Source organism: Dermacentor albipictus, unplaced genomic scaffold (assembly GCF_038994185.2).
Source record: "Dermacentor albipictus isolate Rhodes 1998 colony unplaced genomic scaffold, USDA_Dalb.pri_finalv2 scaffold_152, whole genome shotgun sequence".
NCBI lineage: Eukaryota > Metazoa > Arthropoda > Arachnida > Ixodida > Ixodidae > Dermacentor > Dermacentor albipictus.
This window is the reverse complement of record NW_027225706.1, coordinates 16422-88510: the sequence shown is the minus strand read 5'-3', so window position 1 is coordinate 88510 and position 72089 is coordinate 16422. Positions and strand designations below refer to the sequence as shown.

The window sequence follows — 72089 nt, the reverse complement described above, 5'->3', positions numbered from 1 at the left end:
CAATCCTGGTCCTCGCTCCCAAAAAAATCCGAGCCTTTCGCAAGGTTTTGACGATCAACCATCGGTGTCTGAAATGCTCGCTGAGCTTTTGAACGGGCAGAAAAAATTAGCTGAGGATATCGCCGAAATTAAGAACTTTCAACAATCTGTTAATACACGTTTTGAGACTATCGAATCGCGTCTGGCCACTCTGGAGTCCTCGTCACATAAGCCTGCCGTCCCAAGCGACAGCCTTAACAGTGAACTCGCACGTCTAACAAACGAAATTCACAACCTTTCAACTAAAAATGATGAATTAGAAAACCGTGCTCGAAGGAACAATTTAATCTTACATGGTCTGCCAGAATCCTCCGATGAAGGTAATGAACGCCTGTCCTCAGACATTGCGAAATGGTTTGAGGATAAACTTAAAATGAGCTGTCCTCAAATAGAAAGATGCCATCGTCTTGGAAGGCGTTCACGTGACCGTCCGCGACCCGTGATTATGAAACTTCTGGACTATCGGGAGAAAGTTTCTGTATTAAAAAGTGGTCACAGGCTAAAGGAAACCGATTACCGTATTTCGGAAGATTTTTCACTACGTGTCCGGAATACCCGCAAGAAACTTTGGGAAGCGTCTGAGAGTTTTAGGAACAACGGGTGCACGGTCCGCATACGGTTTGACCATATATTTATTGATAAAGTTCGCTATAACTGGAACAGCGCTACTAATACATTAGAGAAAGTACATCGTAATACAGCACTAAATAGCGTTGCACCTGCCTCTCCGCCTTGACTCCTTCGTCGCAAAACCAATGACCTCCGTGTATTAAATATTAACGCAAGAAGCCTTGTCAATAAATTTTCCGACTTCATCTGTCTAGTAACTGCTCATTCCCCCCATATTATAGGCATTACGGAAACATGGCTACATGACGGCATATTCGACTCCGAAGTTGCGTTAAGTGAATACACATTGGTAAGAGCTGACAGACCAAATGGTAGAGGTGGCGGTGTCGCCCTCTATATACAGTCCCACCTGAAGTTTTCAGTCCTTGAAACCCCATGTGAAATTGAATTGCTTTTGTGCAAGATTCATTTGGAAAGATCATCCGCGCTGATTGGAGTGTTTTACCGGCCTCCTGGCTCTTGTGGTGATCAGTTCACTTTTCTTAGCAACATTCTGCATAATTTGAAATCATCAAATATAATACTTATGGGAGATTTTAATGCACCAGGCATTCACTGGCCCTCTCTCACCATTACCAGCGGCGACGTGTCACTCTCAAGAAAATTACTGCGCCTTTCCCTATCACTCGGTCTTAGACAGATTGTCCACGAGAACACCAGGGAAACGGCTGTCCTAGATTTAGTTTTTCTTGGCTCAAGTCTTTTCGAGGGTGCCTTCCAGTGCTGCGTTACTGACGGGATTTCTGACCACAAAGCCGTACTGTTCTCGGTTTGCTGTATTGTTCCCAAACCGCGGATTGAGTACTGCACTTTTCGTGATTTTAGCCGCGCCGATGATGCTGCAATTACCGACACACTTAGCGAGTCGTTTGAAAACTTTCATGAATTATCTTTGAACAATGATATCAATGTTGCCGTACGGTTTTTTGAGAATATTGTTGAAACCTGTATTAACCAATTTGTTCCCCTGAAAACAAAAAAGAAAAATATAAATTCACCGTGGATGACAAGAGGACTACTGCATTTATCTCGTCGTGTTTCGCGATTGCGCAAATCTAAAAGAAATGGTAATCCTGACAAAATTACTGAGTTCAATGATGCCAAGAAGGAACTGCGCCAGAAACTAACATCTGCCAAGGATTTCTACTATGCTGTTACTTTGCCAAAATTTATGAAAACAAACCCTCGTATGTTCTGGAAATCGATAAAGCCAAGTAACAGCACAACTAACAGTTTAGTTGTTCAGGACGTGGCAGTTTCAGATTCACTCGCGATTGCTTCCGCTTTTAATACGTATTTTCATTCCGTGTTCACACAGGATAACTCTTCACTTCCACCTTTTAGCTGTGACTCATACCCTCCTATTGAAGACATCGTCGTATCTAGCTCAGGTGTTCTGAACATGATCCTCCATTTAGATACTAAAAAGAGCTGCGGCCCAGATGACATACCCAATTCTTTCCTCGTTCGCTACTCCCTTTGGACAAGCAGATACCTCTCCGTTATCTTCCGTAAATCATTATCAACCTCCACTGTTCCCCAATCCTGGAAACTTGCTACGGTCATTCCGATATACAAATCCGGTAACGCTCAACTTCTGCAGAACTACAGACCCATTTCATTAACTGCCCACTCATGCAAACTACTCGAACATATAATTTTTAAACACATCACGGAATTTCTTGAAAGCCATAATATCCTATCCAATTACCAACATGGTTTCCGTCGCGGATATAGCACCACTACCCAACTGATCGAATTCACGCACGATATTTGTCAGTCATTAGATTTAGGCGGACAGATTGACGGCATTTTTGTTGACTTATCCAAAGCTTTCGACACCGTCCCACACCCAAAACTCCTCTACAAGCTTAACTCCATTCTAAATAACCCTTCTCTGGTTGGTTGGATACATAGCTTCCTAACCCACCGTTCTCAGTCTGTGCAATTTAACGGCTCTATTTCCTCTCCTGTTAGTGTTTCATCCGGCGTCCCACAAGGTTCCGTTTTAGGCCCGCTTCTTTTCTTATTATATATTAATGACTTGCCGCATTGCGTGTCCGTTAGTATTCGTCTTTACGCTGATGATTGCGTCCTCTATCATAGTATTAACACACCAATGGATCATGATTTACTTAATGACTCCTTTGCAAAATTTTGTAGGTGGTGCAAGGAATGGCAAATGAACATTAATTTCTCTAAAACTGTTTCCATGTCCTTCTCCAGACGCCCATCTCCATCACTTTTCACGTACACTTTTCATGGTCAAGATTTAAAAAGAGTAACCGAATTTAAATACCTTGGTCTTCATTTCTCCCATGACATGTCATGGTCGAAACACATTGACATCACATGTAACAAAGCTTTTAGACGTCTCGGTTACCTCCATCGTTCACTGCGTAAGGCTCCAAAGGATACCAAACTGATGACGTATAAAACACTTATCCGACCTATTCTTGATTATGGCTGCATCATATGGAATCCTCATAAGAAATCCGATATTAAAAAGATAGAATCAGTCCAAAAGAAATCTGTGCGCTTCATTTTTCGCAACTATAGCCGAGATTTTTCCCCTTCTTCGCATTATACAGCTACAGGTCTTACAGTTCTTTCATCTCGCCGCCGCTTAGAATGCATGAAATTTTTACACACGCTTATTCATTCTGAGCGCCTTGATACACTAAATAATTATTTGAACTTTAGTCCACCTTCTATCACTAGGAGTTCTCATAATCTCAACCTTATCCCTTTCTTTTGCCGAACGGAGATGTTCAAGCACAGCTTCTTTCCACTGGCCATTGAACTCTGGAATGCACTGCCTGGAAGCATCCGCTCTTTACCTATGCAAGAATTTTTGAAAGCAATTACATATACTTGATATTCATATTTATTTTTGGGCCTGTATCTCGTTTTCTTGCTTTCCTTTTTTTTTCTACCCACTCCTGCAATAGCCTCACCGAGGCTGCAGTATGTATAAATAAATAAAAATAAAATAAATTACATATGGGCAGTGAGGATCTCAGTTGCTGTTTCCTAAATAAACCTTTACTTGCGAGGCTGTCGTTTGGTTTACACACACAACCAGGAAAGAAAGAGCGATATCGGAACGCGCGTCTCACTTTTCATGTTATTGTAGCCGTGGTTGTAGGTGACTGAGTAGCCTTATCAATATACATATTAAACTTTTTTTTCGAGTCGGCCGGCAACGTCTTTCGTCCACAAAACCGAATAATCCTTTGGTAAAATGAAGTGAAAGTACACAATTTAATGTATTAAACAGTTGCAAGCATGATAATTCACCCATATTTCGTACTTGTTGGTTCCAAATGTTCTTGCTGTTCAGATTGGTTTACCGTAGGGCATTTATTTTTGCAGTAGTGAAGCGGTGCATCACGTTCGTGCAGAAAAATAATGCATCAGTTCTAATAGCTTCATGACTTTCATGCATTTGCTTGTAGAACTAGCAGTGTGATCACTTCTAGTGTATAAATGAACCCACAAATGTTCTCATTTGTGATCTTAATAGTACTTGCGCTGTTGACATGCATTGTAGTTAGGCAGACCTCAATTTTATGGACAATAGCAATATTTATTTAACATGCTGCTTAAGCACCCTAGAACAGACAGTGTACATTTGCATGTGTTCTGTAGTCGCAAATCATTACAACATATATGTCACACCTTTTTGCATTTCATATTGCTAAACTTTGCTTTTTCAATTTCTGATTCAGTCAAAATTTCTGTTCCAGACATGCAGTAATGAGGACGGCACCAGTATAAAGCAACACACTCCACGCACTAAACAAAAGCTGCTGCCTGCTGCAACAAGGTCATTGTGTGGACATTGGCTACTACTACAAGGTAAACAACACATGGTTCAGAAATAAATATGTTTGATCTATGCTGTATTGGCTTGCTGTTTGCAGCAGATATGAATGTTTGTTCATATTTACGGTTCAGTATAATTGGTTCGAACATATAAAACACCCATAAATTTGGCTAATCTGTGCTGTATCTCATGTGTCACCGTTTTGCCCCAACAGAGTCTATGCCAAGCACATCTTGGTCGTCACAGGAGCTCCTATCTGCACTAACAGGAAGGGGCTGGAGCCGAATTTGCAAGGCTTTTACACCAAGAACAAAGAAGCACATGCACAAGAATATGGATGAGATATCAAGTCTGCAAAGCACTGTGTTAAGACTGCAAAGAGCTTCAGCCACCATTCCACCAGCACGGACATTTGGCTGAGTCATCCAGGTAACTCAAAAAGGACTTTCTAGAAATTCTTCGTCTTCAGATGCACCTGCAACATCTGACCAAGCACGGACGACGCTGGCCAAAAGATTGAGTTCCATCAGTTTGCCCTTAATCAGCTTCCTAGCCATGTTAATTCCGTTTGTGCCAAGTGTAATTTTTCTTCTATAAATGCAAGCTTTCTCATTGCCCATTTTTGTTAGAGGTCATTCATCCTCATCCAAATATAAAGGTCAACCGATTCTTTGCTGATACTTAATACCAGTCACTGTCTAGCAGCCTAACATATCTGTAGCAGTATCTTCTAGTGTATGTTGTCATGCGCAATTACTCTCCTGAAATAGCTGATGCAGCATCGGCATGCATCTTGCATTAACCTATGCACATGTGCTATGCACCATTTTACTTTTCTTGATGTTTTTAGCCTTCAATGCTTGCAGAGCAGAGTTGCTTCTCTCTTGAATGCAAGCTTTCTCATTTTCCATATTCCTAGTCTCGTTGATGATTGCTCCTCTTCCTTGATAGCCTGGGTTTTTGTGCAAGCTACAGTGAAGTGATTGATTGCAGAATCTGGTTTTGCTGCCACACTCGGTTGTGGTAACTGTGTTACGTTTCTCAGATGTGGGGGCCTGGTCAGTTGCATTGGTAAGCAGTCCCTCGAGGTAAGCATTTGTTCCTGCAGTCCGCAAAGCGACATAGACTCCCAGTATACACACACCGTAACTGGTGCGCCCCGTTCGTTCTGGCCTGCTGCAGCCATGGGCAAATTGTGCTTGTGGCCTACCTCGGCCATGATTTGCTCAAAACGGAGACCAGCATATGAGCTTACATGGTTCGAAGTGTATGAAGTTGATAGCCGTATGGGTGGAAAGGCCCGCAAGAATGGCTGCCGAAGGTGATGCCCACAAAAGCGACTTGTCCACATTGCGACAAAGTGGGACACAAAGTGTGAGCCACACATAGCGGCCCCAGAAAGAAAATAAATGTGCAGGTTGGAAAGGAGTTAACGCTAAAATGCCGGGTAGTCCATGTCGCTGTGTTGGTTGCGGCAGCAGATGCCTGCGTCACCTGATTGCTTCGCAATGGAAGTTGCTCATCTTCAACGGCAACTGTTGGTTCAAACAGGTGCAAGGCTCTGTCCAATCTGTTTGTACCGCAGGTTTTCGCTCGTTACCAGACCACCACATGTGACAAAGGCAAGCATTATGCCTGTAAGATGGTTCGTAGCCAATGTATAATGTATTGTCTGAACCTCATGCGGTGACTGATTGCCGTTTAATTTTGCTGTTATGTCACTTGGTTACGGTCGCAGCTTTATGTTTTTCGAATATTGCGGCCTGGTCGGTTTCACTGGGAAGCAGCCTCTCGTAGTAAGCATTTGATCCTGCAGTCTGCACAGCGACATAGACTCCCAATTTACGCACACCGTGATTCGTGCTCCCCGTTCACCCTTTCCTGCTGCAGCCATGGGCAAATTGTGCCTCTGGCCTTTCTCGGCCGCGATTAGGCATGAACGGAGACCAGCATAAGTGCTTACATGGTCGGACGTGTATGAAGTTGGGTGAAAAGGCCCGCAAAAGTGGCTGATGAAGGTGATGCCCACGAAAGCGACTTGTCCATATTGAGACAATGTGGGACACCAAGTGTGAGCCACACATTAGCGGCCTCCAAAAGAAAAGAAACATGCAGGCTGGAAAGGAGTCAATGCTAAAATGATGGGTAGTCCATGTCGCTGTGTAGGCTGCGGCAGCAGATGCCTGCGTCACCCGACTGCTTCGCACTGCAAGTTGCTCATCTTTAACAGCGTCTGTCGCCGCAAACAGGTGGGACACTCTGTCCAATCTGTTTCTGCTGCTGGTTGTTGCTCGTTAGTAGACGACCACGTGCGACGAAGTCGGGCACTACGCCTGTAGGTAGGCAGCTCAATGTACCCTGAGAGACCCGTGTATGTGAATGCTCACTGTTGCCATATGGTTCGTCGCCAATGTATAATGTATTGTCTGAACCTCATGCGGTGACTGATTGCTGTTTAATTTTGCTGTTATGTCACTTGGTTATGGTCGCAGTGTTATGTTTTTCGAATATTGCGGCCTGGTCGGTTGCACTGGGAAGCAGCCTCTCGAAGTAAGAATTTGATCCTGCAGTCTGCACAGCGACATAGACTCCCAATTTACGCACACCGTGATTCGTGCTCCCCGTTCACCCTTTCCTGCTGCAGCCATGGGCATATTGTGCCTCTGGCCTTTCTCGGCCGCGATTAGGCATGAACGGAGACCAGCATACGTGCTTACATAGTCCGATGCGTATGAAGTTGATAGCTAGATGGGTGGAAAGGCCCGCAAAAGTAGCTGATGGAGGCGATGCCCACAAAAGCGACTTGTCCATAGCGAGACAATGTGAGACACCAAGTGTGAGCCACACATTAGCGGCCCCCGAAAGAAAAGAAACGTGCAGGTTGGAAAGGAGTGAACGGCTAAAATCTGGGGTAGCCCATGTCGCTGTGTAGGCTGCGGCAGCAGATGCCTGCATCTCCCGATTGCTTCGCAATGCAATTTGGGCATTTTTAACGGCGACTGTTGCTGCAAATAAGTGGCACACTCTGTCCAATATGTTTCCGCTGCTGGTTCTTGCTCGTTCACCTGACCACCACGTGCGACGACGACGGTGAGCCGTTTACGAGCTCGCGTCAATGATTCCAGCGTATCTCGACATGCAAATTTTATTTCTGCTATTGCACGAGAATGTACACTGCTTGTCTTCTGCCAATAAAGTCGCGCGTTCTGTTCACTCACTTGTGGCTTGTTTGTATGGGCGTCAGTAGAGGCTCTTGGCAATTAGAACGCACCAGCTACGCGGCAGCGAAGGCATTGACGCATGCCGCATAGCCTGCGGGGCAAGCACGGCGCGTACCAGCGTACGCGACCGGCAAAAAACGGCCATATTGAATTTTGCGCTAAAAAAAAAAAATTTGCACTTCCGCTTCCGGATTGAGCAACGTCATCTGGCGTCCGCCAAAGTAAGTTCCATGCGCTGCCGCTGCTTATTTTCGAACCACGGCGGAAGGTACAGTTTCCCTTCTCTAAATATGTTCTTTATTCTATGGCGAAGCTTCGAAGTTGCAGCTTGCACGCCTTGCCGTGTCTTGATGCGATGCGTGAACCCCTTAGCAAGACCCAACTCGGGACTGAAAAGTGAACTGAACTCATGTGCTAAGGCTGGCGGAAGAGCTTTGTTACGGGGCTGCGTGCTTGACGGTGTGGAAATAGGACAGGATAGCGGGTCAACTACAGTCGGCTGCGGAGCAATGGACGTGTATAAGCACTTGAGAGCAGAACCCTCAATGCGAAGATCCAAGGCTTTAATGCCGTCAAGACCGATCAGAGAAGTTCCTCGGTGAACAACATAAAAACGTAGCGACGCTGTGCGGCCTTTAAACAGAACGTCTGCCTGGAAACAACCTAGCACTGGAATCGGCCGTTGAGAGTAGTCAAACAGACTAACATGCGGAGCAGGCAGGAGCGGAACGCTCTGAAAATATGGACTGAATTCTTGCTCCAACAGGATAGAAACAGATGACCCTGAATCAACAAGGAATGTCAAAGTGACATTCGCGACTTGCACTTGAATATGAATTCCGCTATGCGCGGAACGTTGCACAGTCAAAACTTCCTCAGCACTGCTGGATGACGAAACATTTTCATGAAATTCAACTTCACGGACTCGGCCTTGCATTTGGGTTAGGTTGCGGTTGCATACTCTTTGAAAGCGGCCCTTGCGACCGCAAACGAACAAGTCTTGCCATGTGCTGGGCACTGCGGCGCTGACGCGATGTGGTCCTGCAAGCCGCATCGGAAACAATGTGGCGAACCGGAGCGGCTACTCTGTTCTCGGTTCCGCTGCGGCGCACGTGAGCCGCCCACGCTCCTTGTTAAATTCTGCTCTAAGGTGGCTGCCGGTTGTGAATTCCTTTTTTTCGAAGAATGCGACGATCGTTTTCGACGCTGCCGCAATGAAATTGCTTTGACCGGAACAGAAAGCTCCTTTAGCTCTTCAGCCGCCTGCTCAAACTGAAGTGCAATTCGAACAGAATTCTCGGATGAAAGTGTGGAACCCTCGAGCAGTAACCGCTCACGTACGCGAGTGGAAGCTACGCCAGCAATGAATTGGTCCCGCAGAGCATCATCTTGCGAGGCAAATGAACAATGTGACGCTAGCTCCCGTAGAGCGGCAACAAAGTCTTGAACGGACTCGCCTGTGTGTTGGCTGCGGCGGTGAAAGCGATGACGCTCGATGATAACGTTGCACGACGTCGAAAACTGGTGCCGTAATGCAGAGAGTGCAGAGTCGTACTTGTCAGGTGGGGCCACGACAAACTTGTCATCGGCCAGTGTTGCGGCACTTGGCGCGGCCGGTGCTGCGGCGCTGGTCCCTGCATGTAGCGTCTGATAAATACGCTGGCCCTCCGCCCCCAAACAATGCAAAAGAATAGCCTTGCGTTGCTCCGGCTTGAATGCGGTGGCTCCGGATGCCAGCAAGTACACGTTGAACATCTGCTCCCACTGCTCCCATGGCAATGAGGGACGGCCGGGCGTCGGAAGGAAGGACGGTGGCAGAGCAAGCCTGGTGAAGCTCATGGTGGCGGATACGGACGGCGCAGCGGGGCTGGGGGTACGTTCACGACATCCTCGTCGCCAATGTGGTATTGACCGAAGGTGGAAGTCAGACTCCAGCCGTCCCGAAGTAACAAAGCCGTTTATTTAACATATACAACCAATATATATATATATATATATATATATATATATATATATATATATATATATATATATATATATATATATATATATATATATATATAATGAAGAACAGAAGCGCCCCCTGGGGAATAAAGAACTGAAATGAATAACGAAACTGAGCAGGAGATCCAATTTCGTAGTCTTTGGCATTACGGAGGATGCCGGCGAAACTGAACCTATTCTTAAAAATAAAGTTCTTCATGAGGTGTTTTCTGCAAAGCTTGCTGTTCCTTGCAAATCTGTTGGCTGAATTCATCGTCTCGGTAACAAAGGTAGCAAGAGACCAGTCATCATTTACTTCCAGGATTTTACCGAAAAACAGCTTGTCTTAAAAAGTGCGTGCAAATTAAAGGGTAGTCGAATGTCGATTCAAAACGATTACTCGCGCAGCACACTAAGTAAACGTAAACTCTTGTGGGATAGTGCTAGAATTGAAAGAGAACAAGGCAAGAAACTTCACATAATTAATGGTAAGATGCACGTTAACAATGAGCTTTTCACATGGGATGACAGTAAGAACTTGAGGATCAAAATTGACGGCCATGTAAATACTTCGAAAAATGATTGACTTGCCTCCACTGACACTTCCCCTGGGGCTAAAGAACTGAGAATTTTAAACATCAGCGCCCGCAGTGTCATTAATAAATCGGAAAGCCTTGAGGCAACTATCATGGGTTACAATCCCCATGTAGTTGTGATAACAGAAACATGGTTGCATAACAATATTGAAGACGCTGTTGTGTTTCCTCCATCTTATCGAGTGTATCACCGTGACAGGTGTACTAGAGAGGGCTGGGTGGCTGTTTTGGTAAACAAAACTATATCCGCTACTCTGTTATGTCAGGCCGATAACTTGGAATCTGTTACAATAAAGCTTACTTGCTGGGATAAATCATTCTTGCTATTTGCAGTTTATCGAGCACCTCACTCACCCCCAGAATTCATTCGTGATCTTTTTGAACACATGGTTTCATTCACAAGCGTTAAAACACTACTTATAGGCGACTTTAACCTACCAGATATTTATTTGGAGAACGGGTTTCTCTGCACCGGGATAAATTCACACTCAGGTTACCTGCATGACATCATTCTGTCTCACAATCTACAACAGGTTGTGAGACAGCCAACGCGCACCTATGGTACGTCAGCAACCATACTTGACCTCGTTTTTGTAAGTTGTTCATTAGAAAACTTTTTTGTTTCGGTTGAGCCTGGAATTTTTGATCATAGTCTGGTATATTTTTCCTGTTCTTTGGAAGTGCTTAACACCAAAAAGTGTAAAACAACCAGTGTTAAAGATTTTTCGCATGCCAGAGACGAAAGTGTTTTGGATTATTATCTTGAACAATGCCTTCATAACTTTCACAGTAACAATGCTACTGTGCTTTGGGATAAAGTTAAAGAAATTATCACTCACTGCTTTAGCAACTTTATTCCTAATAAAACTAAATAAACTTTCAAGACTACTCCCTGGATAACGAGAAGGATCTTGCACCTTAAGAGAAAAAAGAGAAAAGTTAAGCGCTTAAGACGACGATGTGCCTCGCGTGTTTCAATTCACGAAACCCAAAATAAACTCATCCAAGAAGTACAGCAAGCTAAGCGCTGGTATTTTCACCATACATTGCCAAATTTTATTCAAACGGCACCGCAAAAATTTTGGGCTTTTCTAAGCACAAAAACCAAGTCAACTGACCAAATTGTTCACGAGGGCCATGTCGTTGTCGAAAAACAACGTATCACAAAGGTTTCCAATAATTATTTTCAGTACTTTTTTTTTTTCAAATTTCGATGGTGTTATAAACCTTAACCGCATGTCACGTAACTCGACCTCCGATATTGTTTCGCAACCGGGTGTAGTGTCGATGCTGCTGAACCTCAAAGCTAAATCATCTCCAGGACCAGACAACATACCGAACGCTTTTCTGCGCAGATATGCTGAAGCGTTAGCCCCTTTTCTTGTTGTTATCTTCCGTTCCTTGTTATCCTCGGCTAACCTTCCTACAGACTGGCTAACTGCACGTGTCGTTCCCATACCGAAAAAAGGTGACAAAACCCTAGTAACTAGTTATCGTCCAATATCATTAACTTCATCATGCTGCAAGTTAATCGAACATATTATAGCTAATGAAATAACCAAATTCCTAAGTGACAACAAAGTACTGTCCCCTCATCAGCATGGTTTCTGGAAGGGTTTCTCTACAGTGACACAATTAACCACAATTATTCACAAATTTGCAAGTGCTCTTGACAAGTCAAGCCCAATTGATGTAATATTTTTAGATCTTAAGAAAGCGTTTGACCTTGTTCCTCACAATAAACTTACAGAAAAACTACAGTCGATAGACCTTCCAGCCTATATTATTAACTGGGTGGCGGCTTGTCTGTCTAAACGCAAGCAGTTTGTTTCAATTGATAATTACTCTTCTAACGAACTTTCAGTAACCTCAGAAGTACCTCAAGGTAGCGTGAAAGGGACCTTTACTATTTCTAACATACATAAGCGACATCACTAACGGAATTTCTCATCCTCTTCAAGTTAGACTATTTGCTGACGATTGTGTATTGTTTAACGAGGTTACTTGCCACGAAGATCAATTAATGCTTAACTCTGACCTTCAAAACATTCTTTCCTGGTGCAGTAGGTGAGGCATGGAATTGAACAGAGAAAAGACTGTTTACATCTCCATAACAAAAAAATGTCGTTTGTCTATAACTTCGACTCTGAACCACTGACCAAAGTCAGCCAGTAAAAATATCTTGGAATCACAATAACCAGTGACCTCAGCTGGATTAGCCACATTTCTAATGTATGTAACTCGTCTTTCAGGAAGCTTTGTCTCCTCAGGCACAAACTAAAGCACGCTCCCTCTGGTACTACCTAGATTACTGGCTTACACTTCACACATCCGACCGAAACTAGAATATACATGCATTGTGTGGGATCCCTGTAAAAAAATTAACATTAACACTTTAGAGATGGTCCAACGTAAAGCTGTCAGGTTTATTTTTTCTAAATATAGACTGAATGACTCTCCTACTAGCCTAATGAATCAACATAATATTCAAACGCTACAACTACGCAGGAAAATACGACTGAAGTTTCTTTTCTTGCTTGAAAACAAATGTTTGTCCCTCGACCCACAGGCTTATGTTAAACCACTTACAGCGCGCCGAATACGGCATCGTCACGCTGATTCTGTAACACCTTATAACACCTGAACTAACCTCTTTAAGTTTTCCTTCTTCCCGCGCACTGTAACAGATTTGAACAGCCTGCCATTATCACAAATGATAAACACCAATTCTAATGAACTCATGTGTCTTTAATACTAGGGGTATTGCCATGTCGGCAAGCCTTGTTACTGTTTTCTTTTTATTTTACACGTGAATTTTATTTGATAGTTTCCACATCTTCCTTATTCTATTATTTTCAGTATTTTGCAATGGTCGCTCGTTCAACTTTTGGTATTCGTTTTTTTTTCTCTCTCTCTCGATAGAGGTTGCAAGTGCTCATATATGCGTGTGACACTGTTCTAATGTTTGTCAAGTTGTCTTCCTTCAGTGTATCTTCTCGTAATCTTATTAGTCGTTCCTTTCAATGTTGTTTTCTTCAGATATTTACATATGTTGCATTGCTTTTGTATTCCCTTTTCATGTGTGTGTATGTGTATATATACGTACATATGTAAATATTTATGTATTCTTCCCCTCCTGCTTGGGCCACCATTTGGGCCTGCAGTATTGTATAAATAAATAAAATAAAATAAAAATAAATAAAAAAACGAGCACAAGAGCCTCTGTGGTGGTTAACTTTAAACCTGTTTCCGTCTGCCCACTTAAGAGACCTTGTTCAAGCCTTGCTGTACTTGTCTCTTGCACACGGCAAAGTTACAGGATATGAAACCTATTTGTGTGTCATCAACAGAGACAGAATAAAATATAGCTGGTGGTAATGAAGACCCAAGCGTGTTCATCTTAACGATAAAAAGTGTGCAACTCAGCGCGCCTCTCTGAGGTACTCCACTTTCTAGTATAGATGGACATGATAATACAATGCCGATTTTGATGCAAAAGGTATGATTAGACAAATAGTTTTCTATTAGGTATAGCATATTGCAACGCATGCCTATTCCCGAAAAGTCCCTCAAGATTCCGTAACTCCATGTTGTGTCATACGCCTTCACCATACCAAGTAATGTCGATAAGAAAAACTATTTATGTACAAATGCGTCATGGATATTTCCTTCAATGCGCACAAGATGATCAGTTGTGGACCGCCCTTCTTTGAAGCCACACTGATAGGGATGAAGCATTTTGTTCAGTTCAAGGATATGTACAAGTCACCAATTACTTTTTTTTTTCAGACAAAGGCAACTTGTGAGAGCTGTCGGGCTGTAACTTGCCGCCCAGCAAAGGTCTTTACACTGGTTCAAAACAGAGACCACAATCGCTTCTTTCCATGCGGGTGGAAGGTATCCGGCAGCCCAAATAGTTTTGAAAAGTGCGACTAGTGTCACTTGTGTGTCAGTGTATAATCATGAGCAAAATGAGAACACAGTGAAAGCGGGCGCCAATGTTTCGACAAGTGGACTTGTCTTCAAGGCAACATATGCTTTCCTCGGCACAGTATATAACGAGAACAAGGTGAAAGCGGGAGCCAACGTTTCGACAAGTGGACTTGTCTTTTTCAAGGCGACATATGCTTTCCTCAACACTGCTCAGTCTTGAATTTTCATCTCCTAGCTTCCCCCCATTTTTCCAGTGTGTAATCATGTCATACATGACGCTGTCAGGTCCCAGTGCGGAGCTCCTGCATGCAATAAAGGCAGCCCTCTACTCGACAATACTACTAAAAGGACAGTTATGTGGCTCATTTTGTTGGGATTTACGGGCAAACCCCTTACATTCTTATAGTTGTTTGTACTTCAGGAAGGACTGTGAGTAGCAGAGTGAGCTTGACACATGCTCAAAGTGCTCCCCAAGAGAGTCTGCCTGCTGTTCTAAGGTATTCCCTTGGTCAATCACCAGGGGCAACAGATGGATTTTCTGCCCCTTTAGCTTTCTCAGGCCATTCCACACTTAGGACTCCTGTGTGTATGAATTTTTACCGGAGAAAAATCTAACCCAGCTTTCTCTATTTGCCTAACCACGTGTCTGCCTTCCCTGTGATTTAATGTGCTTAAATCAGTGAGAAGGAAACTTGGCATAGGACCAACTAAGATGTACGCACTGAAAGATGAGCAGGGTATACAGCAGATATACCTTTGCGATAAGTAGATATACCTTCAAGATAAGCAATCTCAATGGTATAGTAAAAGCAGCGGAAGGATTCTATACTGACCTGCACAGTACCCAGAGGAGTAACGAGTAATGAACAGGATACAGAAACTTCCCTATATCTAGAGACGAATTCAGAAGGGCCTTGCAAGACATGGAACAGGGAAAAGCGGCAGGAGAAGATGGAATAACAGTCTATTTAATTAAAGATGGAGGAGACATAATGCTTGGAAAACTGGCGGCTCTCTATACGAAGTGTCTATCGACTGCAAGAGTCCCAGAAAACTGGAAGAATGCAAACATTACACTAATCTGCAAAAAGGGAGACGTTAAAGAATTGAAAAATTATAGGCCCATTAGCTTACTCCCAGTATTATATAAAATATTCACCAAGATAATCTACAATAGAATAACGTCAACACTGGACTTTAGTCAAACAAGGGAACAGGCAGGTTTCAGGAAGGGGTACTCCACAATGGATCACATTCATGTCATCAATCAGGTAATCGAGAAATCCGCAGAGCACAATCAGTCTCTATATTTATTTATTTATTTCACGTACTTTATATATGGCTTTCATAGATTACAAAAAGGCATTTGATTCAGGAGAGATACCAGCAGTCATAGGGGCACTGCGTAGTCAAGGAGTACAGACTGCTCACGTATATGCCTTGGGAAATATCTACAGAGATTCCGCAGCTAGCTTAATTCTACACAAGTAGGAAGGTACCTATAAAAGGGTCAGACAGGGAGACACAATCTCTCCAATGCTACACACTGCGTGCTTAGAAGAGGTATTCAAGCTATTAAACTGGGAAAGCTTAGGAGTAAAGATCGATGGCGAATATCTCGGCAACCTTCGGTTTGCCAATGACATTCTTCTATTCAGCAACAATGCAGACGAGTTACAACAAATCATTGAGGACCTTAACAGAGACAGTGTAACAGTGGGGTTGAAGATTAATATGCAGAAGACAAAGATAATGATAATACAACGTCGGAAATCAGAAGCGCACGCTTGGCTACAGCAACACGAACCACACATCACATGTAAAAGCGTACTTTTATTTTCAATGCGCTTGGTTTTGTTTTGACTAGCCAAATACCAAAGCAGTTGGACAGCAAACCCCAAGAACACATAGCTATTATCGCAGAAATGCTTTAACACTTTCGAAAACATTTTTCGCATGAACATTGACTTGATAAACAAAATAATACTTTTTCACACCTATGGTCGCACTTCTCGTCTGCATCCCACTAGTGACAGCCTATAATCGCTATCGCGCCCACCTATCACAGTTTTCAGCATGCTTTCAGTGAACGACTTCATCCTCACTGCAGATCAAAAAATCCTGATAAGAAAATGTTCCATGGCATTTTTCACGTTACTTCTTCATGATTAGACACTCTGGCCAGTAAGCTTTCCATTGCAGTAAAAAAAGTGGGTACCATGAAAATTGCTTGTGAATCCCTGTAAAGGATCCCAGGCGGTAAATTATTCTGGAGTTCCCCACCAAGGTGTGCCTCATAATTAGATCAAGGTTTTGGCACGTAAAATCCCCACAACTTAATTTTGTGTAACTTTCAAAGTGCAGAAGAGTACCTGAACTTTTTTAGATAGAGGATGTGTTTCTTAGTATTGTGACCTTACCTAAATGCACTGAATACACCTGCCACAGTAAACATGGGAAACACATTAGCATACCTACCAACCTGTGATGGGGTAGCATGCATTCTTTTATAAGCTTCCCCCAAGCACATGCTCTGTCACGCATACATAAGCATTTTATTAAAGATGATTTATCTGCAGATGCAGCACACAAGAAGCGACAGACTTGGCACCGCATATAGTACTGACAAGCAACAAATCGTTTTTAGAGCACAAATGCTTCTCCAGCGACTTTGCTGCTGCTGATTTCGCTTGCTTAAGGAAATTGTCTGTATGAACTCGCACAAAAACGCGTACCTTTCTTGGATCCTTTCCCCATTAGAAGACTTTCAAAGAAAGGGTCGAGGTCCAACAAGCAAAGTTTTTTTGCAAACAAAACTGTTTCGTGAAACTTGACTTTATGTTCATAAACTAGTGAAACGAGCCAAAATTCGTAAACTTCAGGGTAGGTTTGGGAGAGTTGGCAGGTATGTATCCAGCAGAGGCACAGTAGAATGGAGCATAGGAAATAAGTACAGGCAGCTATACTGACGTTCTGGAGGTTTAACCAAGAACAGTATGTCCCGTCTTTCCCACATAGGTGACAAAATTATGAGTACCTCTGCTAAGCAAAACCATCATGTGATGAACAATGACTTGAATTACCTTTAGGAAGTGGACTGCTAGAAACAGTTGCAGAGAACCTCTGAAATACAGAAAAACCACACCGGAGAGGTCAGAGCAAAAGGGTGGTGAAATATAAGCACAAACCAAACCTTGTCATAAAACACCCATGAAATTGTGCATATTTAACTATAGCCACCATAACCAGGTACTATCACACTCAGTATAAGCTATAACGTCCAACCACTTCGCCAGGTGCTTTCGCACTGCAGCTCATACCAAGTGCAATAGTACTGTCATGGCTCGTTAATATGGAGTTTAGTTGCAGACCAATATAATCCATAAAGCGAGCCGTCCATATAACGAATCTTGGTTAAAGACTCAGATTATAAAGAAAACTAAATGGTGTTAAGTTTGTTTCTGCACATTGCACTGTCACATGGCATTGAAATCTGAGAAAATCTGACTTGGGAAGTTGCATTATTCTGGTCACCACTATGTGCAAGAAAATTGCTTTGTAGTTTGAAGCACCTGATGTGCCGTGAGGGCTGTAACAGCAAGGAGCTTTCACTCAAGTAGAGTGAATCACAGAGGGGGGTAGTGCAGTATAGCTTGTAGATGAAGTTAGCACATAAAAAAGAAAAAGCTCCTCTGTCTCCACGGACTTTTGTGTACAGAATGCCAGTAGAACAGCTGGGAGACGTAGAATACAGTCTGACTTGGAAAGCACATATGCTTCATAGAACACATTAATACCGAAGCTGCCACATGACTGGTACTGTGGAATAGACACTGGCCAGTGAGGTTGTGCCTCTCAACAGCACAACCTGCGAGGCTTACAGACGCCGGCACGCATTTACTGCGACTGTGTGTGGGCTTTTCAGCTCTCTAATTGGAGGAGGTCCTGTCCATCCATGTCAATGCTGTCTATATTACCGAGACAAAAATACAATGGCTTTTACGGACTTGTCCGTTTCCACCCTGTCCTTTGTTCAAGCAGCAAGTTTCGACATTATAAGGCGAAAATACACTGAAAAAGTTTGGTGCCCGAAAAGTTGCCCATAAGTCAAGTCATCCCTATTAATGAGGGTCATGATAACGAAGCATGACAGTATTAAACTTGTGATGTGGACCACAGCGTAACGGCTTAGACGATTAGCCATTATGACAATCATTTTCGTTTACTCGCTTTATTCACTGCCTCATCTCTTTCCCCTTTCTTCATTTCATCAAACTTTGTGCCAAGTCAACAATCATGGTAACCATGAACACGTTTACCTTGCAGCATAGGAAATTGAGCAGTTTCCACAAGCCCTATGCTATCAAATCTGCAAAGGGCCATGGCCATCGCCGTGGTACAAATAAAGCAATGCAAAGTAGAATACACCTCTAGCATCCAAGATGTTGCCTAGAAATAATGTCCATAAGCTATTCCTCGGGTGCTTACATAGTTATGCAAAAATGACAGAATTATTGCACACAGTGGCACTGGAAGTTTATTGGAGGCAGTCGTCCCTGCAATAAGAAAAAAAGAAAATGAAGAGATGGCCCAGTTTCAAGACAAACCCATTCCACACCGATTTAATAAAGTTGTTCGATGCTATCCTGAAGTTGAAGACGAGTTAAGAACTCTATCAATATAGCAATTTGCTGTTACCTCAAAATTTGTCCAAGATGCTTCATAGGTACCGTACAAAGTATTTCCTGGATTTCACAAACACTTTGGTGACATGATCCCTTGCTCAGCGTGCATGTTTATAAACCGCTCACCTCAGGGCCAGGACATTGCAATAGGCACGCCTATCTGTGCTGATGACACTACTCTATGGATAAACCTCCCTACACACCTAGGCACAAGCCTGCAAAGAGCTGTGAATATGATGGAGCACTTAGGTGAAGTTGGTCTGCAGATGTCACCTGCTCAGGCAGCTGGTAGTTGCATATAATCCTAGCCAATGCGCTCATCAAACCATGACCTCACTGTACCTCGGTGAAAGACTAACACAGTGGGTGCGACAACACTGTTGTTTAAGCATAACTACCAATTATCCCATCTCTTACCAAGTCGGCATTAAATCTTTTTAGTGCAAGTTGCAATCCTTTCCCATGTATGCAGCGGCCTTGTCTGCTAGGAGTGCCACCCGCTGCCAAACGACAGCGTTGAAGATGTATCAATCACCTGTGCACTCTTGTGTTATTCATGCAATGCCAGTCCTGAATGTTCCACCTGGTATGACAGCCCAATGGGAATGTGGCCTTCTCGATGCCTTCCGGCTCATGCTTGGATTACTTCATGAAGTGCCCATTATTGCCCTCTGAGGCTGCAAGTGGACCAGAGAGTTCTAAATAATATTGAGCAGCTGCACCACACATCGGATTACCAAATGTCCCTTTATGGGTTGATTCACTAGCCTTTCTCTTGCAACGAAATAAATGGTGGCATTTTTTATAACCACTGTCAGCAGTTCTGAAGGTGCTACTCTTATTACGTCTCCAAAAGAGCCTAGCAAGTGTATTCCCCGTTGGGCTCTCAATTTCTGAAATGCACAAAAATTCTGCAACTTCCTGCTTCAGCACTGTACCGATTGCTCTAGGCACACATTTTCAAAAAAATATTTGCGATTACCCTCAAGTGCTCACAGACGCACCAACACACAGTGACGGCAAAGGTGCCTCTACAGCTTTCTTCTGCCCTTCCCCAAATTGATATCAAATGACCGTTTCACATAACATATGCAGCCTTACCAACTGTGGAGCTGGCAATGATACTTACATACAAGAGGAGCTTACCACATCTTAAGATTGCCATCTTTACAGACTTTTGTACTGCCCTCAGTAGACAGCACAAAATTGGCACTTATAATAATAACAATATAAAAGAAGGCATTGCTCAGTGACAAGATGGGAACATAGTGGGGGCATAAACAATGTCCACAAGGTACAGAGCTCAGTGACTGAAACGCAATATTAGGACCTCACAGCAGCCAGCGCTTTTTGCATTACCGGTGAGCACTGGGCGATCACCGAGAGGCCAAATGCATGTCACAATGCATCACCAACACTTTCGCTTTCATGCGACACAAAAATACATCAGCTGAGCGTCCGCAGCGCTCATCGGTGGCGCAAAAAATGCCCAGGCAGCTCCGTGCTCCGAGTATCGCATTTCAATCACTGAGCACTGTACAAGCGACTACATCAGTGCCTTCAGGAAAGCTGTTTGATGAATGTGTGACCAACAACATGCAAAAATAAAGTGCACCTCTGACGAAAGCTTGCTAAATTCAACACGGCCATGCACCTTGAGCACAGAACATCTCCACACCTGACAAATAACAGCAGAACATCTGGACTTCAGTCCGCTGGCAGAACCCACAAAGGGATGACAGGGTGTGGGATTTGTTTCTTGTTGCACCATGGTTGCAAGGTAGAGTTAAGCTCATAACAGGAGAGCCCAATAAGGAATAAAGCATTGAATTTCTCGACTGAGAGCAACTGACCGTTGCGACAGGGGACGGACGAAGCAGCGGGTGAAGACCTCCAGGGAGGACACAAGAAGGAAGCCTCCCCAGCCGCAGAGCACAATTACTGGAGCTCAATAAAGTTTTCACTCACTCACTACACAACCGCGTTTTCCTGTCTGCGCCGAGAATCCCCTTTTGCAGTTTTTCCCGCCGTCTTTGCACTACTACCTATATAAATCATTACCAACTAGCTCGTCAGTCTGCCTTCCTAGAGTGCTCATCGTCTATCCTTAAAAAATACGAGTTGAGAATACTGCCCACTTTAGTCTTTGACGCATCGGCAAAGGTAGTTTGGCGGTAAGTAGCAGCCCTGTGTTGCAAAACCTCACTCAAGCAGTTCAGATGCAATGAAGTCAGTGCACTGAACTGCAGGCGATTTAGGTTTATCCGTCGCATTGACAAGCCTATGACTATCGTTACATATGTTATAGCGGTGTCACACGAGCACTCTTGAACGCGATCAAGCACGCTCCGGATTAAAATTCACGACTGCGATTGGCTCCCTCTCACGCCGCTTGCGCAAAGGAGCCAATCACGACCGAGAAATTCGATCCGGATCGTTCTTGATCGTGATTAAAAGTGCGCCGTGTGACACCCGTATAAATCAGCATTTGATAGCGATAATGTTCTGCTGCCTCCTCAGCTAGCTTCTACGTCGGACTCCGCAGTGACAGTCGCTGCTACAACTTGTTAGCCACAAGGAAATGAATAATGCAATCGGAATCAATGAAATTCGTTAATCCGAACTAGCGACTCGAGGTTCACTCCGTGCCACGAGTTCGAAACTTTTCCCTCAGGCATGGTTGCACATTAAATCCCTGTCGATACGCGTGCATGGTAATGAACATTTCTCGGAGCGCGTACGCTTCACCCCAGCGCCGGATGCAGCGAAGGCCGCGCGCTCGCTTTATCGCCTTTCATTCGTACGCGAATGGACAAACAAGGCAAGTTACGAGCACGCTGCAACGGGCGCCAAATTTTGTTAAACTTAACGTTAGAAAATTGGGAGCTTATTCTTTTAACGTTAAGTTCAAATAAACAACTTGCGGTTATGTCGAGGCCGCACATACTGGTGCAACGTCAACGTTACTAGATAAGTTGTGCAAAGGTAAGTGGCTCATACATGCTATTTGGGGAGCACAAAATTAAGAGCCAAATTCATCAAAAAGCTACTAATATGGGTCCTAATTAATGTTTGTTACATACCACAGCGCAGCAATCACAAATGCGGTGGCTGAAACACGTGTTTCCCCTTGCTATCACAACGACAAATGAAAAGTACGAAATTCTTACTGCTCCTGTGAAAGAACAAGTGTTTGAAGCATCACCTGAACAAGTTTCACGGGGAACCGCTTCTGGGAAGCACAGAGAAGACAGAAAGTTACTCGGGGACGACTCCACATGGTTATAACATAGGTAGTGACTACAGTGACGGGGCCCGGTACTTTAACATCTGCACTACAGTGACGGGGCCCGGTACTTTAACAACCACACTACGGTGACGGGGCCCGTAGCTTTAACAACAACACTACACCGACGGGGCCGTCACTATAACCAGAGTCCTTCCATGTTTTTTGGAAGGACTCTGCTATAACGATGTCGGTATTGGGGGCGAGGACGACTTACGGAGTCGCCATCTGTCAGAAGCGCCTCACATGCATCGGCGTTAAATAAAGGTTAAATAAACATACTACGCGGCAGCCCTCCTGAACAATTTTGCAAGTACTCTCGACATGGCAGTATTTTACCTTTAAAATAATCATGTTGGACAAACAGAAAGCACAGAATGGTTTACAAACGCTATCTCTTTGCCTACTACGTACAGTAAGCTGGGACACTGCGAGCGGTCGCCGCAATCGATTCCACCGAACCGGTTTGCGCGAAACGTAAGCAATCGCTGAGAAAACTATTTGAAATATGTTCTTATGGTGGGATGGCTGTCTGTGTAACTAAATGTAGCATAACAGAATGAAGCTGCAATGCAGCGATCGCACGGGTTCGCGGTGACCGACTTCGCGTCTGCATGCATGTCATCGCGCAATGTTTCGCTTTTGCTCCGAGCACGTTTTCGCACCGTGCCATGAGCTTTATGCCGCACCATATGAGCATTTGACAGTACGCAAGCAACCATTGTTGCATGGACACTATGGGAGCTGTTCAAAAATAATTTCGTTATAGCTAGGGTCTTCGATGTCTACAGCGACTTATGATGTTCCGTCGCGATGATTCAGTCTTAATTTTCTTTTCCTTTTCTTCTAAAGCCTTGGAAGCTTCAATATCATTATTTCTCAAATTTCATCGAACTGCATGTTTATCGGTCTTCTAAGCGAGCAATTACCCGCTGCTTCTTTTTCTTAATTCAGTAGAATATTCATTGTCTGGTGCTACACAAGCAGGAACATGTGCCGTGCCTTTTTTAATGTGTTTTTACCGTTCCCCTTCCATTAGAGTGAACTTTCTTTCTTTATTATAATCATCATAGGCAGTGGCGTAGCTAGGTCGTCTGGCATCCGGGGCCCATAGGTATTCTGTCACCCCCCCCCCCCCACCTGGCTGTAGTCGAGGAAGGCGAGGATATCAACAAGTTCCGGGTGTCTTCAGACGTATATGACACCCGCCCACTGGCCCCTTGCACCCGGGGCCCACGGCCCCCCGGCCCCCCCTGTTGCTACGCCACTGATCATAGGTGTTACAGTGCATACGCAAAAGATTGTACATTCGTGGACAAATACCCATTGCGGTCGTTCGATCCGTATGTGTGCAATCAATGTATTCCATTACTGCACGGAAGTTGCTGACATCGTGAAATTCACGTGGTGTTGTGGACATTACTGGAATAAAATACCGCGGTCCGTGAAGTACCTTGGCATCCCCATAGGCGCCAGCACCGAGTAGCTCATGCAGCTGGGGGTCCACAACACCTTCGATGAGGTTGGGTCACAGCTAGAAGTTAGCCCAGGTTGTCAGGCTCGCTTCCTCGCCTGCGGGGAGGCGGATCCTGGAGGCGCTGGACTTTAACCCGTCAGGGAAAGGCGGTGCGTGCTCGACGCGTGGTCGCGGGAGGCCGTCACGATGTCGCCGTTCCCGCGCAACGTGCACCCGCAACGCTATGTAGGCACACGCCGGGCCCGAGCGGCCGCACTTCTCGGATCTGTCGCCGACGATCCACGTTCGTCGACGTCGCCCAATACGGTTCGTCCGACCGGTTCGCGGCGGCCGTGTGGATCACAGGGGCAACCTAACGCCGCGTCCGTGCGGGGCAGGTGTCCGGATTGCGGAGATCCATTCTGCACTTTAGAACACATGCTCTGGCGGTGTCCCTCGTTAATACGGGACCACGGTCATCTCACCACGAAAGAAGAGTGAGAGGAGGCGGGGGCCTGCCCGTCCCAACGTCGGAACGGCTCGCGGCCCCCTACCTCTTAAGGGGGTTTCGGAGTCGCTCCTTAGGACCTTAATAAAGTTCACTGCCTGCCGTGAAGTGCTCGAAGTTGTTTGCATAGAATGTTTGAAAGAAGTGCGGCCATTGACGTCGCTACAGTGTTGACGTAAAGTGCCGGTCCTGTCTGTGGTTAAGGAGACGGGCCCCGTCACTGCAGGGCTGAGGTTAAAGCGCCGGGCCCCGTCACTGTAGTACAGATGTTAAAGTGCCGGGCCCCGTCACTGTAGTCACTACCTAATAATTAGCTGGCCTGGCTCTTTTAGTGTTTCTTCCACAGCTCTTTACACGTTAATCTACACTAACACCTGCTGCAGTGGCTCGGTGGCTTGGTGGCTATGGTGCTGTGTTACTTAAAGCCGGTTCAATTCTTGGTTACGGCAGCTGTATTTTGACGGAAGCTTAAAGGGACACTAAAGGTTACTATTAAGTCAACGTGGACTGTTGAAATACCATCACAGAAACCTCGAAACGCTTGTTTCGTGCCAAGGAGAGACTTATTTTAAGAGAAAATGCGTTCTGAAGCGTCCGCGTACCTCTAGCGCAGTTCAAATCGCCCGCCCTCCGATCGAGGAGAACTGACATCATGGCAGTGATGCCAACTCAGGTCAACGTTTTATCCCTAAAATGAACCCCCAGAAATCCCTAGATTAAAGAAAAATCCCTAGATTTTCTTTGTTTACTTGTTAATGTGGCAATTTCAGCTTTAACAAAGTCTCAGCGCAGTTCACTCTTTGTTCCATTTGGTATACATTTTATCACAGATAAATAAATGTGTATTAGCCGCATCTGTAGCTTTTTTCTTAATTTTTTGTAGAGTTATTATGGATAGAGGGTCGACAGATGGCACCACCAGATAGAAAGGGAGTCAGCAACGACACTCAGATGACTCCCTCTGTATCTGAAGTGAACTTCGAGCAGATGACTCCCGTTTCACCGCACCGCCTTTCGAGCTGCTCCTTCAGCAGGCTCATCTTCACGCGCAAAGAACCCATGCAGCCCTTTAACAAAAGAATGGTCCCAAGTTGAAAGAGTTGGACATTGTCTGCTAAGCCCCGTCATCACATCAATGTATTTTATTCAGACAACATTAACAGTCTTTTTATGATGCGCACAGAAAAACGAACATGTTGGACTTCGTTAAAGTCCCCTTCTCACCTCAAATAGAACACTCAGAAGCGGTGAAATGGCGTCCCTCACCGCACAGTTCTTTATTTATCAAAGTCTCAATCAAAGATTGTCAAACAGTAGTTGGAGCGACTAAGAAATGACATCACGAGAAACTGACATCCCCCAAAATTTAATGTTGCTAGTTGTAGAGCATCAACGAATCCGGCAACATTGATGCCTTCAGGTAGCATATGTGGGTTTATTGACCAGTTGCCTTCACCCAAAAAGATCACGTTCTCGTGACGCTTGCGGCAACATGGACGTTCCACGTCCGCTGCCAAGGTCTGTGAGTGATGGCGCTGGCTAACACTCCCAGGGTTCTACTAGTACACATACATACCCAAGAAAGTGGATGCGGAAACAGCGCCGCGGTAGCTCAATTGGTAGAGCATCGCACGCGAAATGCGAAGGTTGTGGGTTCGGTTCCCACCTGCGGCAAGTTGTTTTTTAATCCACTTTAACTTCCATTAATTTATCGTTTCTTCACTACATTTGTTAAGCACAAGTAATTCCACTATGTTGTCCTTGGTGTCAGTGATTGTTGGCTTCTCATGATATAGCATTTTTCATAGTATTTTGTGTTTAGAAGGCAATATAATCAGATACGTCTGCCTTGAGGCCGCTTAAAGTAACAATCATACGGACTCTTAAAATCCCTAGATTTCACAAAAAGACGCTAGATCCCTAAAGCAAAGAAAAAATCTCTAGATCTAGGGATAAATCCCTAGGGTTGGCATCACTGCATCATGGTCTCATAGTGACGTTGCGCCATCAGTGAGTAGAACGGCGTCAGCAGACGGCGCTACGGTTTCCTTTTCTGCGCAAAACGCAAACGCGCGGCCAGAAACAGAGCCAAGACAGAGCCGACAGCAGTGCGAAAGCGGGAGTATGGTGGCTAGCGGAAGGAGGAACGCATTACGTCCCACGGCACACGGAGAGTCCGTTTTCGTTAAACTATAGGCTGCGGCGAGCTCGCAGCGTGGTCGGCTTGGTCTGTGAGCCTTTTCGCACTCGCAACAGGGCATAAAAAAGTGCGAATCGACGCAAAACTCGGCCTAGAAACGTGCTTCGCCACAGCCAAGCTGGCATAACCCAGATGTCGTTTCCCGCACCGCCACCAGGCGCCGCTACTATACCGCAATACGCCCATAAGCTGGTACTTCATTCTATGACGCTAACTTCGACGCTCGTCGCAATGGACCCTGACACCGACAGATTGGCTCGCGATGGTGGGCTCAACTTCAGCGATTTGAGCACCGACGAGCGCAACCTGCTGCTGAGGGCTCGCACTGCCGGCGTCGTTGCGTACTACGACGGCGGCCTCGACACCGGCTCTCCGGAGCGGGGAAGCAACGAGGGCTTCCCACGACATCACATGGACGTGGCATTCTCGCTGCTTGTTCCAAATGAAAGTTTCGCGAGCCAGCAGAACCCTCACAGCACGACGCGATAACGAAAGTACTGAAACTCCAAAGCGTGCGCGGCGCAGGGTCGAGCGCGCAGAGTCGAGCGAAAACGAAACCTTTCGAACGCCCATATTACTGAAGGGCAACGTCAAAATGTTATTTTTTCTTAGAATCGAATAGACGTAGACAAGTAGCATTTTTTTCCGTCTTATAATCGAATGAAATGATATTTTTAATACGAGTAGTTGAGTATTAGTAACATAAATTACGGGGAGACCTTACGTCATCGGTTTAGTACCGGAATGTCGCTGGGGGGTCTCAAATCGTGTCATGCATTTACCTCAATTTCTCGGTTACTAAAGCTCTGTTCGCGATTATATTGACGCCTTAGACGTTCTAGAACATTGCTCTACCACTTTAACTTGACTTTCTGGTAACCTTTAGTGTCCCTTTAATGTAAAAACGCTCATTTACTTAAACATAGGTGCACGTTAAAGAACTCCAGATAGTCAACATTAATTCGTAGTCTTCCACTACGCCGTGCCTCTAACCAAATCCTGGTTTTGGGACGCAAGACCCAATTTTAAAAATTTTTATCATCTATACTAATCTCATTTAAAAATTTTTGTCATTCATCTGCCCTCATTTCATTGTGATGACACCAGATGAGCAGCAATACTGAAAACTCATTCGATGAGCATACCTGGGGGAAGGGTGGCGTTGTAACAAATGGGTCTTGTGCTCAAGATGGTGTTTATACTTAGCATCTGGGTCCTCTAGGGAGTGCAGCACTTCACTGTCGCTGGTTCTCAGAAGGCGATCACTGTTTGGTCAATGAAAAGCGGAAAAAATTGTCCTTAGATGATTTCCTAGCATCAGCGTCTGAAGGGGTAGTTGCCATCTAAGCCATAGTAGAGCCAAATTATATCAATCAGTTCAAATTGTACGCCAACATCTGGTGGAGCATTAAGATGAGGAAATACTGTGTTCACAGGTCTGCTTGTCTGAGCGTGCACATCTGCAAGGGTGCTGCATGGTGCGACCGCTGCCGTTCTAAACTAGTTCCTGCCAAATTTAAGTGCTTGACGCTAGGTTGCCTGTTGCATCTCATCTAATCAATAAAGTAAATGGTCACATGTAATCCGTTTCAGAAAAAGAAAAGCAACTGAATTACAGTGAGCATTACCGAGTAAAAGAAGTAATTGAAACACTACATAATTACCAACATTTTTTATTGATTACAAATAATTATTTACGTGGAATTCCTTACATACAAGTCTCACCATTACACGACTAGTTTAGCCACTAGCCACCCCCACCGTCATGCGGATTCGTACTTCTGCCAGAGAGGTGGATTGTACACCACAGCAGACATTGATCAACATGCTGCCTTTGAGGAGAGAGGTATAATACCTTGTTGACAGCAGCAAAAAGCCGCCGTGAAGGACCGAAAGAAACTAGGAGGGAGCGTTATGCAACAAAACTGAAATCTAAGTTGGCCCAGTACGTCATCATCTTGTGGTATGCTTTAACATCTCCCACCACCGTACTCAGCGTGTGCCTTTCCAAAAAGACAATGGATGCAACATTAATGTGCAGCTGCTGCTCTCGCAAAATGCAAAAAAGATGAATGTACACATCACAAGAAAGATTGACGTTGCACAAACATATCAAAAGAAAATGTGCACAGAGTGGTTGGCAGAGCACCCGAACAAAGTACGCATTGACTATAACCTAATGGAAACCTAGCATACTAGGTTGAGTCCACTGAGCACAGCAGAGTCGGAGGTCATGTGTTGAGCTGACTTTCGGAGGCACAGGAGAGAGAACAAGCAAAAGGGACAGCCCATGGAGACATAGGTTGCAAAGGTCGGCTGTGCAACCCCCTCCTAGTTTCCTTCCTTCATGGAAAAACCCAGAGGAGGAAATAGAGCAGGACGAAACATTGACACAGGCTGACTTGACCCTTGGCACACTCCAGCACCTCAGCTGGTGCAAAGTGAGATGTGGGGAAAGGAAGTGAAACAATCACAAGCAGCCATTTTCCATAGTTACACTGGCTACCGCTGTTACTGCTGTACACTTTGGGCTAAACTGCTATAAATTTTTTATGACCAGGCATTTTAAAATACCCAAGTGTGCCCATTCCATACTTTTATTTAGGTTCAAATGCCTATTTATTGATAGCGCAATGACCCAGTCTTTATTACGAGGTTTTTGATATTGTAGTACGATACTTGAACCTCATTACTACGAAATTGCATCAGGCACGAAGGTATGTTCGCTACACGTATTCGTCACCTGCTGAAATCGGAGCGACCTTTTATATTTATTTCATTATAGCTGATAATTCATTATATCCATGCTTATCATCTAGAGGTTCAACGCAGCTAGTACAGGCCAGTTCGAGGTAGAAGCACAGGCCAGTTGGTGTAGCTCTGCCAAGAATAAAACGGTTCAATATACAGGACAGAGAACTATCCGAAACATGAGCACCATAGCACTCCTCTTGCTTGATTTGGTTCTCTGTCTGTGAATTTTGTATCATCCTCAACAATAATATGGATCGCTTCGCTGCTTACAAACAGGCGGCCATGGGCAACTCTCGATTTGTCTTTGTTGGCACTTCAAGAGCATTCACCTAAGTGATGAAAGAGTGTTTCAAGCTTAAAACAGCATCGCACATAGCTGAGAGAAAAATCTTGTTACTTGCCACCTATCACAGGTTAGTCAAGGAGGGAGGGAAGGTCAGCCGTCCTCACAGCTCCTGCCCTTTAACCTTCTTATGAGCAAATTTGTTGTACACAGCACAGAAGTCTACTTGCGTGGTTTTTTTTTCATAAGACATGGTTGCGGAAATTTCCCATAAATCAGATTTTTTAAAGTAAAATTTTTGCATGCACTCCAGTTAAGAGGTATTCTTCCCACTGCCTAATACGTGCATGAAAGAGCCAAAAAGGCTGGTTCCCATAACCCAAGGAGGTTTTACAGGCATAGCAACACATGGAGAACCACAGAAACCTATCAAAGCTCGCAGATGTTCGAGTGTATCACACTGGGAGAGGGCTCACCTTGATACCCTGCAGCAGCCATGGTATCTATGCTACACAGCGGCAAGGCCTCCAAGATTGCGAATTTCAAAAAGCCATGCATTAGGTCAGGTGTCACTTCCAGCAAGCGGTAATGGTGGTGATCTTCTTCAGTTTCAGTATCGGAAACTGTTGTTTTGTACAGCTTTCCGCAACGCTGCCGCTTGTATTTTAAACATCAAATTTTGCACGGAGGCTCCCCTATATCTACATTGTATTAAACTAGGCGTTTCACAGAGTGCAAGATTTAACTGCAGCTGGAATTTATGGGCTACGCTGTACACAGGACAGAACATTTCTTTACTGATAGGAAAAGTTGGTTATAAGAAATAAAACATGACCCCAACAGGTCTTGGGCTGTAGGTGTACTACTGCCATCTCAAGGATGAAGGGGTCTGCAGCAAGTACTCACTCCAAGTACCCATGCTGGTAATTGTCAATTTCTTTTATTCACAGCCTTTAAGCAGCGCTTAAGCAGATGAAACAGGCACTTGGCCATTGAGTAGTATTATGCATATAGCAAACATGGCCTCCAAGATTCTCTGCACATTGCTGGCCATGCCTAGGCCCCACACTGCTTCTCAATCTAATGGATTCTGCTGCACTCCCAGCATACTTTGAGGGTGGTGCTCTTTTACACTCGGTATCAAAAATATCGCTATTTAGCTAGCTTTTCATGACGAATCTAGGCTTATTTTAAGCGGTGCAAACTTTCTTTGCAGTTGGCCTTGAAAAGGGGCCCACACAATAAGCCACTAGAGTTCTTCTCACATAGCACACCCTCATTGGTTTGACAAAGAAAGCATTGTGCCTGCTTCAATGACTGCGCTCTGCAACTACAGTGCTGCATGCAAGAATTTGACACTTCGTTCAGACTCAAAAAGATTCACTTGCTTTCTACTGTATATATATAAAAAAGTATGCCCTAAAGTGCCTTACATAAGAACCACTTTCATTTCCTGTTCTTTTTCCTTTCTTTTTTTGAATGATGGGGCACTTGACATAATGTGGCTAGCCTTTATCACATATCATGAGGCCACCTTATCCAAGTTCATTCCCACGTCTTCTTAATCCCTGCCTTGTCAATTCCTCCACCTGCACTTCGGCTGTCCTTATGAATTAGGAGCTCCTCCCTTTTCCTTACAACTGTAAAAAAATTATGGAAGATACTGCACACTTTATTGCAGTCGACACCGGACATGCCATTTCTTTAGCCTAGGCCCCATTGGAAGCTTGCAATGTATGCAGAGCTGCTGGCTTTAGTATGTCAAAACCATCCAGACGAAAGGGTTCAACGACAAACGTGCTATTTAGCATATGTTCAGAGATACTGTATTGTGCTTGATGCCTAGTAACAAAAAGAGCTTTGTTGCATGCAATAATTTTGATGAAAGCATGTTTGCATAAAAGTCACTGAATGCATTAACGAAATGCACACACACACACGCATGCACACACGCACACAAACACACAAACACACACACACACACACACACAGAAACAAAAATAGAAAGGTGTCGCCAAGTAAGTAATATATGCAGACATGTAGCAGTATAGGTTTTAATGTACGAACTTGCATAGTAACATGGAAGGCTTTTGACTATTCTCACTGACAGCACTCGACTAGCAACAATGTTATATACATGCAGAAGACATAACCTCTGACATCAAAACAAGCTATTAAAAGGACATAGGTGTACTTTGCCACGTAACTCTGATGTGATGAAATGAATAAATGCAGTAGAAACTGTACAAGCCCAATGTAGCATGCTAATGCGAGCTGCAATGAATTAAATATCAAGACAGTGGAGCAGATCCACGAAACAACCCAATTTCGTCCACTACATTCCATACATGTATCATTAAAGTGTTTTACATCAAGGCTTTCACCATTCGTTTTGATGAACAAAAAGAACACAATAGCCAGTGGCCACTTTTCCCTGAAGACAGACTTATGGGAAGAAAATAAATAGTCCTGTCACTTTCAAACTACAATTCTATACAAAGTTCTGCCCAGCTGTTGCTTAGTCTCCTTCTTGACTTGGCTTCTCACTTCTGGATTTTCTGCGTCCTCTCCTTGGTTCCTCGTCACCACCCTTGGCAGCACTAGCAGACTTCGATGCCTGCGACGTTTTTCGTGGTAAAGACTGCTTTTTCGCACGCTTTGCAGTGGGGCTGGTGCTTTCTGTGGACTCTAGAATGCTTTCGTCATCGCATCTGCTCGTGGAGGAGTCTTCGTGCAAGAGTTCAGCGAAGCGCTTTCCCTTGCGAGTTTTGGTCACTCTGCTGAACTGCTGCGTTCGTAGCCTTTGACGCCTTGCAGCCACACTTTCCCCTTTGTTGTTGGAGCTTCTTCTGTCCTTGCGAACCACGCCTGCAGCCTTGGTAAAGGATAGAGCGACAGAGGTCAACGTATCTGGTTACACACAAACTACAGGCTCAGGCTGCTTTCATTCAAGAAGAAATAAAGACACAAACTAGTACATATACTATCATGGACAAATGAATCCATACCTGCCAACCTCTGAACATTAAAATTCGTAGAAATCTCAGGGACATGACACCAGGGGTGGGAGAGAGAGCAAGCAGGCATTATATTTAAGGTTTGCCCTGAGCACACAAGCAGCAGCTAACTTGGAACAGCGGAGACTGACAAGCAGCAGTAAATCCCAGTGACTTTATCAGTGATTTTGCTGTTGCTGATTTCACCTGTTTCTGTAGCTTGTCTGAATAAGCTTGGTTGAAGCAAGTACATCTCTTGGTGTCCTTTCACAAGTGAGATACCTCCAACGGCAGGTTCGGAGACCGACAAGCAAAACTTTCTTGTGAGAAAAACTTACTTCTTGTAAGACTTGATATTGCAGCATTCACAAAATCTTAGAAGAATCCCTAGGTTGTAAACATTACGAAACATTTTGGAGAGTTTACGCATTTTGGAGAATTACAGAAATCTAAGGCGTTTCTGATTCTATTTGCGATTACCTTAGTAAATACTTTGTAGGCAACGGACAGTAAGCTGATCGGTCTATAATTTTTCAAGTCCTTGGCGCCTCCTTTCTTGTGGATTAGGATTATGTTAGCGTTCTTCCAAGATTCCGGTACGCTGAAGTCATGATGCATTGCGTATAGAGGGTGGCGAGTTTTTCTAGAAGAATCTGCCCACCATTCTTTAACAAATCTGCTGTTATCTGGTCCTCCCCAGCTGCCTTCCCCCTTTGCATAGCTCCCAAGGCTTTCTTTACTTCTTCCAGCGTTACTTGTGGGATTTGAAATTCCTCTAGACTATTTTCTCTTCCATTATTGTTGTGGGTGCCACTGGTACTGTACGAATCTCTATAGAACTCCTCAGCTACTTGAACTATCTCATCCATATTAGTAATGATATCGCCGGCTTTATCTCTGAACGCATATATAAATTTGGTGCAGATTAAAAAACAAGAAAAAAGAACACCCTATATTGCGGTTTGATTGTGTTGGCTGTCATTACCAAAAATTTTGTAATAACTGACTGTCACCAGGAAAACTTGAAGGTGGGCTAGTTGGTGATTCCTGTTGGTAAAAGCCTTAAGCGAACAAAAATACACTCCCATACGGTACCGATGCATACAAGCAGTCAAGAAAGTGTGAAAGAACAACATGTTTGGCTTTCTCAAGCTTCGGAAGAAGTTTGAAAAGAATATGTTTGGCCTTGGACGCTTTCTTTAATAAGAAGTATTAAATAGGCGGTTCTGATGCTCTTTTCGTGCATGTGGGGAAAATTATGTATAAATTCTAGCACCCATACTGTGAATACTCAATTGGTAGTAAGCACTTGAGTGCAAACACAGAGGGGGAGTTTCCTGGGTGTTTGTGTGAGTGTAAGTTTATGTATGTGTTTTTTTTTTTTCAATGATTAGGTTACGGTGAAGCAAACTTGCTTGTTAGTGCAATATATTTGTGTTCAAGCAGCAAAAATATTAAATGCAGTCACCAACTAATTTCTAGATGTGAAGATGTGAGAGAGAACAAAGCTACCAACACATTGAATCAGCACGAAACCACAAGTTTGGCTGCCGAGTGCTACGAAAATTTGCTAATGGCATCAAACATGAGATCACACGCACTGGCTAGAATCATAGTCGAACAGTAGGGTCTGCATGTGGCCCCCTTCATGCCTGAAAAATCAGTTGGTGACTACACCTGACGAGTGGAACTTGAAATGTGTGGATGAAAGAAAACTCCACATTGAAATGGTACATTCTGGACTGCAGCTTCGCTTAGCAGAACCGCAGCCAACAAGCCGATGAGGCTATTTTGTCTGATTGCACAGTTCGCACAGTTGCCTATTGGCAAATGTGCAAAGCACATGTATGCAATTTATTGTTGTTCCCGTGCACCTTATTGGCATGACGAGCCCCCAACAGGCAGCCAATATAAGCAGGAGATCCTTTGTTGGGATGGTGGAGGCATCACGATTACGCAATTACTCTGCATAGACGGGACCACAATATCTTTTTTGTTGATATCAGCATGTACTTTTAAGAAATATCGGATGTAACAAAATATATATTTTTTTTGTCAGATGCGACTTAAGTATGAGGGTAAAAAAACCATTGTTTCAACAGACCAACAAGATAATTAGTTTGTGCTGCTGTAACTACATGAAAGACACTGTGTGATCTTATACCATTGACAATATAATCAATAGTGTCTTGTGCCGTGACAATCAGCAGCTCAACAACATCAATCAACAAATCATGTTCGACAACACAGCAGCTCTACGAAGGGAAATCGTGACACAGTAAGCTGGTGTTTTAGATCCACTCGAGCCAACTGTTTACTGCACTCAAGTGTGCACAAAGAGGCACCTCCTACAAATGAATGAACAGCAGGCCCCTTACCTGCTCTTGCAGACTTCGATACTTGGCTTGAAGCACAGCAACTTCCCTGCAAAGCAACGAAGTGGTAAATAAGTGCATGAACGGAGGAAATGGCATGACTGTGACATTTGCACATAATCGGGATTCTAGGAGCTTGCAAAGTTTTAAGATCATACTTCAATAAAACATTCTTAGATGAAGAGATTTATTCGAAGAACAACTATTTTGATAACGCTGATCTGTACTCTACTGCCGCTATACACACATGCACATACACAAAAACAAAACAGGAACTAAACCGATGTCGCATTTTCTTTGTATGAGTGAGGAACTAAAAACTTTATCTCCCACATTGGATTTCATGCAGATTATACTTTGTCTGTCCGCATGAGGTTACTTATTTGTATTTGTTACCCGAGGTTGGTATCATCATAGGTGTGAGGACCAATTATGAGGATATAGTAGTGCGTAATGCAGAGTTCTCATGGCATGGCCAGAAAAGAGGGGTATGTGCACACTGGAAAATGTTAATACACAAACAGAATTCTCTGATTTCAGAAATGAAACAGAATTCTCTCATTTCAGAAATGGAAGCAGTATTCGATTTGAGAACGGGCCATTTGCAAAAACGCTGCTGCACATGTGTGAGAAAGGTATTTTCTCACCAAAATTGTCTGTACCACAGTCTAGTAGAATGAAGTAGTGTTGCGATTATAAGCATTGCCTTTACCACCGCCAAACCATGATCACCCCTCTACTATGGGAGGGTTTGGTGGTGCCGAAGGCTAATGAATGGCAACAATAATGAGCATTTTAGCCCTATGTGATATGTTAAGCCCATAGCGCATGGACCGCCTCTCCATGGAACCAAGGTGACGTGCCATGTGATCAACGTTTCAGCATGCTGTGCATGCTGATGATACAGTGAAGAATCAGCTGCCAACAAATGACAAGCACTAAATTCTGTGGTGCCATCTGATAAGTAGAAATGAAAACACTTTTGAGGATTGTCGATGTCTTAGACCTAACAGCATCAAAAACAAACAGTTGATTTCAATCATAATGATAAAATATCAGTAATATTTTACTCTGACATGAAATGGGATTAGCAATGGCCAATTTAATCATTTACTATTTCTTGCTGTTACAAATGGTAGCAGGAGTCGGAGTTTCATACAATAACTACTAGAGGGAACTCTGGAGCCAGCGTCTACAGGAGCTGCAATGGAAGCGGTTGAAGCAGCATGGGAACTATGGGAAGAACATGGATTTGCCTAAACTTTGTCCTTCTGGCTTCAAATGGCTTCGTGACTTAGCTTGTCGTTTTCCACAATGTACTGCGTAATAAGTAATTAAACAGACATCATTAAAATTGTCAGGCGGTATAATTCAAACTCAGGACCTCTAGCATAGAGGCCTGATATTGAAACCGTTACACCACGGACGCATGCTTTGGCAAGTGATGTGCATGCATGCCAATGCCTGGAGACGCTTGGAATGTTTCGATCTGGCTACCTCGACACGCTCAATCGTTGTAATTAGTAGCAATTGCACATGTTCGTAATGCCTTTTGCACTTAGAAAAGTACAGATTGCTCAGAAATTTACGACAATGAAGGCATATAAACCATAATAAACAAAGCCACGAGAATGTCTGAATCCACAAGCACGAAGACCAGACAAATCCATGTACTTCCCATCATTCCCATAGTGGGTCAACGACTGCAGTGCCAGAGTTCTCTCTACTATAGCGTAGGAAATTCTACGGCAGGAGTGAATTCAGATCGAAACAGGAGGCTTGAACTCTACCATGTTGTTATGCAATCGCGCACGATGACCTGCAGTGGTAGCTGCACCTACCATCACAAGTCACTATGGTCCCTAGCAGTCCCTAGCATGGGTCCCACATAGTGCACCAGTGCACTTACCCTTCTCTTCGCAATCCAAGCTCTATATTAGCTGCAATTGCTCGGTAATCCATAATTTCCGAGACAACAGTTCCAAAAATATACAGTCACCGAACAATAGATTGGACATGCTCGACCATTCAGACAACTTTGCAGCACCATCACTGGTTCTAGAGATGTAATGTATGAGGATGACCTAAGTTTCAAACAACTTGCAGGGCAACGTTTGATAATTTGGATTCCACACTGCTTCGCCTGCATGACCATGTGCCGATTTGGCTACTATCAAGCCAACCGAGCCAAGCAGAGAAAGTGATGTATTTGTTTTAATATGTTGCCAGTGCCTCTGTGAAGTTGAAGGTAGCAAAGCCTAGTCGGATAGTTGACCCAGTTGTAGCCAACTTCACCCAATTTACAGCACCAGCCAGGTCAAGCCGGCAAGTAGTTAAGGCTGCATGGCTCCACTTGTGGTTTGTCTTGAGAGTTTTGCACATTCAGTGTTTGTTCCTTTATGTGTGACATGATCCCAGGCGATTTCTTTGATTTCTAGTCGACTTGCATTAATTCAGCCCTGACAGGACTGAGGAAATCGGTAGAATTATCTGGCCTGTCAATTTAAAAACAGACAGAAAAACTTAAAAACTCACAGCCGATTCATTTGGCAGTATTTACATTCCCCCAATTCCTACATGGCCCTGAATCAAACGGGCACCTGCTTTTTAGGGGTTTAAAGTAAAAGACTACCACAGAAATGACATTATAGCTCGGAAACAAAGTAGAAATCGAATGCATACCAAATGTTTTAATAAGGAATACCTAGCGTGCCTCTGATGTTGGCAATTTAAAAAAACAAAAACAAACGGTGAACTTTATCTTCACAGAATGGAAATTTATTTGCTTATGGTCCATTGTCACCACTCTCAGACAGCACTTTATCGCTGTTTATGAAGAACCACAATGTGTCGTCCTAAGTATAAGCCAGAGCACATTTGATATTCTACATTTATTAAACGACTCTCCAAGGATTGTAAATGAGATGGTGGGCAAAGATTTGGCCAACCACTTCGCTAGTTCATCCTGCGACACATACAATTCTCTGGAATGCCAAGAACACGTGACTTGTTGCCACAGCTTAACATGTAAAATAACTTATTGTTTGAAAGTGCTTTTGTAACCAGGTTGAAAGTAGTGCATCGTTATGCTAAGGGAGAATTCATGCTGATGGCACCCATAGTTGTTATCTTGTAATGGCAATGGCAATGACGCTGGCTAGGCTGGCTCTCACGGTAGGCTGTTATGAACGTGGTCTTGGTTTTGTACCAGACTGCACCACCCAAGCAATTTTCGGATGACAATGCTTGGAAGAAAAGGCATGTATTACAGTCTGGTAAATACTTCAGTAATTCATCATGAGCTATCAGTGTCACATTAAAATCTTCCTGGGGCAGGCCGAAAACAGGCGTTTTTGACAAGAGATGGCATATGTTCAATGCATTCACTGTGCCGTAAGCGCCGCCAACACGGACACTGCCGCTACTGGAGTCACTACTGCAGCCATCATTGGGTTCGGATGCATGCATGATGACCAGCCAAGTTCGAATTATCTGGCGAAGGCTAATTTCAGGAATAAAAGTTTTCTCCCATAGAAATGTATGGTCACCGGCTGTGACCTTCAGTCTGGATTACATTAACTGGATTAAATTAATGAAAGTCTACTGCATTACGAATTTTTTTCCGATCACAATCCTCAAGCAACTTCCAACAGTGCCAACTCCAGCTTTGATGTCTCTACTGAAGAGGGCAGCAATTACTATTGCAAGGAAACCCATGATCATGTGGCAATTTGAGCATAGTTGACCTCGGTTCGTGTTGCAGGGGGCGAATATTTGGCACATGCATAGACAGTACTCTCGTCTAACTGTAGCAACGGTGTGATAGTAGAGTTTTAGAATATTAGAAAGGAATTGTGTCAATGCTGCGCATACGCATGACACAAACAGGATTTGGGGTTCGCTTCGGGCACGCTATTTTCCAATGTAAAAGGGAGCCCTAAAACTTGCCCCAAAAGCTTTGCATCAATAAGCACGCTGGCACCCAATAAACATGGGGCCACTTTCACCTTATGCCAAGTTCGACTAGATTCTTGGTAACTTGTAAAATTCATAAGCTACAAGCGGTGATATAGGCCATTGCTATGTCTTATCTCGCATAAGTGGCAAAAATTTATCAATAAAACTGCGCTGTTTTCGAGTTCGGTTATCCATTTCAGAGCCTGTAAGCCTAAAACAGAAATGCTTTGGTTACACAGAGAGAAGCGGCCAAATCCTATGGCAAAGCCCAAGATGTGGCCCAGCGTGGTAGTGAAGCGTGTCTTAGCCGAAGACAATGCCTTTCCAATGACTATTTTTGGAATGGCGACACCAAAGACGGCAGAAAATTAATGGACGCGAAAAATGTAAGAGCGACTAATTTCGGCATGACAAATTATTAGTAATGTGAAGTTCTGAAATCTGCTTCATGAGAGCACACAGAAAAGAGCCTACTAGTACTAATGCTACTGATGCTCAAAATTATTCTAGTACACTGCAGCGAAATTGAGCTTCTGGATTGCCCGGACTGATGAAAGTAAGAAAGCTGGTCACTCGGAACTGAACATAACATAAATTATGCTCTCAATCATTTATCTTAATGCTAGGCAACAACAAAACATATATGCCAAAGCAGTTTGTTTGCCATTTTTTATTTATCATTTGTTTTAGCTTTGCTTTCTAGCTTTGCTTTCTAGCTTTGCTTTCTAGCAGTAGTGGTGCCGCAACTGCAAGATGCAAAGCTAAGCAGGTCGCAAGTGCAAAAGACAGGGTAATCGGGTTGCACACAAGCATATGGCAGATCAGTTCTGCGGAATTCCGCAAGGTGGAGGAAGGTTCACGAAATGAAAAGTTGACACCCATCCATATGTAGCATGAAGCTACAAAGAAAACCCACATGGGTTTCTCAGGAACAAAGCTTCGTAGTTGAAGATGAATTTTCCCTGGTCCAGGATTCATTATCATTCGGATTCATATTGATTGTCCTTGTGCTTCGAGTTGTTGATTAATTCGCCCCCGCATTGCGATCTGCTAGCCTCCTGGTTAGCTCACATGATAGAGCGACTGCCCCGGAAAGAAGGCGTTTGTTACAGGTTCGTATCTTGGACCAGGACAAATTTTTCTTTAACCACAAAGCTTTGTTTCTGAGATACCAATGTGGGTGTCCTCTGTAGCTTCATGCTACATATGGGTGGATATCAATGTTTCCCTTCATGCAGGCATTTCTTTGTGCTGCAATGCATTGACCAACTTTTCTGGCTGCCCGTGGAATTAAAGCAAGTATTTTCTGGTGAATTCAATATTTAGGACGCCCATCTGCTTGGACCCTTAGGCGGGCACTATTAAGTCTGCACTGCCGGTCAATGGCTGTATTGTGTACAGTACCATGCATTTTACTGAATGCCATATTAAAGGGACACTAAAGAAAAAATGATTTCTTCGGCGTCAGTAAATTACCTTTCTATGACACCAAAAACACTACTCTTACTACGATAAAACACTTGGTAAACCAGAAAAAGCGCAAAAACGAAAGATGGGTGGCGACGCCTCCTTGAAGTTCCCGCATCTGGTTGTGGCGACGTCATGGATTTTAATGGAATATTCTAAGGCCTACTTAATTATGCAGTGGTACAGAATGACTACATTATGTTCTAAAGGAACTAAATATTAAGCATGGCAAGTTTCGGGAACCTTTAGTCAGCCGACACGGCCCAAATGCGAAAACATACTTTGAAAAAAAAAAAACAAAAAATCAATTATGGGGTTTTACGTGCCAAAACAACTTTCTGAATATGAGGCACGCCGTAGTGGAGGACTCCGGAAATTTCGACCACCTGGGGTTCTTTAATGTACACCTAAATCTAAGCACATGGGTGTTTTCGCATTTCGCCCTCATCGAAATGTGGCCGCTACGGCCGGTATTCGATCCCGCAACCTCGTGCTCAGCAGCCCAACCCCATAGCCACTAAGCAACCGCGGCGGGTTCATACTTTGGAATACCTGATGTCACACTGACGTACCGGCATTGGAGTTTCGGCGCGGGATTCAAATACTGATACTTCGACCTTCATTTTCTCATCTAATGATCAAACTATTATGTTGAAATGACTGCCTGCAGGGTTCTCAAACAGTGCTTTATTAGTCTCAACTGATTTATTGTTTCACTTTTGTGTCCCTTTATATAGGGCTATTTTTTTATTTCCAGCTACGTTTTATTCGAATTATTTTCCAATCCCCTTGAAATCAAATTAACAAAGTTCCAATGTAGTTTGTTGGTTTCCTATTCAATTTCAAAAAGGTTTTCTTGTGAGTAGCTTTTTGTTTCATCAGTAATGTTACAGCAAGTGTTATGCTTTTCTGCATTATACTTTCCTTTTCTATGGTCCCCTAAAAAATGTATGAATGGGGTTCTACTGTATTGGCATTTCAATAGAACTTTTTGGCCAAGTAGGTTCTATCTGCTAGACATTTATGGGTGCAAAATGTGACATACAAAAGGAAGGAAATGCACAAAGCGGCATTACAAACTGACTTAATGATTGAAAGTACAGAAAATGCACCCCAATTTTTGGGCATGCACAACACAAAATGCAGACGTTGTGACAGCGCTAGCGTAATAATAATGCAACCAATTACCCTCAAACAAGTGCACCTCAGGTAAGGTAATCGATGTGCCACAGACACACATAGAACCTTTCTTCTTGATAAAATATGCCTCCCCGATTTCATGTGCTGTTTTATTGCCTCTCCTGCCCAAAAACTTGACATGAAGAAAGCACTGTTGACATGAGCAGGTTTTGCAATGGGTGCTAAGATGCACACCATCCAGTTTGCACATGTGTGTGTCTTTCCTTTGTATGTCTCCTTTTGTACCCAAAAACAATTTTGACATGGAGATAAGGAAATTTTTGTATTTATGCGCTTCTATTACAAGACAATAGAGAATGAAGTGCCTCACAGAAGCAGCAGCAAAGACAGCAGCGGAGAGTGGCCATCATGTGATTAAACAAGGTTGACGAGGAATGTGGCCATCAATAATTAGCAACCTACACCACACAGAGCACACAATGCAGCGTGGTTTCAAGGCACCAAATAAATGTGGAGAGGCTTACATGAGCTAAGCTGGAGACTGCCACACTTAAGGCATAAATAAGCACACGAAATGCACAAACTAAACCAAAAGAAGCATTGTCTAAAGTAGCCAACACACTCTAAGCGCATTTTCAGTGTGGCATTACCCAGTGTAGATGTGCTAGTTTCATGCCAAGCCACATGCACTGCGTTTCCATGGTCAAAATGTTTGTCATTCCATAACCACTTTAGCGAGCAAACACATAAGCACATTCTGTAGATAGCAGTGAGGCTGTCGCACAGTACGAAATAGATGCCCTGGTGCTGGGTGACATCCCACTAAGAATACATCAAACATCTTCGATCTGCTTGACGCTTAATGTCGAGGTGCCTTGCCTTCTAGCCTATTATATTTGTAGCACGAAATTCTGAAGAGCTAGGTATTTTCTCTACTAAGACTAGTTAACAGAAAAATGTGCCACCATCAGTGACATTTTACTTTGTTAAGTATTCTCTTATTACACAAAAGCACTCTACGAAAATTGGTTTCAAATTTTATGATCACTTTCTGTCTATAGACATATTGGTAGCCCTGGGCTTACTTCTAAATTGACGACATCCTTGAGGGCTGAAGCAGATTCAGCAGGAAATCACGAACGAGGCAAACACTCATAGGAACAACTCGCATCATAACCACGGTTGTGATTAAAATGCTCCATCATAGCCAAACCTCAAATTCAAACAGCATATGCACTTCTAAACTTGCACAAGCGCACTATACACAGGATAGAAGGAAAGGGGACGTGTCCCACAAACAAAGTATTACATTACAAGTGCTGACTGTACCTAATTCTTTAATCTAAAGAGGGGAAAGTTCAGTCTCATTTTGACAGGATGAAATTAATGAACATGCTTGCATCAGGCATGATGGGAGCTCCATGACTGTCTTATGATTTCCAGCCCACCTAGCTCAAACTCAGCCAGATGCTCCCAGTACAGCGATAAAGAGTAATGGAAAAGTCATGGTGCAACTTTTTTTTGCATTTCTGACAGGTCACGAAGAAACGGAATGATAACAGAAATTACAGACTCACCTGCAAAGGCCTTCATAGATATCTTCTTTGACGATGGCCAGATCTCTCACTTCAGGTGTTTCTTGAGCAGACTTCACTGCTATGTACTGTCGATGAATCAACGACAGTTGCTGCAAAGACAGATATATAGTAGCATACTGAGTGCCGTTGACAACTGAAGAGCCTGAATGCACACATTTGCTACTTTGTACTGAATACCTCTTGTCTTGGCCTGATGAGCAAAGACTGCATTAAGATTCTGTAGGAATGTTAAAGTGAGAGCATCTCATCTATGGCAACAAAAGAAGGTATAGACAACTTCATTTAATTTACAGAGATTGCCACACAGCCATAACCACATGCTTTCACATAGGGTTGGAAGAGTTCTTCCTGTGATTAAAAAGTAAACTATAAGTCGTCCAAATAACTGCAATAACAAAAGGATGCCATGTTAGCAGTAGCAAATTAAAGGCAACTGAAATTCTTATAAACCTCATTGGAGGAGCAATGGAGGTGCTGCTATGAACACTTGTGTTTTGGAACATCAGTCTCTGCTTGTAAAATGGCAGATTAGAAAGAGTTAATCAGAATAATATTTGACCTAAGTCTAATTATGACTGGTCGCTTCTGGCTGAGCCTGTACTTGCTCAGCCTGAACATACTCCTGATTGAGCATGTCCAACAGTCGTATGTACCATAATGTTTAAGCACGCGCTACTTCAGTGCAGCTCTATTCAGCTGCATTCAGCTGCACTTTGCGATTTGATTGTGCTTGAAAAGCTCCACACATTGACTGCGATGAAAACAAGATGTGTGTGTGTGTGTTTTACAGAGATGCAGTTGTTGGCTAGGGCTTGAATACAAATATTTATACAACTGTGCATGTAAACAAATGCACACACACAAGAAAATGCCATGTGGGTAGTAAAGACAAAGAAAAGAGAGCAAAATTATGGATATAGTGACATTTACTTCCCACCATCAACTCGCATCAGCCTCTTCTTTCCCCTAAGATTTTGGAGTTAAGCCACCGTGAACAAAAATGCAATACTTGCCCAAATGTGTATGTGCATGCAGTGCATGAGTGTTTGTAAGAGACTAAAGTGTCTCAATATATGTGTGCTGGCATGAACACTTGTAAAGTGAGCTTCATAAAGTTCCATAGGTGGTGTGGTAGCCTAGTCACACCACAAGGTCTTTGTGCCAGAGGTGACAGAGTGCAACTATGACTATTGGACATGAATAGTACTATACTGTCACAAAAAGTGTAAAAATAATAAGTGATGTTTTACAGTCACTTAATGACCATCAGAAAATAAATGGCGCAAGACAAAAGTTTAGTACAATCCAACACTTAAAGCACTGGTAATCAGTTTACCTCAGTCACTTTTACAGTAAAGATGTTAAGGGGAGTTCTACTACAATTTTCGTGTGTCGAAGACCAGCGGGTGGAGTCCCAAATTTGCTTAGAAATGAAACTATTAAGCCCTTAAAGGGCACCTCACCAGGCCACATAGCAAACTTTGGTTGTATCCTGGGGGTTCTTACATGTCCTCTAAAAAGTGTTCTAGTGTAAGAATTTTTCAAATTGATTCACTAATATCTAAAACAAAAACATTTAAGTGCCGTGAACCCATGAATTCAGGAAGCGAGTGTCACCGCCAACACAGACACATTCTCCACTCAGCCCCGTCTAGCCTCCACAAGCCACATTCCATCCCTGCGTTCCATACTGGAGCAGGAGGATCACATGACACATATGTCACAGGCCCAACCTTTTATGCGAAGCATATTAACGTAAGTTTCGGGCCTTCGCGCAACGCCCGGCGGTGGCCACCATTGACCCTGAAGTGGGGTCACGTGACATGACGTCATGTGATGACGTCACACAGGCTGCAGATGGGGCCTCATATCGCGCCGTTGGTCGCCTCCCGGCGGTGGCCACCATTGACCTTCAAGTGACCTTCAAGTAGGTCACGTGGCATGACGTCACGTGATGACGTCACACCGGCTGCAGATGGGGCCTCATATCGCGCCGTCGGTCGCCTCCCGGCGGTGGCCACCATTGACCCTGAAGTGAGATCACATGATGTGATGTCACGTGATGACGTCACACCGGCTCCAGATGGGGCCTCATATCGCGCCGTCGGACGTCGCCCGGCGGAGGCCTCCACGCTTCGGTTCGCGCCGTCGTGCGCGACGAGGCGGCGGCGCCACCATCGCTGCATCACGTGATATGTGACGTCACGCCAGGGATGAAGTGGCGCGCGCCCGCCGTCGCGTCAGTCTCTGTGCCCGCAACCACGCCAGCGTCTTTGCGCAGGGCGTGTATGCGGTCAAGATGCCTCCAAACGCTAAGGATACGCTAAGGTTAAGCCCAGTGGATGCTTCGCATCCACTGGGCTTAACCATACGCATTGGGCTTAACCAGACGCATTGAAGCGAGAGGCAGACGCAGCATTTGCTCTGCCTGCGCTCTTCATGATAGGGAGTCCCACCTTGGTGCCAGAGTGGACGAGCGTCACAGGCTTTGCTTTGTACCGCCGATGTGAAAATATCGTTGACACAGCACAACACCGTAACTTTGGTTGCCAACTGTCAAACTGAACAAAATATTTCTTTTCTCATTGAAATTATTTTTTCACAATTGCCCGGTAACTCGAAAAATTTTATGGCCCCTTCCATGGGTAAGAAAAATTTCCCTGTGACTGTACTTATTTGAACAAAAGGTCACATATGTCGCATATGTTGCATTTGCATACATTGAATTTCAACATAATAAAATTTCTATATAATGAAGTGTTGATTCTACCAACTTCGTTATGTCAAGGTTTTAACTGTATAAACAGTTAAGAATTTTTGTTTTTCACATGGCGTTATACTGGCTTCATGTAGGTGGTCAGCTGGGCGTTTGTATGGCTGCAGAAGCCATCAGTAATCGGAGTGAGCTACAGCCGCACTTGAACTGAGAAGCAACTGCTACTCCATTTGAGTAAGGCTGCGCGCCCGCAAGCAGACTTCAGACTAGTGCTTCCAAAGGGTGTGAGAACTCTCCTATACAGCTTCACAGTCTCTGATGTATCAGATGTTAGACTGGCATATACCTGTGAAGGCTTTCTTTTCTCAACTATTTAACATCATGCGAGCCCCGTTTCACAGCTTGTTCATGCTGGACAGCATCCTCACTAACTTGGAAGGCGCAGATCCATGTTTTGTAACTGATTTTTGCTCAAGAACTAACACGCACATTCTAGGAAAAATCCTTGAGTGTTTACGTTGCATACCTGGAGTGTGCCACCTTTAGTCATCCTCTCCAGTGGAGAAAACACCTTGGTGCTGGCTGCGGCAAGTGTACTGACATCCTCCTCTTGACCATGGTACATCACAGGGCTCCTCTGCATAAAAATGCAAATATGATATTCAACCACTAGCACACACACAACAGCAGCCAAAGCGTGAACTAGCATTCTGAGGAAGCTGAAGAATGCAGTACTATTTTGAACAGTTAGCATGTGATAGCTCAAGAATATCACAGACATGCGACTTTTCCATCTAGTGGCCTGCTTAAGATGATTAACACAATAGCGAAATCCCTTGCCCCACCAGCACATTTGCATTCAAATGATCGAGAATCCACTGTGACAGAAATAAGTTGAGCTAGCAACGTTACTAAAAAAATACACCTAAAGATCAATATGAAAACAATGAAGTGACACTATGGTGCTTTTGCCTTATTCTTTGAACTGCGTGTCTGACCAACTCACTAAAGTGAGAGTTTCTGCTCCATACTTCAGCCAGCTATGTGGTCCAGAGACACTGGCTTTGGAATGTTTTCGCTTTTGCTGTTGTATTACTTTTTATACAGACAGTAAGCAGTTTGCCAGACTAAATTAATTTACCTTATCTGTAGAATTTGTATATAATGGTTGTGTATTGCACCTCTCTATATCTCTCTGCTCCTCCCCCCCTACCTGAGTATAAATTCCGAGAATATTTTTTATTTAACTTTTTTTTTCATTTACAACATTCTGTAGAGCACAACTTGGTCCTTCTAGGATGGGCACTAACACAGTGCAATACAGAAATATAAGAGAGGGGGGAAAAGTGTAGGCATGAAAGGCAGACATCAAGATGCTGCTTCCATGAATGGTGCTGGGTAGCACTCCCAGGGCTGGATGTTGTACACATACACATATGCCCAAAAAAGTGAACGGGAGAGTGGTTGCTGAAGTGGCTCAATGCTATGGCACTACATGAGTAATGTTAGGCATGTGGGTTTGGCTCTTACGTTGTGTGGTCATTCACTTTCATTTCTGTTTTTATTATTTGTACATTTCAATTAAAGGAAACAGTTAATTTCACTGACGCTTTCCCTGAATACATTATCTATTGGCTTTGTGTAGTTGTAACTAACAAAAATCCGAGCCCCTCGGTTCTCCCGAGTCAACACTTCATGCTTTTCACTGGTGATTTTATTTAAATAAAAGTTTATTCTCTCCCTTCCTCTCTCCATCTCAGTGAGAGCCAACAAACCACCAGTACACGCAAAGGAAGAATTTGAAGATGTTGATGCAAGCTTGCACCAACAGGATATAAGTTATAGGCAATTAAACCAGCACTCTAGGAGGCATGTATAAGTGTGTGCTGTCTGACAGTGAGGTGTCTGGTGTCAAGATGGCTTCAATGCATGCCCACATACTCCTTATATAATGGCTTGTTTGTCCAGTCTCTTTGTGCTGAAGTGCCTTCTGATCCTCAGAATTTGCAGCCACTACAGCTTGCTGCACTGATGACAAAGCAGCGGCTGCTGCCAGTACAGATAGTGCAAGCAGCCACTTCCAGAATTCAAGAAGATGTGCCAAGCTTTCACATTGGTAATCACGAATGTTTTGCTGTTGCTTCATCATCAGCACAGCTGGCAGCTGCTGCTGCAAATTCTGGCAAGTGAGATGGGTGCCAGCTCAAAGCGACTGCACAAGCAGATGAGAAAGTAAGAAAGGATGTGCACTTGCATTGTCACTCTTTAGATACCAGGCACTGCACCTGCAGACATTGGCAGCAAGGAATTTATCATGCAGACCTACAATCTCCAACCTTACAAGCATATTTGTAGCTGCCCTTGACCTTCCTGAATGAAGGTATTTAGAGGGTAGAGCGCACGTGTGAAAGCATCCGAGCAAAGTTATAGAGCATCTTGTGCGACATCTTACTGTATGGATTTCAATCAGGTAACTCATGACAGGTGGCATATGTGCGTGCACATCTGCCACCTGTTAATCAAAAGTATAAAGAGCAATAGGAGACATCAAAATGCAAACATAGGCCATAACAAAGGAGAACAGAGAACAAAGGAGAACCAACAAAGGAGAACAGAGAGCTCCTTTGTCAAGCAGAAAAAGAAAGGGGGGATATTATATATTCTCAGTGACGTGACGCAGGCAGAAGAAAGAGTTGAGGGGGAATGGAGAATGCAAATGGTACGCTGATATTCAGTTTTTCTAAGGAATTCCTCCTGGAAAATATTCCTTGCTGGGTGCCATACTCATTGTAATGTTTTACGCGAAATCTACAAACAGGTATTACAGGGTACCTTTAGAACAACATAAACGCACCATGTACCTGTCTCAAGAGGGCAACAAAGTGAAAGCACTTCTCCAAACGCATTCTGTAGAGGAGGTAGCAAGCATCCAAGTGCTGCTCTCTGCTGGCTATCCGCAAGAGCACCTCTGACTGCTCCCAGTCAAACAGTCTGAGTCGTATCTGCGCATACATCACACCAAAGTAAAACACTTGTCTTTTGCTTACCGTCCATGCAATGACTGAAACATTCTTTTCCAAAAACTTGCACAACATTAAATATTCGTTCAATAAACCATATTTTATTCATCAGGTTCAGACCACAAACTGGGATGACTTATATATGGAAGGTTGTGCCGAGAAGGCATTTACTACGTTCCTTTCTAGAATTACTAAATGCATTGGTAAGTGTGCTACTTAGTCACAAGACACACATTGGTATTCTACTACTCCAAGAAATCCTTTGATCACACATGCCACGTTGCGTTGCAAAAAAAACTTCTCAAAAAGTAATATCACAGCCTTAACATTAGTTTTAAAAGTCGCTTCCATAAATAATCAAACATTCTTACCACCGTTCTCAGGTGCACAAAATGAAACTACTACGAAAACGACATATCTGAAAACAGAAAAGATGCCAGGCATAACTGGGAACTAATTACATAGTTTCTTTATATGAAAGAGTGATCTGGGCATCAGAAACATTATCCTCAATAATCATGAATACACCAAAGATCCTGATGTTGCTTTCGCATGTAGTGATCACTTCGCTGCTTCAGATAATAGTCCTCCAACTAGCACAGTGCTAAGTACTTCATGTAGCTCATGCTCATTTTATCCTAGTCCTGCTTCGCCATGGGAAGTTTACCTTGTTGTTTCATTCCTGAGATCAACTGGACCTGGCCTTGATTCTATCAGACGAGCACATATGAAGCTTGTATTTACCGGTATCTCACCTGTCCTTGCTGATATTATTAACAAAGTGTTCCATACTGGAGTATTTCTGAACTGACTTCAATTTGCTAATTTCAGTCTTCAAAGAAGGCCGTCGCCAAAATATTAACAATCACCATCCCATTTGTATCTTGCCATTTTTTAGCAAGGTTATTGAAAAACCTATCTATACTTGCCTCACCAACTACCTAAACAAATTAAGGCTTATGACTCCCTTCCAGTTTGGGTTCCAACATGGCTATTCAACTGAGTTAGCACTAGTTCACTTCACTTACAAAATAGAACAAGCCATTGACCAGGAATTGTAGGGGCTATATTAATCGATCTGACAAAGGTGTTTAACAGACTAAATCATTGTATTTCATTACATAAGTTAAAGCGATTCGGCATTACTGGTCCAGCTCTCGAACTTTTTAGTGCTACTTGTCTAAATCTTCTATAGCTGTCTGTGGTAATAGAGAGCCTTAGCCTGTCCGGTATTCAGGTAAACACAAGGGGACTGGGCGTTTTACAAGGTGAGCAGATGCACAAACATGAATGTCTTGCATGGTGCAGCCACCTGGCAACGTAGAGCTCAATCACACGAACACAGAGCTACTAATGCAGTAACTAAGTGCGCTATTTTACTTCACTGCTGGTGTAAATTTTCAGTTGCAGCGTAATTGTGTTGCTATAAAAAATTTACACCAGCAGCAAAGTAAAATACACATGGATTAGTGCAATATTACTTGTTTGTCTGGCTGAGCTCTGCGCCACCAGGTGCCTTCACCGTCCAGGCCTTTCTCGTATGCGTTGATGCTCATCCGGTGAAATGCCCAGTCTGCTTGTTCGGTGCCTATCGCTGCCATTCTTGTTGCATTTATTTCTCCAACCATCAATCTGCGCAACCTGTGAACAAACACAGTGGCATGAAAAGTATTTGATAGCCCCTTTGAGAACTTTGCCACGAGTACACACCTTGTACAAAGGTTATGGGACACGTTGGCCACCTAAGTTTGTGGCATGTCTCATCGTATCATGGCATTGTGGCATGTTTCTACAAGGTCAAGCACATCATGTCTTGTGACACAATGTTTTAATGCTGAATAAAAGTTTCGCTTGCTCTGCAAGTTCTACCGTGCCGGCTGAAGGATGCGTTCATCACTGAAACTTGCAGCACATCTCGTTATAATGCGTCATTTTGTCTTCAGCTCATGAACGCTTCGCTTACACTAGCTCCCACATTGCATACCATTGCATACAATGGCAATGGTATGCATACATCTGCATACCATTCTTTTCTTTCCTTTTTTTGGGTTGTGCATAACAAGCACAGTCAAAGGCCTATGAGGGATCTTGCCAGGTACTTTTTATCAAACTTTCCATTATGTAACCGATTCCCTTACATTTAAAAAAACTGAGCAGAGACCATCGAACGATGAGAGTCAATGTAAATTAAGTGATAGCTTTTTGGTGGATCAATTGAGACGTGTTGCTCGGACACTTAATAGTTTAACTGGTTAATGATGTTAGGTGTACGAGTGCTGTAATGTATGGTATGTTGAAGTGAAATTGCTAAGTAACTTGCAGCCTCAAAAGACAGGGAACTCTACCATCTTTGAAAAGTTTACGCCTTTTGGGGCTTATCTTGACCCAGAACAATAATCTTTTCATGCCCGCATTTCCTTTCTTTAATGCTGCGAGCACAGTACTTCCGTCATGAACGGCTTCCGCATTATCAGCATGACACAGCATTCTCAGTTTTAACAAAGGGAACGCAAACAAGGCAGATGTCGATTATTGTTGTAGGACAAAATAAGCCCCAAAGGGTGCGACCTTTTGGAAGAGTGTGTATGGCTATGACAGATATGCTGCAGCCAGCATCTTCTGAAGCACTGCTTGCACTGCAAAGGGATTTTAGAACTCTGCACTCAGCTCCAGTATAAGTTATGTTTGACAGAAGAATTCTGTGTATGAGGGATGCTGTTTCTGCATTCTTCTGACGCCTGTAGCAAGTTGCAGGTGCTTGATGCGGCATATTATACAAACAATCGGGCTTGGCATGACGTCATCTCCTAGAGTGCGGCTATCGCATACGCGGACGCACCACAATACATATTTGCGGTAAAGAAAAAAAAAACAGTGCAGATCGTTTCATTTTGAAACGGCTGGCACGAGTTTTATTGTACTTGAACAACAAAAAAATTATATTACTTCATACTTCATTAAGACGCGTCCGCAATGCCCGACCTGGCTGGACGAAATGAACAAGCGCAATACTCGAACCCATTGAGCGCACTTGCCCAGTACAAGCTTGAGCTTTATGGTGAAGAATAAACGAATGTGTGTTGCGAGAAACAATATGCAAATTGCTCGCGCTACAGACAGCACTATGTTCACGAACCCAATTTCGGGACCGTCGGCTGCATGGTGTAAACCGCATACAGCATCTAAAGACCAAACACTCTCTCTCCGAATCAGCAAGTGGGAAGCCATAACTGCAGTATGATAGGAATTATTTCATACGAACCTTCAATTTCGGCACCGTTGGCTGCATGGTGTAGACCGCATATAGCATGTAAAGACCAAACACTCTCTCTCGGAATGAGCAAGTGGGAAGCCATAACTGCAGTATGACGGGAACTATTTCTTCGAAGAACTGCAAAAGCAAAAGCCAACAGTGACACAACGCGCCACTCTCGCCGGCACCTGCAATAATATTTCTGTTAAGGCAACGAGGTAATGGAAGGATTACTCTTTGCGAGTATTTGTTTGATCTAATGAAAGAACGCGCGTTACAGACATATAATAGCTTCCCTGGGTCACACGTCGCGTCCTAAGCATAAACAAGAACGCAGATCGCGCGTGCACAAGAATGTCTGCTACTCACCAGACGAAGTTCCCGGTCCTTCCGACCACTGAAAGGAAACAGCGTACATTATTTCCGTGCAAATTTCCGTCGTAATATGACGAGCTTACCAAAACACCAAAGAAAACTTTGCCTCCCGCCAGACTTTGGAGAACGCATTGTATCGTAGACTTTCCACTGACATAAAATTTCGTAAGAGCATGTTCATGTCAGTGTGAAATCCAGCGGATACTTTCTTAGGAATTTTCACACGACTCATACTGGGCTCGTACCACTTTGCTTTAGCTTATCGAGCAAAGTTATGCCCTATGGTTATGCTGTAAAGCCCGGACCACACGTACGCTTGCGGACGCGCGCAAGCTCGCGTTCACGCGCCCACGCATGCGCAGATGGTGCGACATGGCTCGTACGCGTCGAAACGCGGCGTGAGCGCGGGGAACAGCTCCTCCCTGTTATCGCGCGCTTGGGTTGCCTCGCGTCTGCGCGCCTGGCTACGCACCTACGGCGCGGAACGTTCAACTCTCCGTGAAGCAGATTTATATCATGCAAGAAAGTGGTTCTTCTTTCCTTTATGCGCTGATCTAGCAGCTATAAAAATATGGCAATTAAGTTTATAGATATCAAAGCATTTTGAAACACTATCGATAACCAAGTACGAAGCGGCGCCTTCCGAGGCGTCCGTGAGTGAGCCCAGTGAGCGCGCGCTGTCGCGCGTCTGTGTGTATGCAAACCACAGAACACCTATACAAACTTAGAGAAGGGAAACTGTACCCTCCACAGTGCTACGGAAATAAGCGTAGCGGTGGCGTCGTGAACTAAAGTATGTGACCACGGGTGGCGCTGTACAACAGGAAACGGAAACGGGGTTTTGCACACGCTTTACCAGGGGTTCTATTCTGGACACGCATGGCGGCTGCACGGCCGCCATTACCCGCCATGTTTACTCTCTGATTGGCTGTCGAGAGGTCATGTGTTTTGAAATTTGTGCCGGGAAACGGAAGTTTTGCGAAATGCCATTTTGCGTTTTCATCAAGATGACGAAACGTGACGTGGAGCTGCAAATTTTATGGACTAATACATTTTTTTGGTCCTTGGCAGATATATTGTGATGTTAGTGCTTCAAAAAGAATGTGAGCGGTAGCGTGCAGAAGCCAGTGCAATGCATCTGCGATTGCGCGAATATGTGGTGGCGATTCAAGATATGCGCCATGCCAGCTTGCTGATTGGCTGAAGGAATACCTCGTGAGGAGCGTCACAGGAAGGGCTGTTTCGTAATCGTCATTTTGACGATGCGTGACGTTGCACTGGGCCGCCATTGCTGAGATTTTCCGCCATAATTTTTGCTGCGACGAGCCGCGCGAATTATGCTAATGAGCAGCCATATGCAATGGCAGCCGAGAGGAATGCGTATCGCCACATTTTCCCCATCGTTTGGCGCCACGAAAATCTTTTGTTCATAACGCGTGCTCATAGTATTTGCATCGCTCTCGGGTGGTGTTGGCATTTGTGTTTGGGGCCATCATTTTTTTAAAGAACGCGTTTATACAAAATAATATTGGTTGAACATAGCAAACTTTCAGCAATATTGTCCACTTTTCACTGCTGCATTTGTATTGTAATCGAGATTAGTGCCTTTTCGCACAATCAGACGTTATGACAACGGCCTCTTTCTAATTTATAAAAAGAAATGTACGCAAGGCGGCGCCTTGAAGTTTCCTCCCGTAGGGTGCCTCGATGCCTGCCCGCCGCGCCGCCGTTCAGGGTGGTGACAGCCCCGCGGCGCCGCCATATTGGTTTGAAGAAGCGCCTCGCGCGCCCGCCGAGCTATCGTTGCAGAGGGCAGGATTCTTACCAATCGCATCGGAAGCTGAAAATTTCTGGCATGTGTGGAATTATGCTTTCGGGCTGAAATACAGAGCTCATATTCTGTTGTAAAAAAGCACAGTAGTCATGTTGGCAGAGCGCTGCGGTGTTACAAGGAGAGGCGATTGGCGAGTCGGAATGTTAATTGAGTTTTCACTGTCGCAATATTATTTCGTTTGGACGGTGGAAAATTTTTTGACAAAACCGTTTGAGAAATTACACAACGCTTATCTGTTCACGTGTTGGTAGGCTCCCTCGAAACTTTGAAGCACATGTTTCGTTTGCAGCGTTTAACAGCAGTTCACGGCCTTATATCACAGAGTCCCAGCCGTAACACAGACGCAACACTAATTTTAAAGATGTTCTTGTGCACGCCAAACTACAGAAAAAGAAGAAGTTGGGAACCAATCCCTGTGGTCGCCCCAGGTGCTCTACATGCAAACACATTCAATCCACTACTACAGTAAAAAGTACAGCGTCGAATTACACACACAAGGTAACTTCGGCTTTCACCTGCACATCAAGCAATGTAGTCTACTGTCTAGAATGCGCCGCTTGTAGCAAACAATACATAGGTGAGACCGGACAACAAATCAATACAAGACTCAATGGTCACCGCGCGGACACAAAACACAATTTACCCAAAGCAGTAGCCAGCCACTTTAATGAACATGGACATATGTTTGACAAAGCAAGGCTCTATATACTACAAACAAATTTCCGTACCCCTCGCGAAAGGAAGTACACGGAATCATACCTCATACACAAGTTTAATTGCCTACACCCGACAGGAATTAATTTGGCACGCGGCAACTTAGAATCTTTAAAAGCTGTAACTTAAATCTGAAACTCTCATATCATCAACCAATACACAAAACACATTAGGCCACCAGCCAACTTTAATTCTTAACCTCACCTACTCTTTCATTTCGGAGGAAAAAAGGGGAGGGAGGAGGGAAAAGAAAAAAAAGAAAAAAATTTCCTGCCTACTACTCAATTTAATGTACTCTTTCAGGATTTTACGTCTATACCAAGTGTACGATCCCCTCCTTCCATGTACACGTGCCCGTGCCCGCCTCTGCACGCGTCACCCTCCTGTTTGCTATACCGATTTCGCCCCCCCTTCCCCCTGCCCCCCTTTTTTAGTCCTTTTTTTTTTGAAACCCCCTCGACAACACATTCCGAAGTCAATATGCCTTTTTCGGCGCCTCAACCCAGAGTATCGCCTTCTGGATGCCGCCGTAACGACACCTACGTTAAGCGCGTGGGGCAGTGCCCCTTGAAAGACCATGCCACTGCCTTTCAGTCTCCCCACACATTGCACCGCAGACTCCTCGTCGCCACCTTAACTATTTCAAAATTACTCGACCTATTGCTTGACCGGCCGTTCTAATGCCTCAAAAACATGCCGCCAACGACTCCCCCTGAATTACTCCTAACCTTTCGCATCCCCAACACGATCCCAAGCCCCCGTATTGCTTAAAGATTTCATTTTTCTCTTTCTTTTTCTTTCACCCCCCCCCCTTTGTTGTGTCTTGGTACGGCCCTGGCTCCCCGCTCCTTTTTTTCCTTTTCCCCTTTTTTCTGCTTCTATTTCTTTTCTTTCCTCTCCGCGTGCCCACTCTCACGCTCTTGTCCCTTCGTCTTGAGAATGAGGCTCACAGACGTCGGACGACAGCGCCTGTTCCCTCTTGTAATCTCTCTCTTTAAAACCAGCCGCCAGCGACAACACCCGCACGTGACGTCACTGCACTAACCCTTTAAAACTAACACGCCGAGGATGACGAGGCCGCCTTTGACGAAGATAGGTCCACCTATCGAAACGTTGGCCAGCCTGTCTGAGGTACTTCAACCCTGTTTAAAAAATTTTATACCACAGTGTGCCATTCCATCTGCCAGCCCCTTTCTTGTTTTTGGACGATAAGAATACTGTTACACTGCAAGAGCGTGTGCGAAAATGTTTTCAATGTCGGTTGCTCACGAGAGCACGAAAATGCCGCCTCACCAACTCGTCGACCGCACGGGAGACACGAGCAGCGGGCAGCAACGTCGAACCAATATGGCGGCGCGTCTGCCGAACGGCGGCGCGGAGCGGTACAAAGGCTGTCACCACCCTGAACGGCGGCGCGGCGGGCAGGCATCGAGGCACCCTATCCTCCCGCGGTGCGAGTAACCAGCGAAATGAACAAGAGATGGCAGCGCCGGCGCTTGCGTCGCGCTAGTGGTTATCTCTGGCGCCCGCAACGCTATCAGTGATATTCGGCCGTTTCTCTGCCAGCCGAGTCGGGCTGAGTCACTTACGTTTCACGAAATAGCGATAACGTGGCCTAGAACGTGCGCGCATCACCACTGGTAGGTCGCGTATGTTGTCTCAAGCAAGAAAACAAGCGCGTTGGCGCCAACATGCGATGACTCATTGCATTTTCCGGGGACACGCATCCTAGCTATTGAAGCAGACGACGGCTTGTACGCAGCAGACGACGGAAGCGCGAAGCCTTTTCGACGGAACAACCATACGCTTTGAGATAGCTGCTTTATTTTTACTGCGGAGGAAAACTGTTTTGCGTTACCGATAACGCTACATTCAAAGTCTTCATTTCAGTTTCTTAGGCAAAACGTCAAGTTGGCGTCACGTTACGTAAGCAAAACTGGGCCACCAGCGCCATTTTATTTGCGTCGCGCCTACGTCACGCACCGAAGAAAATGGCGGAATGTCCAGAATAGCGCCCCAGGTGTTCTGTGGCTTTACTGGGTTTCTGGCTGCTGCGCCTCGATCGTGGTCCCGCCAGTTTGGTTGCTGTGTGGCAAACGTAGCGCCTACATTATATAGGCGCTACGTTTGCTACACAGCAACTAAACTGGCGGGAACACGATCGAGGCGCAGAATACATGTAGCGCTGAGTCATATCGAGTTAAGGCACACTCTGAACTGACTTTTAAGGGCATCCCGAGCGGTTTTTCGTTTATTACGCCGCCGTTACGCCGAGTTATGCCGCCGCGCTCCAGCTGTTGCATTTCGTGTAGGGCTACTGGCAAAATGCGGTTTCCAGGTGGCACGATGGCCTCGACTGGAATAAACGCACACGACACCAAAGATTGAGTAAGCCTGAAAATATTTTATTTGCATTTTACAAGTACAACAAAAAGCACACGTCTACGCATCCACACAAACGCGGTTACATAGTCAAGAACATAGGCAAGAAATGGCTCATTAATAAGGGTAGCACAAACGCACAAGAAAGAAGACCTAAGCTACAAAACGTACGGTCGGCTGCTAAGTATAATAATTTCCCTGTCACCGCGTGTCACTTTTATGCAGCATCTTTACAGCACTACCAGGCCGGGTAGTTTGGCGGAAAGAACGCAACAGCTTACGGCCGTCAGCTGCCTCTGTCATAATTATCCTAATCTCCGCATCAACGTCGTGCAAGTCCGCATACAGGCATCTGTATCTGAACCATATATGTGCCAGCTTAATACACGTGTAGTGAAATTATGACAACCACTGCGTCTTATCAAACGTATTGGTTTTGCAAATGCGCATTACAGCTGACGGAACGACATACTGTATGTGAAGCACAAGAGAACAAGGACAAAAGGAGGGTACAACACTTGAAGAAATGAAGAATTAGTAGGCGTACAGCAAACAAGCGATGACGGAGAACACACAATGATCGGGTGTTCTGTGACATCGCTTTGCGTATTTAGGGTGTTATGGAGGTCAACGGCATAAAAACGTACCTTCAAGCGTACTCCCTCAACCTCCGCCGCATTCATTATGATAATCAACGCCTAAACAAAATGAGGCACTATTTTTTGCCAAGAGTATACCTCTTTACAGCAAGTCTATGTAATGACTCGCAGACGAAACCAGCATGCTTTCGAAAATGTTTTACCGCCGTAGTATTCGAACGCCAACGGCCAGGAAACACGTCGATGCCAATAGGCTGTCGGCTGTCGGTGGTTAATCAAGTACAAAAACCTTGATGCTATTACTAAAAAGCAGCTTCAACAATCGAATTTAAAAAAAAATCAACTGCCTATTTGCCTGAGGTAACAAAACATCCTTAGACACCTCGATTGTTTATGTCAATGGTTTGTGTAAAGTAAAAAATTCAGCATGTTCAGCGCCCCTAGCAGAAAAAGCACAAATTAAAGTATTCGACCAAATTACAGTATCTCCACTTGCGCGCTTACGCTGAAACACGCCTCGATTGATTTTTCGCCCTCTGTGGCCATTTGTTGAACTTGAGAGTGTACGGGGCCTGTGCAAACCACCATTACTCGCGAGGCGCGGCAGGCGCTAGGCGCGCGAACGCGAGCTAGCGCGCGTCCGCAAGCGTACGTGTGGTCTCGGCTTAAAGGATGAGAGCAACATGAAATTGGCCGGCAAAAAACGCGAAAGGAACTTCGCAGCACAATACGAACGAACCGTATATGCCGCAAACGAGGGCGCCACGCGATTAGCAAGGCGCGCTCTCTCCTTCTCATGATGGTGTCTATAGAGCTCTCTCTCTCTCTTTTATGGCCTCCGAGGTCGTAGAGGTGTGACTACAGTGACGGGGCCCGGCACTTTAACATCTGCACTACAGTGACGGGGCCCGGTACTTTAACATCCACACTACGGTGACGGGGCCTGTCGCTTTAACAACAACACTACACCGACGGGGCCGTCACTATAACGATGTTGGTATGGGCGAGGACGACTTACGGAGTCGCCATCTGTCGGAAGCGCCTCACATGCGTCGGCGTTAAACATACTACGCGGCAGCCCTCCTGAACAATTTTGCAAGTACTCTCGAAATGGCAGTATTTTACCTTTAAAATGATCATGTTGGATAAACGGAAAGCACAGAATGGTTTACAAACACTATCTTTTTGCCTACTACGTACAGTAAGCTGGGACACTGCGAGCGGTCGCCGCGATCAATTCCACCGAACCGGTTTGCGTGAAACGAAAGCAATCGCTGAGAAAACTATGTGAAAGATGTTCTTATAGTGGGATGGCTGTCTGTGTAACTAAATGTAGCATAACAGAATGAAGCTGCAATGCAGCGATCGCACGGGTTCGCGGTGACCGACTTCGCGTCTGCATGCATGTCCTCGCGCAATGTTTCGCTTTCGCTCCGATCACGTTTTCGCCGTGCCGTGAGCTTTATGCCGCAGCATATGACCATTTGACAGTACGCAAGCAACCATTGTTGCATGGACACTATCGGAGCTGTTCAAAAATAATTTTGTTATAGCTATGGTCTTCGACGCCTACAGCGACTTGCGATGTTCCGTTGCGATGATTCAGTCTTAATTTTTTTTTCTTTCCTCTAAAGTCTTGGAATCTTCAATATCATCATTTCTCAAATTTTATCGAACTGCATGTTTATCAATCTTCTAAGCGAGCAATTACTCGCTGCTTCTTTTTCTTAATTCAGTAGAATATTCATTGTCTGGTGCTACACAAGCAGGAACATGTGCCGTGCCTTTTTTAATGTGTTTTTACCATTCCCCTTCCATTAGAGTGAACTTTCTTTCTTTATTATAATCATCACAGGTGTTACAGTGCATACGCAAAAGATTGTACATTCGTGGACAAGTACCCATTGCGGTCGTTCGATCCGTATGTGTGCAATCGATGTATTCCGTTACTGCACGGAAGTTGCTGACATCGTGAAATTCACGTGGTGTTGTGGACAGTACTGGAATAAAATACCGCGGTCCGTGAAGTGCTCGGCATCCCCATAAGCGCCAGCACAGAGAAGCTCATGCAGCTGGGGGTCCACAACACCTTCGATGAGGTTGGGTCACAGAAGTTAGTCCAGGTTGTCAGGCTCGCTTCCTCGCCTGCGGGGTGGCGGATCCTGGAGGCGCTGGACTTTAACCCTACAGGGAAAGGCGGTGCGTGCTCGACCCGTGGTCGCGGGAGGCCGTCACGGTCTCGCCGTTCCCGCGCAACGTGCACCCGCAACGCAATGTAGGCACACGCCGGGCCCGAGCTGCCGCACTTCTCGGATCCGTCGCCGACGATCCACGATCGGTCGCGTTCGTCGACGTCGCCCAATACGGTTCGTCCGACCGGTTCGCGGCGGCCGTGGTGGTTCACAGGGGCAACCTAACGCCGCGTCCGCGCGGGGCAGGTGTCCGGATTGCGGAGATCCATTCTGCACTTAGAACACATGCTCTGGCGGTGTCCCTCGTTACGGGACCACGGTCATCTCACCACGGAAGAAGAGTGGGAGGAGGCGGTGAGGCACGGCCTGCCCGTCCCAACGTCGGAAGGGCTCGCGGCCGCCCCCTCCCTCATAAGGGGGTTTCGGAGTCGCTCCTCAGCACCTTAATAAAGTTCACTGCCTGCCGTGAAGTGCTCGAAGTTGTTTGCATAGAATGTTTGAAAGAACTGCAGGGCAGAGGTTAAAGCGCCGAGCCCCGTCACTGTAGTGTATATGTTAAAGTACCGGGGCCCGTCACTGTAGTACAGATGTTAAAGTGCCGGGTCCCGTCACTGTAGTGCATATGTTAAAGTACCGGGCCCCGTCACTGTAGTACAGATGTTAAAGTGCCGGGCCCCGTCACTGTAGTCACTACCTATAACATAATGGGAAACAAAAACCGATTTAAGGATTGGATTGGACTGGATTGAATGCAATCGCGCGTTCGCTTTCAGTTTCGCAATTTGCATAAGTTGTGTCTAAAGCGAACTGAGCGGGCTGCACAAGAGATTTTGAAGACTTGGAGCTTGCAAGATTTTCACCACCATCTTCATCCTCATAATCAACGTGTTTCCTATTCTTTCGACTCCACTAAAGCGTGATGTCGCGAAAGACAAAAAGCAATGTACGTTGAAAGTGCGTTTGAAGGCGCAGGAACACCTCCAAGTTCCAACGGTGAAAAAATTCGTTGCTTGCAAACACAAAATGTCACAGTTGTTAGCGCGGGCCACGCTGACATTTTCGACTTGTTTTATAATAAGGATTTCGGAACCCTTGCTTTGTCAGATGGAAGAGAGGGCAGCTCAGAAAGTACTGTCCCCTAGTGAGAGTTCAGATCTCAGCCGACCATCATCGTCCGTACAACCACCTCAAACAAGGTCTCCAACACCGCAGGGATGAAGGAGATTTGGGGTTCGAGGCGGAGGTCATGTTCAGAACGGGATCAAGCCACCGTACTCTGGCGGGAGCGGCTCTCGGCGCCTTGGCACCGCATTTGAGCGCGCTACCAGCGCCTTCGTAAGTGGCGATCGAGTTCTTCAGAACTCCACTTCCTTGTCGTTGGGAGAAAATTATCATAGGCCGGCACCATGTTTGGGAGAATTGGAGTGTACCCAACTCCAGGTGGAACCACAGTTCCTTCCCGATTTTTGCCAATACTTCGTGGAGTCCCGGTTGTTTGTCCGCGAACGTTGCTTTGCTTTTTTTGAAACAGAACAGCGCGGTATTCACGAGGACAAGCAGGGAGAAACGACATGGACGAGCGCTGACTTGCAAATGATGTTTATTGCTTGGAACGAAGCATATATAACAGCTCCAACCAACAGAAGGAACAAAAAAAAAACCATACATATATTCACAATATGTCGGTCAAACGGGGAGATGCCTTAACGAACGCCTGAAGGAGCACAACAACAATGTGCATAATACAGTAAAAGGGCATCTGGGCATTCACGCTAGAACACAAATTTTAAGTAAACATAGTAACCAACTAACCCGTGAAATCATCGAAGCAGCGCACATCGCCTGGTCAAAAGACGCATGCGTCAGTACTTTTTCAGCTGTTAGTACGTTTGTAGAACGCGATACACAGAAAAAGCACTGAGGGCGGTATGGAAAGCTGGGCAAGTTACTGAAGTCGCACAATGAGACTTGGCACGGAAAAACACAAGTCATAGACCAGGTGTCAATGAGAAGGAACATCTATTTGTCAGCTTTTTCTACCGCGAAGAGGCAAGTGCAGCGCAATCAAAGCGCAACGACGTCCGGAGCCTCATGGAGAACACAAATGGACAGGGTTGTGTTCGTGTACAGTACATGCGCCATCTGATGTCCTTAGGTCTGAGCGAGGCACCCGGAACAACCTCGCAGGGCTTGTTTTTGAGGTATTTGTGCACCACTGCACGATGCACGAGCGGTAGGATTCGTGAAACGGGCGAAACATCGCGGAGCACAAGCACACATGCTACCGAGGACGACGAAAACTAGCCACGCCGGTCAACGCACAGTAGCGCACGCTTCGCGATAACAGCAAATAACGAAACCTGAAACGTCATGCAGCGCGCTGGCCCGAACAAAAAACTTCAGTTGCAAATCAGCGCTCGTCCGTGTCGTTTCTCCCAGCTTGTCCCCGCGAATACCGCGCTGTTCTGTTTCAGAGATGTCTTACGACCTCGCCCATACGACTATTTTACCATTGCTTTGCATCTTGCCTCCCATGAGTGAACTAACTTAAAAATGGAGTCATGTACCGAACTAGCAATTCCGTCACGAACTTCATGAATTACATAGCTTAAACAACGTCAAGATAAACAAATTATTGCGAGGCTGCTTTCAAGCTATCTCCTACAGACCTCTTACCTGCCCAAAGGAGTGCGTTCTGTTTCTTTAATATAGCTTATGCTATAACGAACGGAGGTGCACGATTGAACATCAATTCAAAGGAAAAGTGTGATTTACACAAGACCTTATATTTAACGTTTGTAAATAAATGAAAGCAACAACACAAAGTACAACTTGCATCCCGCAAGATGAGAGCATTAAGGCATGACGATGTGGCCCCGGGTTATTGTATCAGGGTTGCCAACCGCTATACTAACTCTATGCCCGGGATGGTGGGTTGCCAGCCGGCCCATGTTGCCAACCCACCGCCTCCGGTTGTCAACACGGAGCGGTTGGCAACCAGGGTAATATACCCTGGGGCCACATCGACATGTCTTAACCCTTTGACGGTTTTCGCCGTACATGTACGGCGGCGGTTTTCTGTCCCGCAAGGTCTTCGCCGTACGGGTACGGTTTCGACCCTCCGCTTGAAATTTCGCGCCATAATGACGATGCACGCTTCCTGGGAGGTGCTGCCACCTCTTAGGTCTTACAAGAAGCATTTGAAATTTGCGCTACCTTCTTGGGGAGATAAACAGAACTGACTTCAAGCTTCAGCGCGTCGCGCAGACTGCGGCCACACCCCTTTTGCGGTTTCGGTTTCGCCGCGTGATCGCAACGGAGGCGCGCGAAACGTCATTTTTCTCTTTGTCGGCACTCTCTTGCAAATGCTGTGGAAGTTGATTTCTATCTTGATTGACGCTGCTCTTAGCTTGTTTATAACCGCCGCTCGCGGGGTATTCTCGCTCTCAGCGGCAACGCGCTTTCGTGGTTTCGGTTCCGCCGCAACGGAGGCGCGCGAAACGTGATTTTTATCTTTGTCGGCACGCTATCGCAGGCGCGGCGGAAGTTGATTTCTATCTTGATTGGCACGGCTCTTAGCTCGTTTATCACGGCCGCTCATGAGGTATTCTCGCTCTCTGCGGCTGCGCGGAGACTCGTGTTTCAAGGAGTACCACACTCTAAAATACTATTGAACATATTGCAGTTCTGAGTGATGCCGACACCAAAATACTGTTCCCTAATTTTTTTTACTATTTATTCCCGACTTTATACATCTTGTACATTCAATATCTGCAATAAAATAATTTGACCACCCGGGAAAGTTTTTTTTCAAAATAATTCGACCCTCAAAGGGTTAATGCTCTCAACTTGTAGCATACAAATTGCATTTACTGTTGTCGCTTTTGTCTAATTACAAACGTTAAATATAAGGTCTTGTATGAATCATACTTTTCCTTCGAACTATTGTTTAACCGTGCGCCTTCGATGGTTGACGCATAAGCGATATTAAAAAAAACAGAACCCAAACGTTTGGGCACGAGACAGGGCTGTGCGAGGTAACTCACTAGCAGCCAAATAGCTGGCTGTTCGAAACATTAAGTATAGAAAAGGAATTAAACAAGAGGGGACACGTCACGCCTAGTTTCAACAACGTCCGTTAGTTGACGCGACCATCAGAAAAAAGAATGTGAAATAAACTTCCAGACAACGTTTCATTTTTTTTCATTCCTTCCCACTAAAAGTGAAAAAAGTTCGCGTGTAAATTAACTTATACTTTGCAACTTTTTGTTGCGTTGCCTAGCAGCAAGCTAGCGGCAGGCCAGACGCGCGTGCCTACGTCATGCGCCAGACAAGCCGCAGGAGTGAGCGAGGACGGTCGTACGTGCGAAGCTCGCGTGCTCGGCGACCCGTCTGTTTTGCATATAGCCCATTTTATTGGGCTCCCGGCCTTCTCTATGCTTCTTTTGCGTGTCGTCTGCATTTCCACACGGCACCACTGCACTACTGGACTACGGCAAGGTGAGAAATTGTGTTTGACAGTGTGCGGCGCATTTTAAGCACTTTTAGGCTTAGTTCGAGTGGCGCAGTTAGCGAAAAACAGCACTGCCGTCCTGGCGCAGTTAATTTGAGTTAATGCCTCGTCCTGGGAGATGTTTGCGACGCTTTCTATGAGCCGCAACATTACTGTAACTTATTTCGGTAGTATTTGGGTACGCTTGCCGCGCCCGGCTTATTGACGCAGTAAGCGAAAACCGGCTCGGCCGTGTGACGCATTTGCGCGTTTGCATGCGTGCACTACGTCGTAGCGCCTGAGACAGACAAGTTTTCGCGCATTCTGTGGCCCCCAACATTATTGTAACTAACGTCGTTATATTTGGGGTAGTTTAGAAGCACGGTTGCCGCGCCCGGCTTATTGACGCAGGTAGCGAAAAGCAGCTCGGCTGTGTGCCGCAGTTAGTTTCGCGTGTACTGAATCTTAGTGGTAGAAGTTCGTGACGCATTCTATGACCCGAAAAAGTATTGTAATTCATTTGGTAACTTTTGGTATATATTGAGGCATGCTCGTCGCGCATGGGGTTGTGAAGCTGTTAGCAAGAAAGCAAGCCGGCCATAGTGAGTTAATTTTGCGTGTACCGAATTTTAGTGGGACAAGTTTGTGACGCATTTTATAGCCGTGCAACGACATATACCTTATTTCGGTTCTCACGCTTGTCGAAAACGCGACGAGCGATTGCCGAGAGTGATAACACGGGAGTGTTGCATGCGCCGGCAGGACGCGTAAAAGATAACACGGAGGAGCTCAAGAACATGACATTTATGTATTCTGAGCGACTGAAAACAGGCTTTGCGCCGACGAGTCTGACTTGAGTGCGATTAGAAGGCATTGTGCGAGCGTGTAACATGGTCTGGCCTAGCCTGTGTTGTAGCTACCTTTGTGTACTTGGCGTACCATCGTGTCGGCCGAGGCCAAGTTGTTTTGGAAACGCGCAGTCACCCGTGTATTTGTGCACTTAAAGTGCAGGAAATAATGCGCGGGAAAGGAGGGTGCTTGAAAATCAGATGTTCAGATTTTATGGCATTGTTTCGGAGGAGTCTTTGCTGCGAAATGTGCGTAAAAGTGAATGTATCTGTAATGCCGCTCATTCGCCACGTACGCACGTTTCGCCTCTACACGCAATACTCCTGTTAGGTCAATATATGGAAATCATACATGCTTGTAATTTACTTTCTTTCAGCTGATGGCATCCGGTGGAGCATCGTACGGCAATGACTGCTGCTTACCTGGTGCCACAACTTTGGATGAATACAGAAGCCCGGAACGAGCATTTATATAGAGCAAAATAAACATTCCATCATTTCAGAAGTCTTCTTTCGTTTTCTTTATGAAATTGCACCTGACAGATTCGGCGCAGTCTTGTAAAGGTCAATCGCAATCGTTTCTACTTAAAACGATTCCACGCGAGGTTCAGCAGAAGCGAAAAAAAAAAATGAATGCCGTGCCGAGCAGCGGAGCCGGCGCGGCGTGTACCAACTGGTTTTCAAAACGCGCGCGCCCAAATCCGAAAACGGAAGAAGTCAACAACATCCGCTTGGTGTGCTACAGTCAATTCGGCCGCTGGGCTCTATGGGAGTGTCCGCTCTTGTTGAAATTTCTTTCTCTATGCATTAAGGCTCTGATAAAACCTTGTATATACACAACTCGTGTACATTACTTCAAAGTTGTGTAAAAAGTGTTCGATCACATCATCGTTGCATACAACCATTGTGTACACTGTATATATTGAAAATAATTTTGTTCATGTGGCATTTAGTTTATGTCTAACTGTGCCTTTCCGTGGGTATACGTGTTTACATGTTGGTGCGTGAGGACTCGGACACTACTTACGTTGACAGCGCGCTGTGTTTCGTTCCTTACATGTTATCGTCCGGGAGGAATTGTGCCGTAATTATGACTCAGTGTTCGTATCGTCTCTTGTAGAAATAAACTTTTTCTAAACATCACAAAGCAAATCAATACATGCGGGCGTACATTCGTAGCTAAAAGACTGCATCCATAAGTCCTAGTGAGCCTTGCACTAGCATCGAGAATGTGCGAGCTTCTGGTAGAGCTTAAGCCACACCCAGTAAATAGTCGCTTCTATGGCACAGGCCAGCTGCAGACGCGTGCAAGACGAAACTACATGAAGCAAAGCCAGCACATTCGAAAAAAAGTAAACTTCAATGCGCTAAAAACCACGCAGAGCATGAACACATACACTTTTTCGAAGCGGCAGGTCTCAACTAGGCTCAAAAGAAGCGGTTGTGTGGAGCCGTGGCACTTACCTCACGAATCCGTGCGTTCTTTGCCACTTCCTCGAAGTCAACCCGCCCGATCCTGTGAATCCACACTTTTCTGTTTGCGTTGCGCCCGCCGGATGGCAAAGCAAAAAGCTTTTTGCCCTCGCTGTGTCTGTTGCGGCAATCGAAGGCGCAGCAGCACGGCATCGCAATTAAGTTATCGGCCCTAACACATTCTATTACGCTAACGCATTCCGTCAGTGCGCCTGCCGTACTTTCGTCGCGCAGGCCCAACAATGGAGGTTGGCGCGCGCTGGAAAGAAAAAAAATATACAAAAGCGCGGCGCCCGCTTCCACGTGACACAGATTGGCCAATGGGGGAGCGGAGGAGGCTGGGGAGACAGGAGGCGTGGAGGAGGAAGCGCCAGGGTGAGCGGGGTGGCGGAAAGATCAAGAATGGCGCTACTTTTGAATAATTGAGGAGCTTTAGACCAGATCAGGTCACAATTGTCACATCACGCTTTAGTGGAGTCGAAAGAATAGGAAACACGTTGATTATGAGGATAATAAAAGTGGATGAAAAAACAACTTGCCGCAAGTGGGGAATTGATCCCACGTCTTCGCATCTTCGAATTACGCGTGCGATGCTCTAACAATTGAGCTACCGCGGCGCCGCGTTCCCATCTACTTTCTGGAGTATTTATATGTTACTACTAGAACCCTGGGAGTGTTAGCCTGCGCCACCACTCACACACCTTGGAGGCGGATGTGGAACATCCTTTCTGCCACAGGCGTCACGATTACGTGATCCTTTTGAGTGACGGTAACTGGTCAATAGAGACTTTTAGCTTGTACGCTATTCCGGTAAACGGGGGCGGTTTGGGCGGATTACCGGATGGTCGGGGCGCAAACGTGAGCGGTGAGGCCGCTTGGTGTTGTAGAGCTCAACCAGACAAACGCATAGCTAAAACTGCAGTAACTCACCATATCCTGCTTCGCCACTCGTGCAAATTTTTGGCAGCGGCGTAATTGTGAACACGATTACGCCACTGTCGAAAATTTACCCCAGCAGCTAAGAAGAATACAGTAATTAGCTCTGTGTTTGTGTGGTTGAGCTTTGCGCCACCAGCTGGCGCCACCGATCGGGCCGCTCACCTTGACGCCCTCGCTAAACCGGAAAACCGCCCGCGCTTGCCCGAATACCGGACACGCTAAACGTCTCTAATAAACCCACACGTCTACCTGAGGGCATCAATGTTGCCGGATTCGAGACCCTCGTTATGGAATGAACGAGAAGGGGGTTAACCGAGGGGCCCGATTTTTATTATATAAGCCAACAAACAAAGACACCAAGGACAACACAGGGGAAATGACTCGTGCTTAATAAATTAAATAAACTATAAATTAGTGAAAATGAAAGTGGATGAAAAAACAACTTGCCGCCGGTGGGGAACGATTACACGTCTTCGCATTACGCGTGCGATGCTCTACGAATTGAGCTACCGTGGCGCTGTCTTCCCATCCACTTTCTGGGGTATTTATGTGTTACTACTTGAACTAACCCTGGGAGTGTTAGCCAGCATCACCACTCACACACCTTGGCGGCGGATGTGGAACATCCTTTCTGCTGCAGGCGTCACGATTACGTGATATTTTTGGGTGAAGGCAACTGGTCCATAAACCCACACGTGTTACCTGAAGGCATCAATGTTGCTGGATTCGAGACTTTCGTTATGTAATGCAGAAGGGGGGTAACCGAGGGGCCCGATTTTTATTAATCATAACGTAAGAAGGCAACAAACCAGAATATAGAAAATTACCATCCTGTCATTCGCAACAACAGAAAGTTTCTGTCTTTACAATGCACATTATGAAGTACGCTTTATTAAAACCAAAAATGAACATTGGAAACAACTAAGGTGATTGTCCGTAAACCTGGGATTCTTACGAGAATACACGGTCATGCATTATCATATAGCATACAAAGGCAACCTTCTGAACAATTATCTGTCCGTGTCGTCTGTGATGACAGCAGAGTGAAAAAGAGCACCTTTGCTCTAGTTCGAATTGTCATCGCAGGTGGTGCCACTTATTATATAAACTGTGTGGCAATGAAACATAATCCAATTTAATCCGATGAGTGGATGCCGCTTCTGCAGATGTAAGTATGGACTCTTTTAAGACGAACTCGAAGGGACCATGAAAATTTGTTCGTCTTATCAGAATAATTGGAAACATGAACAGGTGGATCCAAATATCTTACTTCAAAACGGTAAATAGACTTCATTCACATAAAAAGCATTTATTTCGCTGAACTTAATAGAAAACTGTTTTCAAGTGGTCATCTTGGTTTTATCCAGTCCGTGATGAATATTTGGCGCTTCTGTGCAAATGTGCGAGCAGCCACAAACGACGTCATCTCACCGAATGACCTTAAAGAATCCTCCTGTGCTTCCTGCTGCTGGACAAGCGAGTTACACTCCCTAGGGAGTTACATCATACATCTACCGCCTCACAGGTCATCGGTGCAGGCTTCGAGCTGGCGAAAGTACGAAGGAGCTCGCTGAGCGCGCGGCAAAATCAAAGCGATGCTACCTAGAGGAAAGTCTAGGTGATGTTGAGCGAAGTTAGGAAGGGGAAACGAGGCGAAGCATCGCGGAGGAGGAAGGTAGGCGGAGGCGCCCTGGGTTGACCTCCTCTGGCTGTTGCTACTGGTTGCGCTTGCGATACGGATGTACCGGGTTCGTCTCGTGATAACATCGCCCTCGCGCGCCGTACGCTGTGTGTGCGAATCAAAACGTGGGACAGTGAGCCGATGATGGCGACTCAATCTCGCGCGCGCAAAGGAGAAAAAAAAAGAAGGGGGGGGGTGAGCGCGCCGACTTCCGTCGCGCGCATGGCAACGAGCAGTGGAGGGAGGGAGCGAGGGAGGGGGGGGGGGGGCGTTGTACTTTGGCTGCGCGCGTCGCGAGGCTTTGTCTTGAACGCTAACTGTTTTGGGGGTACAGAGCTCAGGTGGGCCGATGGCTCGTTGCTCTGCGTGCGCTGTGCTCTCGCTGCTCAGTTTGCGTTGAAGCGATAGACCGCGCGGTCACTTCGCTCGCTGCAGCTGCCACGACTGTTCACGCCAGCGTTTTGACAGCGAGCGTCCGCGGTCATCGCGCGTGTGTGTTCATGTTTGCCCGTGCGCGCTGACACCATGCTTGTCTTCACAATGACTTCACAAAAGCACACAGCTTTTTGGCTGTCTTTGCGCTACCCAGAAGTTCGCTTTTGGCTACATTTGAGCTACTGCGGAGGCCAATTTGGCTACCTGTGGTTGGAGCGATCTGGCAACCATGCAATTAAGTTGGTGGCTCCGCCCACGACGGGACAGGGAGGTGGCGACTCTCCGCGACGTCGCGGGCCAAGGAGGAAGAAAACTGAGGAGAGGCCCTACCCCCTCCGCGCGCTTGGAGAAAAGTGTGGAGGAAATGACGCAGTAGGTGCTCCTTTGTTTTGCTGTTTTTTTATTTCTTTACTGTAGGGGCCCCGCCTTTCGGGCCACAATGGCGGCTTTGTTATTGTTCCGTGCGCTCACACGTGTTGCTCCGTAGGTTTTGTACCGTGGCGAAGGCACCGTGCGGGCAGGTTTGCGTTGGTCTCCGTGTTTTGTTGCGCTGCGTTATCTGGACCGTGCTCTACCGAATGTTGCTATGGCCAGGTGGGACAAGAGGAACTAATGTTGGTGAAATGAACGCGCATGCAACGTTGTACGCAATGTACCGCGCCACGTCAATGGCAACTGACGAAGAAATATCCGCGGGAAATTTTGCCCTCTTTGGCGGAATCATGCTAACGTGCTAACGATTGTTTAGTATTGCTGCGGAGCGCGCGGTTCCGAGCAGCACGGTTGCGCGCAGCGCGGCGTGGTTTCGCGAGAAATGTAAACAAGAGAGGAGAGCTGGCCCGATAGGCGGAGCAACGCCATGAGCAACGCCAACTTCCGGCTTCACTTTCGCTTCACAAAGAGTGACGTCAGGGCCTCTCCTGAGTTTCCTTCCTCCGTGTCGCGGGCCTTCTGGACGGCCTGTAGTCAGGCCCCGCACACTCTCAAGTTCAAGAAATGGCCACAGAGGGCGAAAAAATCGACTGCGCGCCGCTACTAATAAAACAAGCATAGTAGAAGCACTAAAGGGATGCCCGAGTTAGTTTGAATATCTCGCGCTAGGGGTGCTGTAATCGCAATTTTTTCTGACAAACTTTCTCCTAGAATTACCGAAGCATGTTTATTACATAAAATGGCCATAAAATTATCATTGCTAAATAGATACTGTACTTTTCATTAGTAAGTTTACTGTTCTTTGTCATTATAAACGCAAATAACGTTCAGCGTCATCGATTTTCCACGTGACCTCTGGCCTGTATTTAAAATATTTACCGGTATTTTCGAGTGCATGCCGGCACAGATTCATTCGTTCGTACACTTGGATTGGTTGCTTCTTTGTTGCTAAAACTAGTTTATTGCATTTCGATGTCTCCCATTATTTAACTTGGGGTGAAGTGACCTGTTTGCAAGCGGGCATGTAATTGCGAAAGCTACGTCTCGGTCGTGAGCCATGCATCTGCATCGAAACGAGAACTGCATTCTGCGACTGAGGACAGCAGTACCGGTGAGTCGTTTAATATCGCTGTCTGAATCCTTATGTAATATTGCTCTCGTTAGCTTACAGGCGGAGACAAGTTAACGAACTAGATGCTGCATTACATATGGGCAGTCAGGACCCTCTCCGTTGCTTTTTCCAAAATAAACTTTTAGTTGCGAATTCACGAAAGAGAGCAATATCGGAACGCGCGTCACATTTTTTTGGATCTCGTAGCCGTAGCCATGGGTGACAGGGTAGCCTTATCAATGTAATTTTATGCGAAGCATATTAACGTAGGTTTCGGGCCTTCGCGCGACGCCCGGCGGTGGCCACCATTGACCCTGAAGTGGGGTCACGTGACATGACGTCACACAGGCTGCAGATGGGGCCTCATGTCGCGCCGTCGGTCGCCTCCCGGCGGTGGCCACCATTGACCTTCAAGTGAGATCACATGATGTGACGTCACGTGATGACGTCACACCGGCTGCAGACGGGGCCTCATATCGCGCCGTCGGACGTCGCCCGGCGGAGGCCTCCACGCTTCGGTTCGCGACGCCGCGGCGGCGCCACCATCTCTACGTCACATGATATGTGACGTCACGCCAGGGATGAAGCGGCGCGCGCCCGCCGTCGCGTCAGTCTCTGTGCCCGCAACCGCGCCAGCGTCTTTGCGCCGGGCGTGTA

The 72089-nt window shown here is 45.2% G+C and overlaps 3 protein-coding genes across 3 annotated transcripts in view; 1 reads left to right on the top strand and 2 right to left on the bottom strand.

The window, feature by feature from the left end:
- LOC139053562 (uncharacterized) overlaps window positions 1-775 on the top strand; it is a 966-nt gene extending 191 nt beyond the window's left edge. Inside the window, exon 2 of the mRNA XM_070530492.1 lies at window positions 1-775. This exon is cut by the window's left edge and continues 47 nt beyond it. Within this exon, the coding sequence (XP_070386593.1) occupies window positions 1-775 (775 nt within the window).
- LOC139053563 (valine--tRNA ligase-like) overlaps window positions 1-22669 on the bottom strand; it is a 50185-nt gene extending 27516 nt beyond the window's left edge. Inside the window, exons 1-2 of the mRNA XM_070530493.1 lie at window positions 22122-22669; window positions 17315-17354 (exon numbers count right to left, since the gene is read on the bottom strand). Coding sequence (XP_070386594.1) covers window positions 17315-17354; window positions 22122-22196 — 115 coding nt within the window. The 5' untranslated portion in view covers window positions 22197-22669. The remainder of the gene's footprint in view (window positions 1-17314; window positions 17355-22121) is intronic.
- An 8772-nt stretch (window positions 22670-31441) lies between these two features.
- LOC139053561 (snRNA-activating protein complex subunit 1-like) lies at window positions 31442-52763 on the bottom strand. Its single transcript, XM_070530491.1, has 8 exons — window positions 52384-52763; window positions 52295-52322; window positions 51935-52063; window positions 48514-48654; window positions 46179-46289; window positions 42916-43025; window positions 34778-34823; window positions 31442-32278 (listed from the first exon to the last, which is right to left on the bottom strand). The coding sequence occupies exons 1-8, from the start codon at window positions 52530-52532 to the stop codon at window positions 31922-31924; spliced, it is 1071 nt and encodes a 356-aa protein (XP_070386592.1). The 5' UTR covers window positions 52533-52763; the 3' UTR covers window positions 31442-31921.
- Window positions 52764-72089: the final 19326 nt, after the last annotated feature.

Excerpts from the sequence above, each read along its gene's own strand:
- LOC139053561 (XM_070530491.1), bottom strand. The coding sequence starts at position 52,532 with ATGAGTCGTGTGAAAATTCCTAAGAAAGTATCCGCTGGATTTCACACT. Across the intron at positions 52,323-52,383 it reads AAGTTTTCTTTGGTGTTTTG|TGGTCGGAAGGACCGGGAAC; the intron begins GTAAGCTCGTCA and ends GTTTCCTTTCAG. Across the intron at positions 48,655-51,934 it reads CAACGGTGCCGAAATTGAAG|ATACGACTCAGACTGTTTGA; the intron begins GTTCGTATGAAA and ends ATGTATGCGCAG.